The sequence below is a fragment of the Lissotriton vulgaris genome, chromosome 3_1 (assembly GCF_964263255.1).
Source record: "Lissotriton vulgaris chromosome 3_1, aLisVul1.2, whole genome shotgun sequence".
NCBI classification, from domain to species: Eukaryota; Metazoa; Chordata; class Amphibia; order Caudata; family Salamandridae; genus Lissotriton; species Lissotriton vulgaris.
In genome coordinates, this window is record NC_141689.1 from 1,445,735,977 (window position 1) to 1,445,808,065 (window position 72,089).

Sequence of the window (72,089 nt, forward strand, 5' to 3'; positions counted from 1 at the left end):
GAGAGACAGCAGCTAATAAAGAGGAAGGTTCCAGTGACTTGGAGGAAAGTAGAGACGATCGAGCATAGCGGTGCAGACGTGTACTCGTGACTGCTGAGGTGTGATTCCGAGACGAGCCAAGGCACAGACGAGAAGGGAACCTAGATGACTGTCGAACCCCGACTTCGTGTCCATAAGGTGACGTCAGCCCATATTTCATAGTGTGCACATTCTAACCCTTTACTTTTCTTTGCAGGATATATGTTATAGTATAGTGCTGTGTTTATAATCATTGTAATAAAATACCGCAGTTCTTAGTGGACCAACATGTGCCTTGTATTCTTGTTCAATCAGGGTAACCTGGTCTTCTAGTCAGACATCGTTTTCATGAACGGATGTAAATCCCGGTCAGGTAAGAGGTGACTGAATAATGAGGGAGAGAGGGACCATTTGATGCTGAGAGCAGAAGGTACATGATTCAATTTGGCAAGTTGTGCTAATTCATGTTATTGTAGTATCATCCCGAGTAGCCAATGAGAGATTCCTTTAAAAGGTATTCTTAGGAAAGTGATCGTCGTTGGTAAGCGGCGTTAATGAGAACACCAGGTGGGATACTGGTGCGTAGATCCGCCGGATTGCGGATCGGGTGGTAAGTAAGCGAGCACTGGGAGGGAAACCAGTGTCTAGGTCCGCCGGATTGTGGACCGGATAAAAAGAGAGCACTGGGGCTGCAGCTCAGTGTGTATGGCACGCCGGATTGCGTGTCGAGTGAGCACTGAGGGTGATCAGTGTGTAATGGTACATAATCAGAACTGCCCCAGGGTAGATTGGTCTGGGCCTAAGTGGCCGTGAGACTAGCTGGTAGGAATGGGATATTGTAGAAAACCTATGCATGTGTATTGCTATTTTCCCCATCCTTAGGTACGAGATGTACATACATATACATATACCTATTGTAAATACGTTCTAAAGAAGGGAGGTGATTACGTTCCGACTGGGTTGGAGGGGCTCTCAGGAGCTGATCCCATCTAGTTCGAGAATCCGGTCGTTACAGTGAGATAAATAGACTCATGGTGGTTCATATTTGAAGGAAAAGGCATCAAGAGATTTCCTATGTGAAGGACGCCAAGGCGAGAAATGAAGAGAGACATTGTCTGCCCCTCTGAGAAAGGTCAACCTTTCTTGCCACTTCCTGAATGAGACTTTTTTTGTATTCTCCCAGTTGTTGAGAATTAGTTTGCAGGTGAGTGTGAGGAATAGATCTAACAGAAATCGATCATTTTCATCCCTTAGTTTTGGATCTAAAAATCCCAGTAAGATATAGAAAATTCTCTAGGGGGGTCGATAATAAATGTGACCTTTATACAATATAATATGTTGTCCCAATAGGTTTTCAAGGTCGGACAATGTAGGAGCATGTGAGCAAAATCTCCTTCCTGTGCTTTGCAATTCCAGCAAGTTGGGCTTTGACTTAGGCGGAGTTTAAAGAGTTTGGTTGGTGTCCACTATGTTCTATTTATTAGCATGAATTTTGTTTGTGAGAGTATTGGAGATATTTTATTTGAGAAAGGGGTTCTGTGAATCTTTTTACAGAAGAAGGGAATATTTCTAGTTTTGGATTTGAATTCCCATTTGTATGGTTTCGGGAGCAGTAGTTTGTAAATTTTAAACACAATATGTCCTGAATTTATGAGTTGGATTGCCAGGGTAAGGATTGATGGGTTAATAGGTAGGATTGATTTTGCCATGAGTTGTGCTTTTAATTGAATATTTTTTTATAAAAGTCCTAGGTTTCTAGGTCAAAACAGGTTTTAAGATCGGAGATGGGATGGGTAGTTTTCCTACATGAAGGTCCTTGGCTAGGTTTATGCCCTTGTTTGACCACTTTTCCCAATATATTGTTTCCCGGTCTAGCTTTAGGCATGGATTGTGCCAAAGGGAAGCTAAATTGGATTTGTTGATTTTCATTGTCGAGAGTTGATTTAGGCGCAGGAGGGCTCTTCTCGTATTCTGAATAATATATTTAGAATGGGGGAGGTTAGAGATGTTCATAGTGAGTAGAGCAGGCAGAGGAATGTCATTGATGAGTGATTTCTCTATGTCTATCCAGGCTGGTAGATACTCTGGAGCATTTATCAACCAGTCGAATGCATGTTTGCAAAGGTAGGCAGTTTGATCATTCCTAAAGTTTCCAGATCCCCTTTCTCTTTGGATAGTTTTAGTATTTTAAGAGAAATTCTGGGTTTCTTCCCTTGCCATAGGAAATAATTGAAAGTGCTATATATCTTGGTTAAGAATTCATTAGAAAGGGTCATAGGTAGCATACTGGACAGATAGTTCACTAGTAGAGTAATCATCATTTTTAATGTTTCAGCCGTACCCCACCATGATAAGAATTTTGGTGACTAACCGTCCAGTAGCGCAGTGTTTCTTTAAAAGTGGCATTTTCGTTTGTCTGGAGGGTGGAGATTGCATCCCTAGCGAAGTCCAAGCCTAAGTATTTTATGCAGTTAGGCTACCAGGTGAGACCCGGGCTGCCTAAAATTTCTTTATAGCAGATATTGTTGAGCAACTTAACTTCATTCTTATCTTTCTGGGTGCTTTTCTGGGAAAGGTGCTGGTCAGTGGTGGAGGGCACGATTACTATTCCAACTCCGCCAGGTGTTGGCCTCAGGCAAGTTGCTAGTCAGTGGTGGGGGAGAAAATTACTGTTCCAACTCTGCCAGGAGCTGGCCTCAGGGAAAGTGCTGTTCAGTAGTGGGGGCAAAAATACTATTCCAACTCCGCCGGGTGCTTGCCTGAGAGAAGGTGCTGGTCAGTGGTGGAGGGCAAATTTACTATTCCAACTGCTCCGGGTGCTGGCCTCAGGAAATGTGCTGGTCAATGGCGGGGGACAAAATTACTTTTTCAACTCCGCCAGGTGCTGGCCTCAGGAAGTTGATGGTCAGTAGTGGGGGGCAAAAGTGCTATTACAACACTACTGGGTGCTTTGCTTCAGGGGTGGTGTGGTTAATGCTGGAGACCAAAAACACTATTCCTACTCCATTGGATGTTTTCCTAAAGAGAAGGTGCTTGTCAGTTGTTTGCCATGAAATATAAAGCATTTACACTAAAACATACAGACATTATACTTTTTTACACAGGTCTTGCAATTTTCCCATCAAAAAGTAGAAAATGAAAACATCATCAGGACTCAAATCCGTCTACACCAGCACTTGTAAAAAATTGAAAGATCTTGAGAGGTAAAATATTTGCAAAAACTAATTTTTCAATCCAAACTAATAAAAACATTCCTTAAGTACCCAAAAAAGAACATAAACAACCATCAGTTTAAAAAAGGAAGCAAAACATGTAAACAAGGGCTTTACTTTAGATAAAAATATATTTGAATATCTCTGTTTATGTCAACATTTGCTTACAGGCAAACCCAACCACGCCTAGAAGGGAGTAATCCAATTTAAGAATATCAACTGAAAAAAGACCTGAACCAACATAAGACCATAGAAACTAACAAAGGTAAAAACACAGACATTAACAATTTAAAAAACTGTCTTTCTTTTCACAGGCGTCAACTACAAATCACAGTACAAAATCATAGTTGGCAAGGTCAGAGTCCAACAGTAGAATAAAGAACATGTTCTTACAAAAGTCAATAGGCAGTCAAGAAATAATAACCACATTTTCTTTACAGGTTATAAGTCATAAACATTTCTATTTGTAAACACTCTAACACAACATTACTCTAGGAACATAGGCTCTGCTTTCATGGTTACCCCCACTTTTTGCCTGGTGTTAGGCTGTTTCTGACTAGTCTGACTGGAATCCTGCTAATCAGGACCCATGTCTCTGTGCTTTCTCCCCTAAATTGGTTATGGTGAGTAATTAGGTACATCCCAGATTTGATACTAGTGCCCCCCTATAAGTCCCTAGTATATAGTACTGAGGTACCCAGCACAAATGTATTATGTCACCCATGGGAGACTACTCAAATGGTGACTACAGGCCTGCAGCCTGTGTAACCTGGTGCTAGAACCACTTATGACAAATATAGGTTTCCATATATCTAAGGACACTGCACTTAAAACCTATAAGTTACCCCTAAGGGAGGTCTTTGAATCCTGATGGCAGGGTGCTCAATTCTAAGTGTGAGGGTGCCCCTGCATAAGCAGGACACTCCTACAACCTTTGGAGTCCATTCTCCCAGGTTGTAAGTGTATCAGTCATTACGATATATATAGAGGGGCCATGCGTCATTACACAAAGACCATCTCTATACTGGCTGTAACAAACCCTGTCATGTTGGTATCAACCATTTTGGAATCATACCCCTACACCATAAACCAATCAATCAATCAGGAGTTTGTTAAAGTGTGACTACTCACCCGTAAGGGTCTCAAGGCGCTAGGGGTGGGGGGTTGGGGTGGGGTGCAGGTTCCATTCCATCAAGGAGGGGGTATGTCGAAGAGCCAGGTTTTGAGGTTTCTTGCGAAGATGGGGAGCGATGTTGTCTGTCTGAGGTGGAGCGGAAGGGCGTTCCATGCTTTGGCCGCGAGGAAGGAGAAGGAGCGGCCTCCCGATCTGGTCTTTCTGGTGCGGGGGACCACGGCGTAGGAAAGCTGGGCTGATCGTAGGGTCCTTTGGGGTGCGTGGAATTTGAGTCGGCTGTTCAGGTATGCTGGTCCGGTGCCGTGGAAGGCCTTGTGTGCGTGGGTGAGCATCTTAAAGGTGATTCTCGCCTCGACGGGGAGCCAGTGGAGTGTGCGCCGGTGCTGGGAGATGTGGCAGTGTTTTGGCAGGTTGAGGACCAGTCTTGCAGCGGCGTTCTGGATGTTCTGTAGCTTGGGGATGAGGTTTTTGTTTATTCCGGTGTAGAGTGCGTTGCCGTAGTCGAGTCTGCTGGTGACCAGGGCGTGAGTGACTGTCTTTCGGTGTTCGAGGGGGATCCATTTGAAGGTCTTACGAAGGAGGCAGAGGGTGTGGAAGCAGAAAGATGAGACTGAGTTTATCGGCGGTCCATTTTGAGCTCGGAGTCCAGGATGATTCCCAGGTTGCGTGCGTGGTCTGTGGGGGTTGGCAGGTTTCCGAGGGTGGTGGGCCACCAGGTGTCGCTCCAGGCGTCGGGGTTTGGGCCCATGATGAGTACTTCTGTTTTGTTGGTGTTTAGTTGTAGGCAGCTGTTTTTCATCCATTTGGCAACGGCTTCCATGCCTTCTCAAAAGTTGCGTCTGGCGGTGTTGGGCTCGTTGGATAGGGAGAGGATGAGCTGGGTGTCGTCTGGGTATGACACGATGTTGAGTCTGTAGGTTTTGACGATGGGGGCAAGTGGAGCCATGTAGACGTTGAAGAGCGTCGGGCTGAGGGAGGAGCCCTGGGGGACTCCGCAGGTGGTAGGTGTGGGGTCCGAGAGGAAAGGGGGGAGTCTGACCCGCTGCGTCCTGCCGGAGAGGAAGGAGCAGATCCAGTCGAGGGCCTTGTCCTGGATTCCTGCATCATAGAGTCTGCGTATTAGGGTGTGGTGGGAGACTGTGTTGAACGCCGCTGATAGGTCGAGGAGGATGAGGGCTACTGTTTCTCCTTTGGCAAGTAAGGTGCGGATGTCGTCCGTTGCGGCGAGGAGGGCAGTTTCCGTACTGTGGTTTTTTCTGAAGCCGGATTGGGAGGAGTCGAGGATGTTGTGTTCTTCAATGAATGTGGCGAGTTGGCTGTTGATGGCTTTCTCGATGACTATCGCTGGGAACGGGAGCAGGGAGATGGGTCTGCAGTTTTTGAGGTCGGTGGGGTCCGCTGAGGGTTTCTTTAGGAGGGGGTTGACCTCGGCGTGTTTCCAGTCGTCGGGGAACGAGGCGGTCGCCAGGGAGCGGTTGATGGTTTGGCGGAGCATGGGTGCGATGGTGTTGGTGGCTCTGTTGAAGATGTGGTGGGGGCAGGGGTCTGTGGGGGCCCCTGAGTGGATTAACTTCATTGTCTTCAGTGTGTCTTCGGTGGTGAGGGCTGTCCAGTCATCAATCGCTGGTTTCCGGATGTCGGGGTGGTTGGTGAGGGTTCAGTGTGTTGGTTGTCTTTGTCGAAGTTGTCGTAGATGCTCTTGATTTTGTGGTGGAAAAAGATGCTGAGTATGTCGCAGAGGTCTTGTGAGGGAGGGATGTCGGTAGACTCGCTGGTGGGTTGGGCGAGCTCCTTGATGATGCTGAAGAGTTCCTTGCTGTTGTGTGCATGGGTGGAGATTCTGTCTTCAATCGCTTTTTTCCTCGTTTCTCTGATGAGTTGATGGTGGGCGTTGGTGGCGGCTCTGAAGTTGTTGTGGGCTTCTGTGGATTTGGTGTTTCTCCAGGCCATAAACAGTGTGGGAAGTATGATTCCATGCACTTTAAAGCTCCTCTGGGAGGCCATCAGTGCTCCTGGTATCAGTCATCCAGAACCAGCCAGCAAGCTATGGCTGCTGCCAACCAGTGACATGTTTCTGCCATCCATCTGCCTAGCCAAGCTCGAGCAAGGGAAGGAAGAACAATAGATATCCTGTCACTGGGAGCTGTGACCACCTCCCAGACAGGCTTTAGTGTATTTGGGTAGGGTGGAGACCCTTGCCAGTGCCACTGAGACTGCTTGAAGGGCCCACTTGGTGCCCTTCCTGCACACTCCAGTTTAGGGAGCCATTGGCTCCTGCTCTGGCGTGAAAATGGACACAGGACATGAGAGTATCCTCCCCACTGTCCAGCTCCTCTTCTGGGATGGACCTCTGAATTGTCCCAACTCTCTCCTTAGGGTACGTAAGGGCTTACCTGTATGTGAGTCCCTAGATTGGTCGTGGGACAAGATTCAGCTCAAGACATCACTTCATCCTTGACTGTCTGGGCACTCTGGACTTTGGTCTTGGCACCGAGACTGCAACTGGGAAGACTCCTTAACATAACATAACATAACAGGTGTATTTGTAAAGCGCACGTTCACCCCAGCAACAGGGTATCTTGGAGCTGAAATAACAGATGTATATTATTACCCAACCCAATGGTACTCATTTTATCAACCTCAAATGGATGAAAGGCTGAGTGGACCCGCCGGGATTTGAACCTGTGACCATGAGGTCGAACACAGGCCCCTAAAGTGGATGCATTAGTCCACTGAGCCAACAGACACTTCTGCTCTTGGTCTCATTGTTCTGCTCGTTCACTGCCACTTCTGTGTCTGTGCTCCATGCAGGATCTTTCCAAGGCCTGTTAGCATACAAGACACCTGAAGGAGTCTCCCTTGAATTGAATGAGTCACTTTCCTGCATCTGTCGGCACCACAACCAAGCAGATCAGTCTGCTGCTCCTGGGCTCCCGCGAACTCTGAAAGGTTCAGCAACACAGATAGTGGTCCTACAACTCCCTTGAGGCCTGCACTCTCTTCTCACCAAGTTTGAGGCCAGTATCCCTTTTCTGAACTGCAGGAGCCAAACCCCTGTGCACCGCATCATCTTGCCATTGCCAAGGCTTGTTAGCCTTCTTCCTCAGAGATCTTCAGGCTCCAAATATCCCCCACCTCAAGCATGTTCTGTGACCAAGATAGTCATCATCACCGCATCCCTTGCACCGTGGACCTGCATCTTTGGTGATCTGCTCGAGGGCCTCTTGCGACTCCAGTGCCTCCAAGGATCTTCTTTTGCTTCAGTGGGCTCCCCTGCTTGCTTGGGACCTACTCCAATTCCCCTGCTTGTGGTGAGTACCTTGGACCTTGCTGGTCCCAATACTGCACCTTTTTCACTTTCCACGTTGTTTACTGTTGCCAACGCTTACTGGTGTTCCCAGCGGACATCCCACCCCTCAACTCTCAACATTTGGAGTGGGACAGCTCGTGAACAGCTCCTGGTCTTCCACAGCATCTCCTGGCCACACAGCTGCAGCTCCAAGGTCACTGTCAACTCTCCTGCAACAGCAGACATCAGTGGGCATTCATCTTCCGTGACTCCTAGGCACATCTGAGTGGCATAGACTCTGTTCCCTCTGCTTGCAGGTACTTCTCAACTTGAATCCACCTTTGGGTTCCACCAGACACTTTCACGTTCTTCACCAGTGGCATAATTCTGAAGTTCTCCGTTGGGTTCGGCAGCAGTTTTCAACGCCATTTCGCACCTATATACCAGGCTTCCCTGATGTAGGTATCCTAGTTCCTAAGGTATCCTTGGGTGAGGTGGCTCTCCAACCTTCTTTCTTCCACGGGGTCTCTTCAGTGTTCACTGGGAAGTGTCCTTCTTCTTGAAAATTGCAACCGCAACTTACCCATTGACTTGAATTGAGCAAGCGGCCTCCGTGGGGTTCCTAGCTAATTACTTAGGGTGGTTCCTTGAGACCCCAGTACTTGTACCTCTTCTGGGTATAGTCTTGACTTGAGTCGTGGTTCGCATCCCACTATTTTAGTATATGGTTTGGTCTCCCCTGGCCAACACTGTATATATCGTGCTACTTACCTGTTTTATTTGCAGAGTTTTGTCTGTATTTTGTATATCTCCGGGTAGGAGATATCTGTAGGTGTTAGTGAGTGTCTTATAATAAATAACTATTTTTATAAATACATTGTGTGGTCCTTTTTCCATTAATCTATACCAATAAGATTACGTTATGGTAAAACAAACTGCTTTACACTCCTTCTGGACTAAGCCTGAAGGCTGCTGTCCATAGTTGCCACTTAGAGAGCTTTCTAAGGTTGTCTAAGACCACTAAAACCACCATAAAGGTTGTCTGGATTAGTGAAGGGTGCTATACTAAAATAAGTGAGCAGCACATACTAAGCCAGCCTCCTACAATTACCTCTGCTACTCTATTTTACAGACAAATACAATTTGTTAAAAGGAAGAGAGGCAACCTACATCAAATCTAACAGAGGCAATTGACTGCTAAAGTACGGTAGCTACCTTTATTGTAAGGAGAGATTACCTGAGACCAGGAATCATTGTAGGTGTGTTCAGTATTATGCATACCAATGCACAGGTGGGGCTGTTACTCTTCGTGACATTGTTGCAAAAAAACTGAGCATTAGCACTCTGTCTCTGCAATGGCGTTTGAGGTTAGAGAGAACATCCAGTAAATCAAACTGTTGGCATCCACCTCCAATGAACCCTGTGGCTCAGTTTTAAGGGAGGTATCACAAAACATTCTGATACATAAAGCAAGTTCTATGCCCAAAATTACTAACCTCCGCAGTCTTGTTCAAAGAGAAAAACAGGCAAGGAACCCACAACGTTCAACACCCCAGACCTACTAAGACATTAACATTCCTCCTGAACTTACTGTAACCTTTACTAATATAACTTTTTTTTTGCATTACAACACAAACCCTCAGAAAAAAAGATACTAATCTTTAGCAGACCCCATTACCTTGTAAATTTGGAGAATAGTAAGATTTGGATGATGGATGGGGCCTTTAAATTCATTCACCCAAATAAACACTATTCACCCAATATCAATAACACTACAGTTCTTTTACTGTACAGTTTACTCTCTGATAAGCAAACCTCAACACACACTGACTTTCTGACAGTGGTAACATCGAAAACATTCAATAAAAGTCCTAGAAAAGTGATAATTGATTTTGAATTACCCATAATTAACACCATTACTAAATTATACTCTGGACCCAAATTCAAGGATTTTTTTTCACTTTTCACAGGCAATATCGGAGCAAAATCCCCAAAACATCCTTAATTGAGGATTACATTTCAGACAGTAAACTGCAGAATGAATTAAAGAAATAAAGGGCTGAATGTACGACTGTCGAAAATTGCGAGATTTGGAACGAATTGCGATTCGCAAATAGCGAGTCGCAAATTGGTACCTATGAATGGGAGACAACACATGACTGCGAGTCGGTAATGACTCGCAATGCAATTTCGGAATCCCCTCTATTAGTGAGTCGCAAAAGGCACACAATTAGCGACCTCCGCTAAAATACAATTTTTGCATACGCAAATTGCAAGTGCAGCAGAAACAACCCAAAACTGAACTCACAATTTGCGAGTTTGAAAAAAACATGGTTGAGCTGAAGGACCCCAAAATAGGAAGTGGGGTCCAAGGATACTCCTTATTAAAATCCAAAGCACATGTCTAGGTGAAGCAGCACAGTTCTACACTGCTATGTCAAAATGACTGACAGCATGAGCAGCAAGGCCAGCAAGAAGGGTGCCAAAGAGAGCTCATAAATACCCTTGGAGTTGCACACAGGTCCATCGATGACATAAAGAAGCGCTGGTACGATCTGCACTCCAGGGCAAAGGAGAGGATGGCAGCACATCTGCAGGGGATCAACAGACCACAGGGGGGCCATCCACTTCATCTGAACCTTCAGCAGCTGAAGCCATGGTGGAAGGTACCCAGGAGAGGTTGGCTGTTGTAGATTTCGGGAGCATTGACACATCCCAGCCAGCAACACATCCTGAGAAGTTAGAAATGTGTTTGTGATGTGTGAATAACCACTAAGGCCTGTTCTGTGTATGAATACTAATCATCCACAACCAAACATCCAGTTCCACCAAACAAGCAACATCAATGTTGCGTCATGGGAGATGTAGTCTGTGATATATACAGTGTAGTTAAGGAATGACTTGAGCTGATAAACATTGCAACACCAATGAAACAGTGACTCACATATTTTATTTTCTTGTTTCATCTTTTGGCACATTGACACAACACAAGGTGGAGAGCACAGTGCTGGTGATACTGCGGGTAGCCTGCAGCTGAACCAGATGAAGGAAGGGCAGTATGTCGGAGAAACAAGCGGGCCCAGTTCTACAGAAGTCCCAGCAACTGAGGCATCAACATCTTCACAGGCATGTCACACCAGCCTCACAGCAGACAGCGACATCCCAACGCTCTCTGGGCACCAGAGTGCGGATGTCACGACCAACCCAGCAGTCCCTATGGCAGGTCCGAAGTCTGTCCGCTGCTGGAGCAGCCGGTCAACTCATGTCTGGAGCACTGGATCAGGCAATGTTGCAAATACAGTGCCTGCAACATAAGACACAGAGGCAAAGGAATGTGAGGATGAAACAGGACTACTGCATGATTACTGACAAACTTACTTAAAATCAGACCCGGCTGGAAGCCAAGCTGGATACCCTCACAAACACAGTTGCAGACCTAGCCAAAGAATGGGTAGAGGAAAGGGTACAGCTCAGGCGCATGGACCGCAGAAGGAGCCACAAACTGGACATTCTGAGCAGGGCCATTAGTAGGCTTGCTCATGCAACAAGCCAACACAGCCAGAGCACTCTGGGGCTCCAGGTGGAGATGGGCCACTACAGTGGAAATGTTGCTCATGGCCTGGAGAAGATCACTGCAACAGTGGAAACACTGCAGACAAATTTGATTATTGGTGGAGGTGCCATGGGTGGCACAGATAGTGAGGTGTCAAGCCGCAGATGCGCGGTAGCAGCAGCTAGCACCTTGGTTTGGGAAGTGCCAGCTCTAGCCAGGCTGGGCTTAGAGTAAAAAAATGATATGTGTAGGGTTACTACACAGTGGGGCATATTAGCAAGGCAGGCGATTTGAAATTATGGCTGCTTTTGCGGCCGTTTTTGGCCGAAAAGCGGCGACAATTTCATCGCCCTATCAGCAAAGACACGCTAACGCGTGTTCTGCTGATTTTTCGCCCTTGTCAACAACGCCCAGCTTTGCATCTCTAATGAGATGCAAAGTGGGAGTTCCAGGGCAAAATAATAGGAAAAATGACGCTAAGCGACATTTCTCCTATTATCAAGATGCTCGCTAATTTGCAGAGCGTTAGGAAAAGTAGCGCTAACCACAGTTAACGCTACTTTCCTAACGCCTGCTTGTGACCTGTATTTAGCCATGTAATCCAATGGGAGGTGGATTACATGGCTAAGATTGTCCTGCCCTATCAGCAAGGTTATCGACATTTTCAATGGAATATCGATGGAAAACCAACGATATTCCATTGAAAACAGCGATAATCCCCGCTATCGCTGGGATTGTTATCTCCATGGCATTCAGTGTTGTTAATACAACTCTAACATGGAGATTATCACCAGCGATAGAATTCCTCACGCTAGCAGCGGTCAGCGATAATTATCGCTGTCGCTTGCTAATATGCCCCTCTGTTTTTGACGCATATCATTTCTATGTTGTGGTGATGTAACCACAACAGAGTTACTTTGTAGATTATGCCTACATTTTCTGATGAGCAGGTTGTCCTTAGTCTGTTTGTGGATACTTGCACAATATATCACCAATCAATAGTCACAATTTGTTCTGTCTCATGTACAGGTGAGTGGCTAACTAATGTGTACGTACCTTTAAGAATAGTTGTTGGCAATCTGATCCCAGTGCCTTTTCCCCTCTGCTGAAGCACTACCATACCTTTGATGTAGGGAAGGTGGTCCAGGGTCCTCATCCTCCGGATCTGTGTCAGACACCTCTATGGGCAATCCAACCCTGCAGGCCATGTTGTGCAGCATGGCACATGTTGCGACAATTTTACAGATTGTCTCTGGTGCATACTGCAGAGCTCCCCCACTCTTGTGTAGGCACCTGAAGCGCAATTTCATGATCCCAAAAGTGCGCTCAATCACTGTCCTGATGCACCTGTGTGCTGTGTTGTACCGTCTTTCATGTATATTGTTGGGAAACAGGTACAGCGTGAGAATCCAGGGCATACACACTGTCACCTGTTGTGAGATATATGATGGTGAGATTATATGCTTACAGACATACAAGTGGTAGAACATTTATCTGGGGACTGGTAATATCTTTACCTAGGAGGGATCCATCATCAAAGTCACCTCTTTCTAACCTTTGGTATATGCCACTGTGTCTGAAAATGTATGCATCATGGGTGCTTCCAGGGAATTTTGCTACCAGGTCTATGATGATGTTTTTTGCATCAGACACAACTTGAATGTTGAGGGAGTGTGTGCTTTTCCTATTACAGATGATGTATTCTATACGGGATGGGGGCATATTGGCACATGGGTCCCATCAATGCACCTTATGACCTGTGGGTACCTTACTAATCTGTAAAAATCGAGTTTTGTTTAATCCAGTTCCTCATCATCCCTGGGCATGTATATGTGTTGATGGATGTGGTATAGCATGGCGTCTAGGAAATTATGGAAAAAACAGACTCAGAGATACACACCAGCCACTGCAATTACATCCACATAACTACCAGTGGCCAAGAGCTGGAGGGAGCACAACACCTGCACATGGGTGGGAATTGCATTACTGCACAGGGCTCTGCTCTCTAGTTGTGGCTTCAAGGTGTCTATGAGTTCTAGAATGACAGTGTTACTCTGCCTGTACTGGTCATAAATCTCCTCCTCTGTCTTATCCAACAATGTTAGCCTGTCTCTAAATATCTTCTCCTGTCTCCTCCTCCTCTGTTGGGCAGACAGTATCCACCTCCTTCTCGCTATCACGTACAGGGCAGCCATTGTGGAAAGGTTTCTGATGTATTCTGGGGCTGTATTTATAGGTTGGGACTGGTTACCACCTGTTTCTGGTTTGCGGTAATTTGCATGTGCATATGGGCCTATGTGCGCATAGTCGCAATTTGCGACTGCTCTGTACATGCTATTTTGCAAGTCACAATTTGCGATTTGTTATTTTGGGGACACAAAAAGCGGTTGCTTTTTTTTGGAGTCAGTATTCTCTCTCAGTGCTATTTTGTCATTTATGAGTGCCTTTCATACATTTTGTACAGCCATTTTTGCATGCGAAATACATTTACGACTGATTTTGCGCAGGCAAAATGGTTGTTCATCTGGCCCTAACTGCTTTATGCTTTGTTCACCTGATAGTGTGGATGAATTCTACACAATATTTACTGAATCTGAGTATTTTACAACTAATAATGACAAATTGGCACCCATACTAAATTACTTTGAGGACACATGGATTGGCCATGCAAGCAGATTGGGTTGCAGGAGGAAGTCAAGGTTCTCTGTTGAATGGTTAAACTGTTACACAACCTGCTCAGAGGGAAGTTCAAAGACTAATAATGGGATGGCAGAACTCCATCATCAAATCAATCGGAAAACCTCACTAAAACTTCTATCATTTCTTGGAAATTTTAAGGAAGGAGCAAAGTTTCCAAAAATTGGGAATAGCACAATCATTGACAGGAAGTCTAAACCCATATGTTTTAAAAAGAACAAGAGATTTGTCAGAGCAACTACTAGGCCAAGTTAAACAGTTTTCGTTGATGGTGGCTTCAGACTACCTAAACAATATTGCACGCATACTACATTTCTAACAAACAGTAACAGCTATTCTATCCTACTTGCCTGTTTTAATAAAAAAATGTATTGGTTTGCCCTTTTTTCAATTAAAGGAATGTCATTGTTCTTACCTGAAGTTGTCTTCTTTCTTCAACTGTTGGTGATTTTTAAACAACCACCCTTCACCAAGAGTCTAGAGCACTCCAATAATCCAATGCAACAAATCCATATTCCATGAAGGTATCCAAATCCCTCTGTAAACTATAAAAAACACAGATTGGAATAGCTATGTTTTACAACAAAACCACTGTTGGAAAAATTACTTTGTAGCCATAAAAAAAAACACAAACCCAAAAAAATAAATCCAGAAAAAGATGTGTGTTTTTTCCAAAAAAACACTACAACAAATCCATTTATCCAATCCATTGTTCAGACGATATTATTCCATCCATATCCTTCGAAGCAATGTCTCAAAATCCTGAGGTACATGTAGTCAAATTGTTTTGTTTAAACAAAACATCCAGTAAAAATTTCAAATTGTCGTCAAAATCCAATAGCTGATCCAGGGCATCCATTTTGTACTACTCTCCCGTGTTTTAAGTTCTGTGAAGACTTTATACTCAGTTTTAAAAAACAAGTTTTTTTCATTTTGTTTAAAAGAAATCCTATTCTTTCTTAAAATGAGTTTTTTTAAGCCAAAAATTAAAAAAAATAATCAACCCGACGTGGGCCTACACTGCTAGCTGCTTAGGAATGATACAGTAGTTTAAAACATTAAAAGCATACATCTTACTACTAACATGCATCTAACTACCTACCTCTTCTCTCCTTACAATAAAGTAGGCCATCCATAATCTCTGTTTAATAAATGTAATCTGTTTTACTTGTCCACATCTCTTCCTTGATTCGGATCTTGACCATGACTCTCCACTGACTGTAGAAACAGACGCACAAACGCATATGTGAACCCTGAAAGTAAAGAGGAAAAAAGGATAATTTATTTTATTGATCTCAATGGAAAAGCGTGGCAAAGTACTTAACATTGTTTTCAATATGGTAATAACATTATTTTGTAACAAATTTATTTTGAAAAAATACTCTAAACTCTGAAATATTTTGAGAAATGTCTTCAGAATTATATAGCTCCATAAAATATTTTTTTAATAGATGAAGTTACAAACATATGTTTTGTCTGTTCTTAAAAATTATTTCAATAGATGTCTTTATTCCCCTACATCTAAGTGTGTTATTTATTACAGTTTAAATATTAAATAGGGAGTACATTGACCCAATCTAAACATCTTTTTTACCTTTTATAAGTATTTATTAATTGTTGTAAAATTAATATTCAGGTATTAAAATTCATGCCTGAGTAATAATGCACCCCCCCCCCCCCAAAACCCCTTTTTCTCACACATCTCAAGCCAGAGGGTTGGTGTTACCCACTCAAGATTATTTTTTTCCTTTTCTTGTTAAATGTAATAATATTAATATGTAAAATAAATTAATGTTCAGGTATTAAAATGGATTCCAGGGTATTAATACACCCCCTCACCCAAAACCCCATATTTCTCTCACATCCCATGCCAGATGGTGGGTAGGACACACCCAAGACTATTTGTGTATTTTAATTAGTAATATTAATATTAAAAATTCAAAGAAATGAAAAATGAATACAGAGGTATTTACATTAATACCTGATTATTAATACACCCCACCAAAACCCCTATTTCCCTCACTGGCCATGCCAGAGGGTGGTTGTTACTCACCCAAGAGTTGTTTTTGTATTTTTTTCAAAGTAATAATATTATTTTTCTTTTTTTATACTCAGGTATTTAAATTAATACCTTAGTATGAATAAACTCCTCCACCTAAAACTCCTATGTACTTCACATCCCATGCCAGAGGGTGGGTGTTACACCCCCAGGATTGACTTTTTGATTTTTTAAATTATTAATATTGATATTATAAATTCAAATACATGAATACCCAGGCATTAAAATGAATACGTGAATATTAATTCACTACCCTATCCAATACCCCTATTTCCCTCACATCCATTCAATATTATATTCTGCAAATTAGTTTTTAAAAACACACAAAATGTATCCCCCAAAAATCAAATATCAATTTTGAATGGTAGTTTCCCACACTGGTCAAGTGTCAATAGGAGATTAAGAAGGTTTACAGAACTGCAAAAAAATTAGAGTATTCTATTGAGCATGGCAGAAGGTAGGTAGTGGGTATAGTCCCTCGGTCAAAGACTGAGGAAGTTCAGAAATTACTTTGTCAGTGTATTGCTTCTAATGTTTTTCAACTTTCCCTTAAAAGCAAGTAGTTGCAGAGTCAAGAAAGAATATTTTTTTCGTGTAGTGCTTCATCAGAGAGGGTATCTAGTGACTCTAAAATTCATAAAGAGCTTATGGCTAATTTAGCAAAAATTGCTTCATAAAATTTCTTAGGTGCTCAATTATCACCCGTGGTATGGAAGTCACTGGCAGAGCTGGTAGTACACTTGGGAGGGCCTTTTCTTCATTGAATGGAAGTGGACCTGAAACAGTCCCACCAATGTGAGGTTGACCTTTAGGAAATGGACCGGGCTTTAAAACCATCAAAGGTCCAGTTGCGAGATTTTCTGGCCCCTCATCAGATGCTGTAATTACCAGTGATTCTGTTCTTGATTGAGCAGAAGATTGCTAAAAGGCATCCATGCAACCAAACCATTCCTCTGATTTGCATGTGTGGCAAATCAATTTTCTCAGGCAGCTATTAGGCCACCATTGTTGCCTTGCTGCTCCTCTTCATTCCAGTGAAGAAGAAAATGTTACCAATTTTAAAGGGAGGTAAGCTCTTATCAGGATACATGTTAGTGGGAGATCTCGGGCCTTAGCCGCAAAAATTCAATTTGTGAAAGCTGTCACAAATTGTGCACTGACTTTTTGTGAATGGAATGATATTTTTCCAAACTGACCTATGTTCTGATAGACCTGTCAGCCTTAGGCAGGTCTTCCCTCAAACATTTTGCCTTCCTCCTCCATTTTGTGCTGATCTTGGGTTTGCTGGCCTAATGACTCTGCACACTTTACCAGTGCTAACCAGTGCTAAGGTGCACCTGTTCCCTCTTTACACAATTGGCATATTTAATTTACTTCTACGTCCCTAGTAAAGTGGTACTACTTGTATCCATGGCCTGGAAATTAAATGCTACTAGTGGGTCTGCAGCACTGATTGTACAACCCACTTAAGTAGCCCTTTCACACATATCTAAACCCTGTCATAGTAGCCTGTGTGTGTAGTTTTAACTGCCATGTTGAACAAGCAAAGTAAACCTTTTGCCAGGCCCACACCTTATACTGTAATACATATAAGTAACACCTAAGGTAGGTCCTGGACAGCACAGAGGGCACAGTGCAGTGTATTTAAAAAGTTGGATATGTACTTTTCACTTCTGCACGGCCTACTCCTCCCTTAGGAAAACATTGGATTTACCTTTATTATATTTAATGACCTGTAATTTTGGAGCATGGGAGCAGGTAACCAGTTTATATCTGATGTCTTTGGAATTGTAATGAAACATGTTCTCTTGTGGTAAAGTTGGATTTTTAATTACAATTTTGAAACTGCCACTTTTAGAAAGTTTAAGGATAAGAAGGACCCGGTCACTGTTTGATTCTGCCTGTATTTTATTTTACGCAGAATCACACCCTAAGGTAATTAATCCTTGGATGTTTTAACTTTCAAGTAGTTACAAATTTCAGCACATTTTTTCAGAAAATTTGAAACAAAGTCTGAGATTACGTTGTCGTGCCCAGAACATATATTTAAATATACTATAACCTTATTCACAATAAACACAATAGAAAATTATAAATAAGTACATTTTTCACAATTTCTACAAAACATTTATCACAAACAATTGTTTCTAACTTCAAGGTTGTACCCTACTCAATGGTTCCACCAGGTTTTGAAAAGAAGAACTTTTTGAATTTAGTATAAACCTGGTAACACAAAGGTTTAAGCTAAATGTACGTTTTTTATGCCATTGAACTCATGGAGGTGTTTGACAAAGCCTTTTGCGAAAAACGCATTCGTTTTTTGCGAATGTCTCAAAGCCGACGCGTTTCCAAGTCCGTCATTCATTTATCGGACTTTTCTTCATGGCTTAATAGCTGGGTACCTGTATTGAAGTAAGGGGAGGACATACTTTAATGTCGGACCTTCACATATATTGTCACCTACAAGATAGTTGTTTAGCGTGTGCTTATTACCTTCTTGTACTGTATGGTCGAGTCTGTTGTATTGGTCTACCATGTTGCACCATCCCTTACATTCCACAGCGCCCGCGGGAAGCAAGACTCGGATAAACGAAAGAGGCAGCGACCCCCTCGATAATAGGATGAAGTCCAGATAAAAGCGCAAAGTAAGTAATAACAAACCTCGCATAATGTTTAGGTGAAAACTTGTAGAGCGCTTGTCTGAAACTGCCCTGTTTAAACGTTGCAGTAACCGGCGGCCGTGGGAAAACAAGAACCAAACTATAGAGGCAGCGCCCCTGACAAACTGATGGCGTCCCGTTAAGTAAAGCAAAGCCAGCAGTAAGTAAAGCTGTTGAATCCTTAAAATGCTGTAGGCGCTAAACATTGCGAGCCCTCTAACTAAAACCGCGCTGTTGTAACATTACAGCACTCGACGAGCTTCTCAACATTTTAAACCCGCACCGGATCAGCGTAAAGGACATGCGGTGGCAAAAACACGAGTCATTGAAAAATGTAAGTTATCCTGATCACTTCGGGCAATCCAACAGAAGCAGTAACTAACAGCCTGATTCATCAAAGGTAATTGCGCTCGCAAAGGGCCAGATTCTGAGAATCTGGCCCTTTGCGAGTGGAATTTTTGCATTTGGGATTCATCATCCCAAATGCAAAAATCGCTATTACAGAAATCGCATATTTGCGAGGAATTGGATTTAAGGAATCTCTAATAGAGATTCCTTAAATGCAATTCATCAAACAATTAGAAATTGCGAAATCGCAATATTTGGTCGCAATTTCCCACCAAGTCTGCCTTGGTGGTAAATTGCGACAAAAGAGTAAAAGGCACTTAAGTGCATTTTTTTCTTTTGCATGTTACACACACACATGTCCTTTGGACATGCGTGTGCGCATCACCTGTTCAAATGTGCATTTAAGGGGTGCTACTGATGGAGCAAGGATTTGCCCGTAAACGCCTTGCTCGTATGCAAAACCCTTGTCTAAACTGCATAATAATATTAACCTCGTTATTCGTCATTTATAAAACGGTTTTCCCAACACGCGGGTGTCCCTAGGATGCTTGCTTGTTTGTCTTTTCGTACTAAAACGAAGCTTGCACTGAAAATGGCTGCTTTACCGAAGTTCAGTCTGCGCATGCGTCGGTCATACCCATGTGATGTGACGCACTCGCATTCTGGAGGGATTCTGTGCTCATGCGCATTGATGCTAAAAATGGCTGCTTGTCTCTCACCATGCTCTCTGCTTGCTGCAGCTGCTTTAGCCTATCTGTCTTTTCGCACTAATCCTTAATGCTATAGTCATTATAAAGTAAGGGTTGGTTAAGTTTTATCTTGGTATACAGTGCTATCGTTTTTATGTATGATTTTAATTTGTTTTCGCTTACTTTTCATGTACCGCGTCTTTGTGGGCTGGGACAATCATGAGCGGAGCCATACTTGAAGCTCTGCTGGGCACCGTCACATGACCGGAGAAAGTTCCAACCGCGCAGAAGCTAAATCTAGCCAGCTGGCTCCTGAAGCACAATGCGCCTGGGAACATCGCTGGGAATACGGAGTCTTACCTTGGAAAAAGCAATACTGTTGCTACCTATTGTGAACTGTCCTGTACTACTGTATTCCATGCATGGGAACGTGAACTCGGGGGGCGGGTGTATAAAATTGAATATTAAACATGTGAAAGCCGAATTCTAGGAGGTGGTAATGACCGCACCACCTCTCCTGACCAATCACAATGTGGGAAACTGTCACTTGCAACATTAGTGGGTGGTCTAAGGGTCCCCAAAATAATATAATTACCCTAGTTTAGCTTAGGAAAATTGTCCGACTTGTCCGAGTAGCAGACCTGTCACTGACCCTACGATCTCAATAGGTGCTCATTCTGAAAGGTGCTGCGGAGCACTTTGTCCATACTTTCCACAAACTCCTAAGGGGTGGAAAATCCTAAGTGCTGGCGAAGCACTTTGTTGGGGAATTTGAAAATCCAATCGGGGTTTCTGGCGGATTACTTGCAGAAGGGGGTAACGCAGGCGTTGCTGTCCGAAGCTGTGGGTGTTGGTCGTACCCTGGGAGGCCCAGTCCGTTGACCTGAACCTGAGGGGTATCCTGTCCTTACTGTCCGTGAGCTGTACCTGCTCGCATTCTGGCATTCCTTTTCTGAGGGTCCTTGTCCCCGTCTTCCCAACTGACCCGTGGCCAGGGTTGGTCTTCAATCTGAATTAGGTAATTATTGATTGTGGGTTTGCGTATCTCTCTCTCTCTCTCTCTCTCTCTCTCTCTCTCTCTCTCTCTCTTGCCTGATCTGTTAAAGCATTTTTTCCTGTGTTATTGCTCTATTGCCATTGCAATTATATGTGTCTGAATTTTAGTTGGTTCCTTCTCTCCCCCTCTCCTTTAGGAGTTCATTGATTTTATAAAACCATAGCATGTTCCCGTTTTCCCTTTTCCTTTAGTGGTTTGCAGTGAACTTAGCAAGAATAGCTCGAATACTTAGGTTAAGTACATGTTCTAGGTCTCATCCCCAATCCTACGTTCTAGTATAAAATTGCAGTGACTAGTTTGTTCTAAAACGTCTACCTTTAGTTTCCCATATATCCTAATGGTCTTAATTTTGATACAAAGTTACCTATTGGTGTTGATCTTAATGTTTGATATATTACTCTGTGTATCGCTTATTATTTTGGCATCTTCTCTTTGAAATTCTTATATAAAAATTTTATCTTCATCAGGTGTCTGTGGTCATTTTACAGAATTATGGAAAGTATATTACTGATTTTAAAGTATATTGGATGTTAGGCCTGTCTACCGTTTTCCCTAATAGCTCCAGGTCCGTCGTAAGAATTGTGCCTGTGGTAAGTCGGGTACATGGTAAGCAGAGGTAAATCCAAACTTTATTACTCTTAGCAGCGTGCAGGAGGAGAAATCCTCACCCAGTTCACCCAAACAAATTAGTGTGGTAATAAAAGGTTTTTTCACGCCAAGGGCCCAGTGCGTGTAAAAGAATTGGTAACTCGGGTGACCTGGGGGAAACTGCGCGCTCTAGCAGTAATTTCTGGTAGCCAGAGGATGGTTTGGACTAGTTAGATTAGGTAGACAGGATAGGTCATAAACAAACCGTGAAAATAAAAACGTGCTGCTGATTTCTACTGTATTTTTTCCAAAAATTATGAAATATGTTTTATATATAAATGTGCATGATTTTGCATTGCTGCTATAAATATTGCATGTTGAATTAACCCAGAATTGTTTGTAAATGTTCAGTGTAGTCCGAATCCCCGGGGAAGTATTTTAGCTAAACGGTGAGTAGAATCCGGTTAGCTGTTGAAGTCACTAAGTTTGAATCATTAGTGCAGGGTTAAAGGAATAACTGGAAGCACTAATTAGGACCTTTTTGTTTCTGGAGTGAATGATAGCTACGAGTCCATTATAAAACTTTCATTGCGATATCACCTAGTAAGGGTCGCATACGGAAGGAGTAGTAGGGTCTCCGAGGCTTGTCTGGTAAGTAAAATAGTTCACTGGTGAAATCCTGGCTCAGTACATATCCCCGACTAAGGTGGATGAGTCAGAAGAATAACGGGTTCTATGTTACTAGTGTGAAGGGACAGGCAAAGAAGTCTATCCAGAGTGAATGAAAAGTAGACAGAAGTGGTTTACTAGTAGCGAAAGAAAAGTCTTTTCTCTCTTTAGAACACTCAGACATAGTGGCAAACGTTGTGTGTTATTGACTAAAACTTGCACTCGCACTTTAGAGAAAGTAAAAAGTTTCCGTTACCTTGTGAAGGAGGGAGTCAGTCGGAGAGCTGCTCTGACGTCACTCCGTGCCGCGCTGGTATTGGTCAAAACAGCGGGTGGGTAGTGGAGCTGAATTTGTAAAGGAGGGTTGAGTGCTGAAGCGTGAGACTCTGTCTGGCGAAAAGGCCGCGAACCCATTGGTTAACAGTATTTGTATTCCCTGACCTGATTGGGTGGTGCGAAATAAAAGTCGCGCTAGCATTGGAAGCACAAAAGTAAACAAAATTAATCAAGCCGAGTTAGAAGCGAGTCTGGAGAGTTGCATGTGGTATCCAGATTTCATACCGAATCCAAAGTACCTAGGATTTCATAAGGATCAGCTTATACGAGGTAGACCGCACATGATGTATGGAATAAAGAGAAAATTGTCGTTTTCCGATAAAGTAAAGAATTTTTTCAAAACGGACAAGCCCATTAGAACGAGGGAAGGCGTACTCATTCCCCCGCCAAATACCCCTGCCTCTTTCATGTTGTTTGATAAAGGGTATCACACTTGTGTCTGGCTAGAAAATTGGGCAAAGTATACTGTAGATGACGGAGTCCTAGCATTCCCTGTTGAAGGTACATTTAATGGTCGGATCCTGTTTAACTTAAGGACCCGCATGAACGAATTACACCCTAGACCTAGGTTGACCCAGTACGAAGCTTTGGAAGAATGGGAGATTGAGGCTGCAGAGCGAGATAAACCACGAATGGATAAGGGAGTGAGTAAGTGGTATCCCAGACTTCCAACGCCAACCAAAGAGCAGAAAATGAAACAGTGGAGGCAGTCTATGTTAACTGAAGGGCTGTTCCCCATGATGGGGGTATTAGAGGAGAAAAGAGGAAAAAGAAAAGAAAAGACCCATCACCTAGCACCTATGGGGGATATGGAAGATGAACACCTGGAAGACTTGTTAATGAAGGATCCACCTCCCTATGTAGCAGAATCAGATTCGGTGCATTCTCAAAATTCTGATACCCATTGCCCCCGAAGTAGGAGGGAAAGTGATTCAGACGGGACAGCTACAAGCAGTAAATATAGTGGAAGGGATGAGTTTTGCAGACCTAAGTCCACAGTCCCGAATTATCAGCCATTCGGGGAAAGTCCCCCTCGATTGGTCGCCCCGACTGCCCCGAGTATCTATCCGTCCTTAGTACCTCAGGTATTGCATGGCAACTCTGCTGAAAGGGGGTTGCAGGAAAAAGAGAGAGAAGCCCTGACTAAACAGCGAGAGGAATTAGTCAGAACCATTGCCCAGATGCATCCCCATCCTGATTCTTTGACCATTCCGGTAACTATTGGTCCTGCTATCCCAATGTATAAAAATGACCTGATTAGTCCCCTTCCTCCTGTTATCACCCCAATACTGCCTACTCCCAGCTTCCAGACCCCGAGGAAGGAAGTATTCATAGATGAGGATCAGGAAAGTGAGTGTGAATCTGGAAGTTTGATGGATCTGCCCATAAGGGAGTCAAGGGCCAGTGTAGTAGGGACAAGAAGTCAGCCCAGACAAAAGGAAGTGGTGATTGAAAGTGCAACTGGAGTTAGGAGTGCCACTTTAGTTTCCCCTGAAGAATTGGACAGATGGACAAAGGAGCTAGAGAAGGAGGCCACTCCCCAACCTAAAGCATTGGAAATATATAAATTAAGAATAGAAATAGAAGAAATGATGGCTGGGAACGTGGGAGTTGAGCGCCTAAGCTCGTATAATGAAGAAGAGTTACTATTCATCAGTAAAAATCTTACCCGGAGTGCTAGGGTGCTCCATGAAAAGATAATGGATGCCGCCACAGAAATGGGAGTTGATGTTAGTCGCTCCAAAATTCTTCAGAAACCCTACAGAGTGGACTTCTCAGACAAGGATTTAGAAAGCCTGAATGTGATGGGAAAACAGATCCAAGTAAGGGAATTGTTGAAGATCTTGCAGAAATGGGGCGAAGTGGGAAAATGGAGAACAAGGTGGGCAAAGAAAAAGGAAGGCAGCAGGGCTGGGTCAGTAACTTCAGAATTCGTATTAAAGGAAGTAACCCCAACTGAAAAATTGTGCCCCATGAGAGAGGTCCCGGGAGGAAAATATGTCCATGTCCCTTGGTCCAGACAAGACATTGTGTCATTTACAAACGACTTCCCAAAATTACGTGAGAAACCAGTTGACTGGTACAGACAGGTAGAACGTTTCATAAAAGTTCAGAAATGCCTGCTGAAAGACCTGGATGGGTTTTTCGACATTGTGGTCCCTGTAGATCTGTGGACGGAATGTAAAATAGAAATTGATTGGCCTAATGATGAATATCCCAGGGATGAGAAAACGGGGGCCCCTTCACCGGATGTAATGAGGAAATATGACCAGGTCATCCAGTACCTTAAGAAAAAGGTGCCAGCAAAGGAGACAGATTGGACCCGTATAGATAGAACCACCCAAGAACGTGATGAAACGGTGCATTCATTTTATGAAAGGTTACTGCAGGTATTCAAAACTTACAGTGGTATCGATAATGTAGACATGAAAGACATGACGCATTTCAGTTATAGGTTTGTGCTAGGATTAAGGCCTGAAATCTCACAATGGATTCGAGATAACAAAATAAGTTGGCAGGGAAAACCCATAGATGATGTCCTGAAATATGCAAAATACTGCGAAGATGAAATCGAAAATAAAAAGAAAGCCCTCAAGGAGAAAGTGATGTGGGCACAGGTGAAATTAGCTGAACAGCAAGAAAAACAGTTAAGTAAATTAACTTCTGATAATAATGTTCCGAATACCAATTCTGGGGGGGGAGGAAAGCCCAGACCTAAAATGAGTCGTGAAGAGGCCATGAAAAAGTTTCCGTGCCATGGGTGCGGCCAGATGGGGCATTGGAGAGACGAGTGTCCACACCTACAGGCCGGTAATGCCCCTGTAAATGGTTTAAATCCACAGGTGCCGAAAGAGGGGACAAGAAAAACCCAGCAACAGGTAAAATTACCTCCAGTACCCCGCGCTCCTAGACAGAATTTTAAGAGTCAGGGTCAGCAGAATGAGAGGGCGGAAGAATGGGAGGTTGAGAGTGGAAGAAATGCAGTCATTCCACAGTACTTGCTAAATGATACCTTCCTTTGTGAAGATCAAGATTGACGGGGCCTGAGAGGGGAGGATGAGGAGTGCGTACTTGGCGCCTCCTTACCGGTAGACCAGACTGGACCATACATTGAAGGAAAGGTTGAAGGCAAAGACGTCACCTTTCTGTTGGACACTGGTGCTACCCGATCTACTGTAAGAACAGTGGATGTTCCTAACCTACCCCTCTCGGGAGAAGCAATCCAAGTAGTGGGCGTCTCAAATCAGATAATAAGTACCCCTGTAACTGAGCCAATGGAGATTTCCATAGGAAATTTCAAGGAAATGCACAGATTTGTGGTCTGTGATTCCAGTCCTGTAAATCTACTGGGACGTGATTTGTTGTGCAAGATGCGTTGTACCATTTACTGCACACCAAATGGCGTTGAAATTCAGACCCCCGATGAAGATGGCCTGTACAAACTGATGTTAGTCAGACAAGATGCTGATATCAAGCCTTTGACAATTGAGGATTTACCTGAGGAGCTCCAGTTAAGGGTAGTACCAGAAGTGTGGGATTTCACAGGAAAAGATGTAGGCCTGATGGCAAATGTGGACCCAGTGAAAATAGCAATAAAAACAAATGCTGTATACCCCAAAACCAGACAGTACAAAATGAGTGCAGAAGTAAAAGCAGGAGTAGCGACTGAAATTACGAGGCTGCTCGAAGCAGAAATAATAGAAGAAGTGTTGAGCAGCCCCTGTAATTCGCCTATCATTGGGATCAAAAAGCCTAGTGGGAAGTACCGGGTGGTGCAAGATTTGCGCAAGGTAAACCAAATTGTTGTGCCTTGCTGTCCTATTGTACCCAACCCTGCAGTGATACTCTACCAGATTCCCTGGAACGCAGAATGGTTCACTGTCATCGATCTGTGCCACGCATTCTTTTCCATCCCATTGCATCCCGAAAGCAAGTTCCTTTTCAGTTTTGAATTTGACAGCCATATCTATGTCTGGAATCGTGTCCCCCAGGGGTACACCGAAAGTCCATCGATTTTCAACCAGATACTAAAAAGGTGCCTTGAATCCCTAGTGCTGCCAAGAGAGTCTGTTTTGGTGCAGTACATAGATGACCTATTAGTGGCATCTAAAACCCAGTCTGACTGTGTCACCGACACAATTGCCTTGCTGAATCACCTAGGAGAAGGAGGACATAAAGTGTCGCCTGACAAATTACAATTCTGTAAAAACTCAGTAAAATATCTGGGGCACCAGATAGAAAAAGGAATCAGGAAGGTCACTACCGAAAGGATCAAAATAATTAAAGCAATGGAACTGCCCAGAACGCAGAAAGAGGTGAGAATGTTCTTGGGAGTTGTGGGTTACTGCAGACAATGGATTGTAGGATTTGCAGCTCTAGCCCGACCCCTGATAAATATGACAAAGAAAGGAGTGGAAGACCCCGTCCACTGGGACAGTGAAAGCATGAATGCTTGGGTAACTCTGAGAAACTGTCTATGTACCGCACCTGCATTGGGTATGCCTGAGTACACTAAACCCTTTGAACTGTTCTGTGACACCAGAGAAAATTGTGCTCTTTCAGTCCTGACCCAGGAGCACGGATCAGTCAGACGACCAGTAGCCTACTTTTCGGCCACCCTAGATCCAGTGGCCGCTGGACTGCCTGGCTGCTTAAAAGCCGTTGCTGCTACTTGCGTCAGTCTGGAACAGAGTGAGAACATTGTCATGGGACATCCCGTCACTGTCTATGTTCCTCATTCTGTTGTCATCCTACTGACTAGAACTAAGACCCAGTACCTCACACCTAGTCGGCTGACTAAGTATGAGAGAATTTTGATTGGTGCTGAAAATGTAACTATTTCCCGGTGCAATGTCCTAAATCCTGCGACACTGTTACCTATCCCTCTAGATGGAGAATGTGATGAGGGCGGGGAACATAATTGCATCGATCTGACTGAATACAGCACCAAGCCCCGTCCTGACATTCGTGAAATAGCACTACGTGACGGGGATAAAACAATGTTTGTGGATGGCTCGTGTTTGAGACATGAAAGTGGGAGTCTGAGTGCTGCCTATGCTGTGGTTACACTGACAGGAGTCGTCGAGGCATCTTACATGCGCGAGGTGAAATCTGCACAAGTGGCAGAGCTCATCGCGTTAACTCGAGCATGTAAGAGGGGAAAAAACAAAAGAATTACTGTTTACACAGACAGTCAGTACTGTTTCGGGGTTGTTCATGACTTCGGCCAATTGTGGTTACAAAGAGAATTCATGACTTCCTCTGGCACACCCATCCGAAATGGGAAAATAGTGCATGACTTACTGGAAGCTATCCAATTGCCCAAAGAATTGGCTGTGGTCAAGTGTGCGGCTCACAGATCAGGAAATGATGACGTGACTGCCGGTAATAGGTACGCTGACCAAATTGCACAGTTTTGTGCCCGTCACCAGATGTCCCTGCAAATTGCCCTGTGGGATGGAACCAGCTGCCAACTTATGTTGTTTGATAGTGTGTCAACGTGGGAAGAATTAAAGGAGATACAACAAGCCACAGACAGGCAAGAAAAGGGCAGGTGGGCCGCAAAGGAATGCGGATTGCGAGAAGATGGTGTGGTGGTAAATCCGGCTGGGGTGCCTGTACTGCCTGATAGCTTGATCGACCCCATGGTCAGAATGATACATGAGCCAACACATATGGGAAGAGACGCGATGTGTCGGGTGTTTGAACAAGTGTTCTGTAATTCAAAGTTCAGGGACCAGGCGGAAAGGCTTTGCCAGAGGTGCCTAGTGTGTCAGCAATTCAATGCAGGAAAGAAGACTGTAGTGAAACAGAGTACTATTGGAAAGGCAGTGGGTCCCTTCGTTAGAATGCAGGCAGACTTCATAACAATGCCCAGATGCAAAGGATATAGATATGTCTTAGTCGTAGTATGTCTATTCTCCAGGTGGGTGGAAGCGTATCCAGCTAAGAAAAATGACGCTATCACCACAGCCAAATTGTTGCTCAGGGAGTTGATACCTAGGTATGGGATCCCAGAGACGATCGAAACAGACCAAGGTGGGCATTTTGCCAACGATGTCCTATTGGAACTCTGTAGAGCCTTCAAAATGAAACAAAGATTGCACTGTGCCTACCACCCAGAGGCTTCTGGGGTAGTGGAACAAATAAATGGCACTCTGAAGTCCAGACTGGGAAAAATGTGTGATTCCACAAAAATGAACTGGATAGAAGCTTTACCCCTGGTGCTGATGAGTTTGAGAAGTATCCCGAATCGAAAGACTGGCCTAAGTCCCCATGAAGTGTTGATGGGAAGAGTGATGCGCCAGGCATGGGTACCCGGAAACAAACTGCTAAGCATTTCTGATGATATGGTGCTAGAATACTGCAAGCAGCTGGGTGACCAAGTGCGTTCTCTCTCTCAGCAGATTGGAGAGACAGAAGACGAGTGGCCAAAGACTCCAGCACACAATCTGCAGCCAGGAGACTGGGTGGTGTTAAAGAAACACACCCGGAGCAGTTGCCTGAAGCCAAGGTGGGGAAAGCGACGACAAGTGATCCTCGTCACTACCACTGCTGTGAAGTGCGCTGGTGTACCGAAGTGGATCCACGCCAGCCACACAAAGCGGGTATCTGGAGAAAACGCGACTGGAGCTGAAGGCAGCACAGCTGAAGAGACTTCCGAGGAGGAAGGTCCGGAACTAGCTGACATCGAACTGCCGAGCACAAGTCGAGACGTTGAATGGTATCCCGCCGACGAACCAGTTCATGACCCAATACGAACCAGGAAATATTCCTACTTAGACAGTGAGTGGGATAGCCCAGGTGAGTCAGAAATAGAAGAAGCTGGTCAGGTCAACGAAAGCCACAACACACCTGATCAGGACATAGGCCAAGTAGGGTCAGACCAAGATCTCGAGACTCCTCCTGAAACTCCGGAGCCGAGAAAGGGACAGTTAGAAGTTAGAGCTGACGTTCATGCAGAAGAAAACGAAGAGATCGAAGAGCATGAACAGGAACAGATAGAACTAGATCAAAGTGCTCAGACAACAGAAACAACAGTAACCAGAAATAAAAAGAAAGTGCGATTTGAATCTGAGCAGGGACAGAATAGGGACCAGGCAGAAGAAATAGACGAAAGACCTGGAACCAGTCAGACAGGCAGGGAAACAGAAGTGCCACATCAAAAAGTGAAAAGAGTACACGAGGAAGGCGAAGTCTCCTCAACCACTGGGAGGCACGGAGGAAGAAGTGAACCCAGATACGTCAAGAGACTAAGGCTCAGATTAAAGACAGTCGGAGAAAACGATAAAGACCGGAAAAAGGCTCAAAGTGAAAGAAATGCAGCCCAAGGCAAATCGCTGAGAAAGAGCGACAGAATAAAGAAACAGAACCGACTGTATCGGAGCCCTGAGTGGACGTACTTTGTGTTGGAGGAAATTGACGAGCCACACCACAGTGGCAATAGTGACAACGAGTCCATTGCTGATCGGAGTTCGGACGAAGACCCTCCTTGAGAGAGCCCCGAAGTGAGCCGTTGGTGCAAAGAAACGAAGAGGGGTAGCAAAAGCCACCTGTAAGCTAAATATGTCTGATCCGAATGTCTCTGGGAGATCCCGGTGTGGGTGTCTCAAAACCTGTTGTAAGATATGCTTGTGTAGTGTAGCCATGCTAATAGTAATGTGGATAGGACTAACTGTTTTTCTACCTTTTATGATAAGTAAAGATCCAAACTTGTCCCCTACTGAACCCGAAGCAGTAGATGTAGGGGTTGTACAGACTGCAGAAACACCACGAAGACTAGAAAGACGCGACAAAAGAGTAGGACTGACACACACACGACCTAATTTAGAAGCACCAGATGAGGATGGACTACATTTTCACAAAATGAGAAACAGGACGCATCTAAATGTTTTTGCTAACTTGTTAGTGCATTATGTAGAAGCTATGGAAATAGAGGACTGTTATGTCTGCATGAAGCTACCAACATCAGTGGCTGAAGGCGTGACATACCACCATCTACCTTTGACCTATGGAATCTCCTGTAGTATATTAGCTAGCTTGTTCTATAGAAGCACCTTGCAGTACTATTATTCAAATGATGACGTAGTATTTTCTGAACTTCCTGTTAGAGGACATTTGAACCGTGTACATACTACAAGTGACGTGACCCGCTATATGGGAGAATATTTCCTGACAGTAGGTAACATAGACTTAGATCAAGCAAGAGAAGACAATCTGACCTGTTCACTGCAAGAGCAGGAAAAGATGTTTATAAAGATGGCAGACAGAAGGAGGGAAAAGTTTCAAAAGAAGGCAAATGACGAGAAGGATAGAATTCCTAGGTGGGCTGAGCACATGGATAACACCTCAGAAGGCGAAGCCAGTCCTGCCTTGTTGCTGGATTTTGAAAGAAAGGGGAAACTTTGTATCCATAGGGAAAAGACAGAGTACTATAACAATGTATTCATCGGTTCCAGCGAGTGTGACCATAATTATAAGGTAATTGGAGGCTGGGGATTCAAAAATGGGTCAGAACCTGTGTTTCCCGGAATATATTATATATGTGGGAACAAGGCTTATTTCAAATTGCCAGATCACTGGTATGGAAGCTGCTACTTTGGCATTGTTTTCCCGAAAGTATACCATATGAATAACGCAGCTGGAAGCGATGATGAAACTAATGGCTTAGTGCGTAGTAGACGCGAAAGTGTAGGCGAAATTGTAGGTGATATCTTTAGTGCACTGATACCTGGAATGGGGGTAGTTCTGAACACCCATAGAATCTGCAAACTGTCTACAGTAGTGGACCGGTTATCAACGGACACTGCTGCTGGTTTCCTGCTGGTCAATACTGAAATGGTTGCGATCAGATCAATGGTTTTACAAAACCGTCTTGCCCTTGACACCCTATTAGCAAAAGAGGGCGGAGTCTGTAGAATGCTGAAAGCGCAACATTGTTGCACCTACATTCCTGATAAAAGTATCGAATTAAAACAATATGTGAAGAACATAACTAATTTGGAAAGGGAACTCAAACCATTGGAGGTTGACAGTGCCTGGACGAGACTGACTGGAGGTCTCTCCTCTATAGGTAGTTGGTTTACTAACTTAGGTAGAAATATTTTGTGGAAAATACTGATGCCAATAGTTATAATAGGTGTGGTTGTATTGATCATTTTTATCTGCTGCAAATGTCAAAAGTACAAAAAGAAATATACAGTAAATCCGAGGGGGGTGAAAAGAAATATTGATGATTTAGAATTAGAAGAGTTGAAGAGTGCAATTTACAAAAAAGCGAAAAATGACCACTCTCATAGAGAAGCTGCAAGAAAACTAAACGACCATTTTGTTGAAATTGGGATGAGTGATGTGGATGAATGAGAAAAGTTGGCATCTGTTTCCTTCATGTAGTGATGATAGTAAATATCATCAAAGAGGGGATTGATGGAGCAAGGATTTGCCCGTAAACGCCTTGCTCGTATGCAAAACCCTTGTCTAAACTGCATAATAATATTAACCTCGTTATTCGTCATTTATAAAACGGTTTTCCCAACACGCGGGTGTCCCTAGGATGCTTGCTTGTTTGTCTTTTCGTACTAAAACGAAGCTTGCACTGAAAATGGCTGCTTTACCGAAGTTCAGTCTGCGCATGCGTCGGTCATACCCATGTGATGTGACGCACTCGCATTCTGGAGGGATTCTGTGCTCATGCGCATTGATGCTAAAAATGGCTGCTTGTCTCTCACCATGCTCTCTGCTTGCTGCAGCTGCTTTAGCCTATCTGTCTTTTCGCACTAATCCTTAATGCTATAGTCATTATAAAGTAAGGGTTGGTTAAGTTTTATCTTGGTATACAGTGCTATCGTTTTTATGTATGATTTTAATTTGTTTTCGCTTACTTTTCATGTACCGCGTCTTTGTGGGCTGGGACAATCATGAGCGGAGCCATACTTGAAGCTCTGCTGGGCACCGTCACATGACCGGAGAAAGTTCCAACCGCGCAGAAGCTAAATCTAGCCAGCTGGCTCCTGAAGCACAATGCGCCTGGGAACATCGCTGGGAATACGGAGTCTTACCTTGGAAAAAGCAATACTGTTGCTACCTATTGTGAACTGTCCTGTACTACTGTATTCCATGCATGGGAACGTGAACTCGGGGGGCGGGTGTATAAAATTGAATATTAAACATGTGAAAGCCGAATTCTAGGAGGTGGTAATGACCGCACCACCTCTCCTGACCAATCACAATGTGGGAAACTGTCACTTGCAACATTAGTGGGTGGTCTAAGGGTCCCCAAAATAATATAATTACCCTAGTTTAGCTTAGGAAAATTGTCCGACTTGTCCGAGTAGCAGACCTGTCACTGACCCTACGATCTCAATAGGTGCTCATTCTGAAAGGTGCTGCGGAGCACTTTGTCCATACTTTCCACAAACTCCTAAGGGGTGGAAAATCCTAAGTGCTGGCGAAGCACTTTGTTGGGGAATTTGAAAATCCAATCGGGGTTTCTGGCGGATTACTTGCAGAAGGGGGTAACGCAGGCGTTGCTGTCCGAAGCTGTGGGTGTTGGTCGTACCCTGGGAGGCCCAGTCCGTTGACCTGAACCTGAGGGGTATCCTGTCCTTACTGTCCGTGAGCTGTACCTGCTCGCATTCTGGCATTCCTTTTCTGAGGGTCCTTGTCCCCGTCTTCCCAACTGACCCGTGGCCAGGGTTGGTCTTCAATCTGAATTAGGTAATTATTGATTGTGGGTTTGCGTATCTCTCTCTCTCTCTCTCTCTCTCTCTCTCTCTCTCTCTCTCTCTTGCCTGATCTGTTAAAGCATTTTTTCCTGTGTTATTGCTCTATTGCCATTGCAATTATATGTGTCTGAATTTTAGTTGGTTCCTTCTCTCCCCCTCTCCTTTAGGAGTTCATTGATTTTATAAAACCATAGCATGTTCCCGTTTTCCCTTTTCCTTTAGTGGTTTGCAGTGAACTTAGCAAGAATAGCTCGAATACTTAGGTTAAGTACATGTTCTAGGTCTCATCCCCAATCCTACGTTCTAGTATAAAATTGCAGTGACTAGTTTGTTCTAAAACGTCTACCTTTAGTTTCCCATATATCCTAATGGTCTTAATTTTGATACAAAGTTACCTATTGGTGTTGATCTTAATGTTTGATATATTACTCTGTGTATCGCTTATTATTTTGGCATCTTCTCTTTGAAATTCTTATATAAAAATTTTATCTTCATCAGGTGTCTGTGGTCATTTTACAGAATTATGGAAAGTATATTACTGATTTTAAAGTATATTGGATGTTAGGCCTGTCTACCGTTTTCCCTAATAGCTCCAGGTCCGTCGTAAGAATTGTGCCTGTGGTAAGTCGGGTACATGGTAAGCAGAGGTAAATCCAAACTTTATTACTCTTAGCAGCGTGCAGGAGGAGAAATCCTCACCCAGTTCACCCAAACAAATTAGTGTGGTAATAAAAGGTTTTTTCACGCCAAGGGCCCAGTGCGTGTAAAAGAATTGGTAACTCGGGTGACCTGGGGGAAACTGCGCGCTCTAGCACTACAGGGTGTCCTTTGGACACCCCTGGCACCCTTCAAATCGCTATCCTATTTGCGATTAGCAAATTGCTAATCGCAAATAAGGAATACTCCCCATTCACTCCTATGGGCCTTGGCCCATAGGAATGAATGGGGAGTTTTTCCTTATTTGCGATTAGCAATTTGCTAATCGCAAATAAGGAATGTGTAGGAATCACATTTTTGTTTTGCGATTCCTACATGAATACCGTTTTGCGAGTCTGGAATAGCGATTCCTTTTGAATCGCTATTTCAGACTCGCAAAATGGCCCAATGATGAATCAGGCTGATAGTGTCCCCCACACTAAAGAGATACATCCCTTGTTTTTCATTTTGCAGAGTAAAATTTAAACGCCAGTCAAGAGTCTTAGACAAATACAACAGACTCGACCATGCAGTACAAGAAGGTAATAAGCACACGCTAAACAACTATCTTGTAGGGGACAATATATGTGAAGGTCCGACATTAAAGTATGTCCTCCCCTTACTTCAATACAGGTACCCAGCTATTAAGCCCTGAAGAAAAGTCCGATAAATGAATGACGGACTTGGAAACGCGTCGGCTTTGAGACATTCGCAAAAAACGAATGCGTTTTTCGCAAAAGGCTTTGTCAAACACCTCCATGAGTTCAATTGCATAAAAAAACGTACATTTAGCTTAAAGCCTTTGTGTTACCAGGTTTATACTAAATTCAAAAAGTTCTTCTTTTCAAAACCTGGTGGAACCATTGAGTAGGGTACAACCTTGAAGTTAGAAACAATTGTTTGTGATAAATGTTTTGTAGAAATTGTGAAAAATGTACTTATTTATAATGTTCTATTGTGTTTATTGTGAATAAGGTTATAGTATATGTAAATATATATTCTGTGCACGGCAACGTAACCTCAGACTTTGTTTCAAATTTTCTGAAAAAATGTGCTGAAATTTGTAACTACTTGAAAGTTAAAACATCCAAGGATTAATTACCTTAGGGTGTGATTCTGCGTAAAATAAAATACAGGCAGAACAAAACAGTGACCGGGTCCTTCTTATCCTTAAGCATTTCATGGTGTCCTACCCGGCCACATTACAGGCCACAACCCCTATCTTTGATACACTTTTAGAAAGTTGGCGTGCTCCTGCTTTAGCTATTTGGTACCTTCATCCTGTTTCTGGGTCACATACCTGGGTACAGTTGACAGTTGGGCTATCTATATTCCTCTTAGACAGACAGTTATAATGGAGAGCTTAGGTGTGCCTGGATGGGCCATCACTGACATGATTGGAGGGTGGAGCTGTGCACAGCCCTACTAACACTTGAATAACCTGTGCCCTTCCACAACACAAAGAGCTGCATACCCCCTGTAGTTTGTCTGACGCCAGAGCCAGGACAACTGTACATTTCAAAAGGAAACCTCCAGAATCTTCTCCCACTTCAAAGGCAAAACTGGGTAGAAATATTGGATCTCAGACACCAACCTTTTAATACACTTTTGGACTTGTGAATGCTCTACTAGGAAGAAGGACTGCTGTGCTGGTGAAAGCAATGCCACTTTGCTGGACTGCAGCTTTGGAGAACTGCTGTCTTGATGTGCTCACCTGCCTCCTGCTGCCCTTTTGCCTGGATGAGAAGAATTGGACCTGAATCTGTTGAAACCAGGACTCCCAGAGTGACTCCAAGGGCTAGTTTGCTGGCCTCCAATTCTGAGCCACAGGGACATAATAGGCTTGCAACCATCTGCACCAGCATCCAGATCCAACTGGAGCAAACCTCCTGACCCCTAAGTGGTCCCTCTCATGTTCTGGGCCCTTGGTGTGGCGTCAGAATAACTGAATTCAAGTTTTTGGGCTACTTGTGACTGTAAACGGACCCCTTAGTGTTGAATCCTTGTTACTCGCACAACCCGGCAACACGAATTTCCGTCAGCCAGACCATTCACGCTACAGCATTGACCGCTCGCTGGGAGTGCCACCAAGAAGCTCTGGTCTGTCCGCTTGCAAAAGCAACAGGATCTCTGTGCTACCGTGCCACCTGCCAGCCCACGCAGCCCAGCCTGAACTTTGTTCTACAATAAGGACCTTTTGCAACCATTTACTACTTCTTGTGGCCCTCTTCCACTGCGAACAGGAATCTTGATATTGGACTGAGAAGGTACCATTTAGCCGGACTAACCTGGTCCCTGTATCTGACCCACACTCCATCGTGGTTGGGCTGAACATATGACTTTTTCCCGATCTCGCATGATCAGATTGCTGGGGTTGGCACTTTGCGCTGTTTGGAGCTGTTTTGCACTTACATCTTTAAAAATTCATTACTCCGGTTCTACTGATTGGAGTTTATTCATTGTGATCTTAGTATATTTATCAAATCAATACTCCTCTATTTTTCCAAATTGGTGTGGAATTTTTCTTGTGTGGTGTTTTCACTGGGTTTTTGCACAAATACTCTGCATATTGCCTCTAGGTTAAGGCTGGCTGCTTTGTGCCAAGTTACCAAAGCATTGAGCAAAGGTTAATTTAGGGATTACTTGTGACTTCACCCTGAGAAGAATTGTGGTTTCTGCTTGAGAAGGATTTCACCTACCAAACAAGAAACTCAATTTCTTACATGTATTAATAGGTTGGTTCACAAAATCTGAATCACAGTGGGTTACAATCCAACCTACACCATTAATATTCATGAGGTAGGTCGCAAATTGGGACTCTCTACATTTGGATACTATTCCTTTCAAATAGCGATTTGTGAAGCCTTTCTAAATCTATTTTGTGATTCAGTAGCCTGTCATTGAATTGCAAAATAGATGTAGTACATCAAAAAAGCCATGTTGAGGTTGCGAACTCTGTATTAATTGCAGGCTTTGAGACTGCAAAATGGCTTTGTTCATGATGCCCTAGGTGAGTTAAGCAATGCACTATGGACTTTCCAAACTGTAAATGCTGTTACTCAGCGACTTAACTCCCAAAAGGTTGTTAATTTGTAATGTTCATGAATATGTAATTTAGGAAATTTTAAATTGTCTGGGATTCATTACTAGCATGCTTATTCTCTCACAGTCTCTCACATCATTGCAGATATGTATCTTTTTTTTGTACAGACTGCAGTCCTGAGCCAAGACCTTTCCAATGGCAGACGTGTCCTGTGAAATTCATGCACACTAAAATTATCTACCACCACCTGACATGCCTCATCTTGGCCTACAGGAGATGCAACGAGGAGTTCAGCCCACCTATAAATGACCTGATTCCATCCTTGCATGCCTAATTCCAATCATTTTTAAATCTTTGCACTGATGAGGGCTAGGTGGCTCTTCGTTCATGCAGGGAATACTCTCTGCCATGCACTACGTCTCTCTAGAATGTTGGGAAAATATTTGCTCACAAACAAGACATGGTACATCCTCCTTTGAAAACCTGACACTCCTTATGACCACTTTACATTACATTTCAGAATTTCTGCTCAATTCGTTACTGCAAGACCCAACATTGTACTCCATGGTAGAATAGGTGGAAATTCTGTAGGTGACCCTGGGAACAAATCCACTAGGTTTGACTTGTCGCCATCTGGCCCCACATGCCCCCCTTCAATGTATCAGACAACTTTAATATAAGGGTGGACTTTGGAATGGAAACAAAAATGCACAAATAATCAAGGGCCCACAAAGATTTCAGTGAAGTAAAGTATCACGCTAGACATTCTTCTCCACATACATCTTCTGGCATAACAAACAGGCTTGTGTTGGGCCAGATATGGATGTAAAGGAGCAACAATGATTGCAAATAAAGGCACTTAAGTGCCTTTTGTAATCAAGAGAAATTGAATGAGTGTGTTTTTAGGTGTGGCGTTAGCCAAGACCTTTTTTATCACTACAACTCTTGATATAATTTCCTTACTTATAGGAGCTTTCAGTAATCCTTCTTCTTCCATTGGTCTGTTGCTAAATTATTTACATTTTCTTTCAACACACTATAGGACACTGCATGGAGTAATGGGTCTGCCCACTAAATCTATTGACTAACCTCAGTATGAGTGACAACATACTGACCTTCCACAAAGAGAACATATACACACAGAGCCTAGTTGCATTCTGGCAGTCCACGGATCGCCAGACTCGTGGGGCCATGGAGGTGGTGGTCTCCCGACCGCCCTATTACAATTAGAGTTGTCCGACTGTCATTGCCCCCCACAGCCGCCAGGGCACCGCCATTCCCTGGCAGTGTTGTGGTGGTCAGGAAACTTGCAATATGCTTGGTGGGCCGCCATGGTCCAGTCAAGCATATTACGTGTTTCCTCTCCGTCACGGTTTTCATGGTGGTTTCACTGCCATGAAACCGTGGGGGTGAGGAGACAAACGGGCCCTACATGGCCCCCTGGTACCTCATGCCATGTGGAGGCACAACAGGTGCCCCCCTGTGTGCATGTACCCCAGTATCTGCATGCATGGACTTAACAGTCCAAGCTGTGCAGGCACTGTATCTGGTGTTCCGATTACGGTACCCGTTTTCAGGGCCCCGCCATGGGAACATAGCCAATCAGAAAGGGGAAATACTCGCAATCTGGCAGACAGCCTAACCATGTGTTTGGCGGTGCGGTAGCAGGAAAGACCCATTGCTGCACCACCAAACTCTTAATCAGGGCCCAAGGTAGTCCCATTCAGAACCAGGGACTGCTATGACAAAGTGTGCTTTGTGAAGCCCCAAAAATATTTTTTGCTTTTGGCCAAAGTTTATTTTTAGCAAGAACTTTAAAAAATATATTTATATACCACACCTCCTTACTTACAGGGGCATTTAATCATTCCTCTTCATCCATTCGTCTGCTGTAAAGCCATTTACAATTTTGCTTAAAAGAGCGCTAATTCAATGTTCAGTCCTTTTTAAATAGCTTTTCGATATATAGAATGTATCAATGTTTTGTGACCGATATATATAATGTCTCTGAATTGTCTATGGCTGAATCTGTGGGCAATTGTACTTAATTGGACCTTCTAAGGTTCATAAATCAGTGCTGACATGGGCATTCTTCTATTTTAGGAGTAACTCAAATGCGTAGTACAAATACCACTCCTGCTTTATTGCACAGCTATCCACCACCCTTCTGTACCATGGCTGTACCATGACGAGCTGAGCTGACTCAGCACAGAGTCAAGTGCCTGTTTTTATGTGCCTGCATTGTATTGTACTGTATTGCTGCATTTCTATAGCGCTTGCTACCCGAATGTTGAGTGCTGAGGCGCTTACCTACATGTGCTTCAAGATATGTCATGTAGGGTGTGTGATTGTCATTTATGTGGGAAGTGTTTCCATGTCATGAGTGAGGTCCACTGAGGTGCGGTTATCATGTTATAGGACACAGCTCTTAGCACTGTGATTAGTGATAAGGTCTGAGAGACAGACAAGCAGTTTTATGGTTTTCAGTGTGCTTGCAACTTTGAACAGCTCTGTTAGTCCCTTTAAAGTTTTTCTTATGATTATATTCTGCTTTCCTGGTTACTGCTCTGGGTTGTCCAAGCTTAGATTTTTTGTATACCTGTGGTCCTGAGCTGGCATGGTTGGAGTGAGACAGAAGTTGAGATGCCTGCAGGGGTAGGCATTTTTGCTATCATCCCATATCTGAGTCTCATTGTGAGATGTAAAGAAGCACTCAACGTATAAATGTATGGGACCTGCAGTGGTGATCTAGATTAAAGTCCTCCAAATTGCCCAGTAGTGTGTGCCAGATCTCAAATGTTATTCCATGCCTGTTCATTTGCTGATGTTTGATTTTTGGCTTTACAGTACTGGTAATAGACAACCCTCATAGCAGATATGTCTTGTGAATGTAAGAGATATAAGTTAGATTATATCTGTGTGTTGGAAGCTGAAGATTGCGCTTGAGGGTGCTACTATCTTTCTGGGTTGTGTTGCAGGATGTGAGGTGGAACAATTATCTTGTAAATAGGCATGTTTACAACTGCCTTCTGAAGTTTATAAGCTGCTGGATACTTCTAATGCTGGCTGGTAGTGAGTTCCCAAACTTGGTGGCATGTAATGTAAAAGCACTGCCTCCTACAGATTTCCTTTGGTAAGTTGATGATAAGTGGTGCAAGCCAGGAATGCAATGTTCTCTTTTCTTTCAATTGCTTGAATATGACTTGTAGGTATAGCTGTCCTTTTCCTTGGGAGGCTCTGTGGACAATGCAAAGTGCCTTCATTGTTGCTCTTCTAGGTACAGGTAGTCAGTGGAGCAATTGCAGAACTGGAGTCATGTGTTCTCATGGGTGAAGAAGGAGAAGATGCCTTATGTATCAGTTATATTTTGTGAATGATGAATGCAGGTGCTCCAAGGTATAGGATGCTGTTGTTGTCAAGCTTAGAGACGTTTTTGGTTCCTCTTTATCCACTGCATGGTGGAAGAAGGCACAAAAAGAGAGAGACCCTTGGTGAAGCTTGCTGTTAATGACAGTAATTCAAACACACTCCATACATACTGGTGTCAATTAGATCAAAATACCACTGGTACATATACAAAAAAATATATAAAAAGTATTTACAGGAGAAACTAAAGTTCTGGTACAAATTTATTGATACAAATAATTAAAAACACTGTTAAAAACCTATGCATACATAAACTAATTAATCAATAAAACAAATTGTTGTTCATCAGAGACAAAAAAGTGCATCATATGTGAAAACATCAAGAATTATTAATCTGATTAGAATCTGAAAACAGTGTTCCATTAGTGTCAAATGATGGCACTATAATAGTTCCTCGGATTTAAATCAAATAATGGGCGTCGACATGTTTCGGTGTTATCACTTGATGGAGACCACCTTTTTCAAGACGAAAGTAATGTTGTCTCTTATACAAATCAAGAACTAAAAAGAATAAAAACATATATCAATATTTCATCCTACAGAACAATTAAGAAGGCCCCCTGCAATACCTGCTCCTGATCACTAATATCCTGAGCCGAATCTAAGTGCACTCACTGCCTGCGGGGCCTGCTCCTCCTTCTCATTTACTCTCCTTAATTAGTCATCAGTTCCTACAGGACTTCCCCCTTCTCAATATCCCTTCTCCTTCTGGCTCTATCTGAGTGCTCTGACTGCCTCCTTCATCCTCCAACTCTTGTTCCTGTGGTTCTTGCATTGCTACCAATCATCTTCTGGCTGCACCATCCTCATCCACACAATGAGAAGGCCCTCCTTGCTTCATTAAATCTTCATTAGTGCTGGTGGCTTGCTCAAAGGTTACCTCTCATCTATGGGGTACGTGCCCTGTCTTGTCACCACTGCTGATCACAGGGCAGTACTTAACAATAGCATAGGAGGTGCAGTGGCCCAGATGTCTGACAGGCCCTTTGCATCTCAGTTATGGATTATTTTACTCTCTAAGTGAGGGTGCCTCCATTAGGGCCCATCTATCATATCACATTTGCCCCGCACTCCCAGGGCATTAAACCCCAGTCTCTTGTAACCCTGTCCCATTTTCCTCCTCAGCCCCATTGCCTTTATTCTCTTCACCCTCAGCAATCCAATACCCTTTCTCGGCTCCTCTGTGTTCAGTAAATCCCCTCTGTTATCCTTAGGCCCTTCATAACCTTTCTGTTTGTGCCCCATTGAACAGGCAGGCTCCACCCTGCCTTTTTACCCCTTGCAAGGACAGCCTTCTTCCCTGGGACTTAAACTATCCTGTGCACTTCTTCTTCTGTTCTTCTCTGCATGTCAGACATGTTTCGGGTCATTGCTCTTTGACCCACTGACCTAACACAGCCCATTGTTTGATGCTCTGCACAGCAGCCTCCCTGAGGCAAGGGTTGATGCCAACCTCATCCTCTCTAATTCTGCTAGGACAGATGTCCTTTTGTATTGTATCGCAGCATTTATATAGCGCTTACTATCTCTATGTAAGGCATTGAAGTGCTTACCTACATGTGTTGCAAGCTATGCCTTGCAGTGTTGTTGGAAGGATGGTGTCTTTATTTTTTGATCCTATGTGGGTAGTGTTTCCATGCCGTGAGTGAGGACAACAGAAGTACGTTCTTAATTTTATGTAGCAGCACTTGGAAGTCTGGTTGATGATCAGTTCTGAAAGACAGATGTACATATTTATGGTTATCAGTGTGTGTGCAGCTTTGAACAGCTGTGCTGGTCCCTTATGGGATGTTTTATGATTATAGTCTGTGTAGCAGGTTGCATCACTGGTTATTCCAATCTGAGATTATGTGTATAGTTGTGGTCGTGAGCTGGCATGGGTATACTGAGACATAAGTGGAGAAATCTGCTGTAATGGTAATTTTTACTATTATCCTATATCTGAGTGTCATTGTGAGATATAAGGAAGTGGCCAGTGTGTAAAGTGAATACATTTAACCCGATATTTTTCTGAGTTAAGGATTACTTTTCAGGCTGTTTAGCTTGAAAACAGTAAGCAGAGTTTGACTCTTTCTGTTTCTGAGGTTTGCTGTCCAAAATATGGTTGTATGACAGAACAACGCAGGGAAATACATTAGATACCTTAACCACGCTTTTTTATCCCGCATTTGTTTTACAAATCTGATACTTTTGCAATGTGTGTCCTTCCCATTAATTGTTTATATCTATAAAAACACTATATTTGTGGGGGTAGACCCCCCACACCCCCCAATAACCTTCAATGCATGGCAAAGGCATGCATTGTAAAAATATACATGTGGTAAAAACTTTTGTGCTAAAAAATGTGTGGTAAAGTCACAAAGTGGTAAAAATCTCATTGTAAAGGCTGTTTCTCCTAAAATATGCCCCAGGGTCTTCATCACTGCACAATAATTCTGATATGCCCAGCAACTTTTTTTACTGCACATATCAGAATTATTAGTTGTGGGTATGTTATTTCACATGGTAAATGTCCAGTGCTCAGTGATTTTCCTGCCAACTTTTGCCAGTAGAAACATGACTTGAAAATATTGAGACTTGGATTTTGCTGCAGAGCGTACTTGGTGTGTGAAACTTGTAATGGGCGATAATTATTGTGGTCAGTAAAATATGCACATCTTGGTGTTTTTATCATGTACGGTCATCATTGCACAGGACACCATTCCCCACTATACACTGCAGGAGCATAAAAACAAGCTCTCAGCTCTGTGCTGAGCCAGCACAGCCCATGATGATATGGCCTCTGGGTGTTATTGCTTGTGTAAACCTGTGCACAAAGTATCATATTGTGTGCAAAACAGGTAAATTACCGATAATAGACATGTGGCATATTTATTAACAAATCACAAAGCAAGTCACCATGCTGCGATGCGTGATAGGGAAAGGGTAAGAATGGTCCATATTTCATATTATACAGTGAAGTCCTGTTGTTTCCCTGCACTGGCACAGAACGTGCTGCCTAGTGTCAATGCAGGCACCATTACACCATAGTGCATGGGTGCCTGCGTTGATAGCAGGATTGGTTTTGTGCAAGAAAGATAACCTCCTGACACAAAAAACAATCCTGAGAGGCAAGATATTTTCCTCATTACACCTCCCTTGGGAGGCATAGCATTTGTGAGGTATTCCCAGGTATAGCTGTGTTGGTAAATCTGGGAATGTGCCAAAATCCATGGGTGGATGCCTGGGAACACCCAGGCACCACCCATGGAAGGCCTCCCTTGGGGCAGAGTAATGCAATGCCGTGATTTGCGCTTTATTGCTTTACTCTGGATGTATCAACTCCCTGGGTAACGAGTTGTATTCCGCCGCTATCATCCTCTCACAGCCAGGTGTGACAATTGCAAATGGCATTACACACTCCCCACAGACGATACCCAAAAACCAAGCGCACTGGATCACCTTTAACTTATATGAAGTGCAGCATATCAAAAATTCTATCATCCATTAACCCGAACAACCACTTCAATGACCCGCTTTCATCCAACTGCTTATCTGCAGCCAACTATTTCATCATACCCATTTGGACTGCAATAATCAATGATTCCCTAATGCAAGGGTCTATACCAGACTCATTAAAAACTGGTCAAGTCATCCCTATTCTAAAAAAAACCCTCACTAAACCCTGCTGAACCAGACAATTTCAGACCAATATCTACCATTCCTCTACTTGCAAAACTACTTGAGGAATGCGTGCAACAACTTAGCCTACACATCTCCACTTTCAACTTGCTAGATGAGTGCTAATCTGGTTCAGACCAGATCACAGTACTGAAACTAATATTTTCCACATAGTAGATGATGCCCTCCAAGGCCTATACCAAGACAAACCATGTCTCTTAATTCTGTTGGATCTTTCATCAGCGGTTCGACACAGTCAACCATGAAAAGCTACTAGAACGTCTGGAATTCAGGGTGGGTCTAGGGGGAACCATTCTCGAGTGGTTTGAAACCTTCTTACAGAAGCGCTCCCAGAGATTCTTAGTTATTCACAATCTACCCTCCCCTTCCCCTATTATGATTGGTGTCCCCCAAGGGTCAACTCTCTTTACACTCTATCACAAGCCATTAGCTGAAATTCTTCATATCGCCAACATCTCTTATCACATGTATGCAGTAGGGACTCAGATGTACATCAAAATCTCTTCTATAGAGGAGGTCAAAATAATGAATGATGCTTTGAAACAGACTGTTCAATGGCTTGCTAGCAACCAGCTCAAACTTAATGCACAAAAAAACAAAATTCTGACTAATTTCCCCTCCAAAAATCTTCCCTGACATACTTGAATGGACCAACTCGATCACCGCGCTGAACTGCACCCGACCATAGAGGACTCAGCTAAATCACTTGGAATCAAACTGGACAAAAACCTAAGCATGCCAGCCCACATAAACACACTGGCCAAAAATGCCAGGTTTCACCTAAGCTACCTGAGAAATCTCAAACCTTTCCTAGACACTTCGGACCTAGAAATGGCAGTTCAGGCTTTAGTTATCTTTCGGATCGAATACGGATGCTCAACCTTATCTGGCCTACCAAAGATCTCAACAGCTCCCCTGAAAGCCTGTCTTAATGCAGCTGCAAGACTCCTAATTGGTTCAAATAAATTTGATCACATTTCACTGCACCTAAAGGTGCTAAATTGGCTGCCGTACAAAGTCAGAATCTAACTCAAACTGGCCTGTGGCACTCATAAAGCTGTACACTCTAAGTCTCCTGCGTACCTTGCTCAGAAAATCAAGGTTTCCGTAGGAGGCAGGCACTCGCGGTGTGCCAGGGATTTTGTGTTGAAACCACCCCACTTCTGGAAGAAGAAAACATACAACAGAGCTTTCTCTGGGGCTGCCTCCAAAATCTGGAACTCTCTGTCGCCTTACATCAGAAGAATACCTGCCCCTTCAAGTTTCAAAAAGGAAGTGAAGACTTCCTAATGGGCAAATTTCTACCCTAATCTCTCTCAGTGCTTCTGCAGTTTCAGCAGTCCAGCGATTTGCTTTATCTCGTACTTGCATTCTTCCGGGATTGTCGACTCTGCTCTCATATATTCAAACCACGTGACTCCTTTTTCAGTGACGTTGCCTACCACTCTGCATTCTTTTTCACCTCACTGTCACTTTAAGGGCAGAGGCTGTTGCCTTTAGTCTCCCTCTGCTCCTGCATTCGTCCTCCTGCTATCTCCCCAAATGTTCTCCTGTTCGCCTCCCCAATTCCCTATGTATAGCCTGTTTCTCCCTGCACTGTTTTCTCTTGTTTGCATACTCCATTTTGTATCTAACTTGTTTTTGCTAATTCTTTTAATTACTTACCACTGATGTAAAGCACTCTGATACCCTAACGCTAAATAAATAATTAAATAAAATAAATCCGCACAAGGCCACGAAAGGTGTCCTTGTGTGGCTTGATTAATCTAACTTAAGAATTTCATGACTCTTGCACCCCATTGTGTAGTGCAAAGGCAATGCAACTGTTTCATAAATATGCCCCATGATTCCCTGTTTGTTAGTGTATTGGTGTACCAACAACACAGAGTGGAATTTGCACCTGGTAACAAAGCACAGGTCTAAATTACACAATTTGTATATCCCATTAACCAGTGTCTACCTTTTTCGTTGTGTGGATACCACTATAACATCATCCCTTTATTACTTCTACTTTCATGACCTGATATAGGGCTCTCAGTTTTATGATGATCTTTACTAGCACAGGGAGAACACAATGCATAGATCAATCATTCTAATATATTTTGTTTTAACAACAGTCCATCTGGCGAGAGTCCATGATCTGTGAGAGATGCCTGTCATATTATGACGACAAGCAATGGGTTTTTTAAAGGCTGTTGTAGAAGATATTTCAAACATGCATTCCACTTTAAAAAAATCTATCAGATTGTGTACGGTATATTGGGATGCAGTGGTAATTTAATGGATCCAAAAGTCGCCACAAAGTTTCCAAATTCACTAATAATGGATTGAGTTTAAAAGAAAGACTGTCAAACTTCTGCTGGGGTTGCCAAGAATTGAAATGTATTGCCTTTGTTTGTATTGAGAAATATTTAGCAATAGAATTGTTCCAGTAAGAGAAGCTAGACTGGTAATCAATAAGAATAAAAGCCTTGTTCATTGCTATTAAAAATTAGTGAATCAATCCTTACTTTGCTTTACGTCAATAATGGTTAAGTGAACATAATCTTAGAACGCTCTGACACCTCAAGCTACATTTCTAACTAGTGTTGCTCCATATATTTGCTTTAGAAATGGCACTGTTCATGTACCAGGCTTACTACCTTGGTGCCCCTCTGCAAGATGTGCTTTGTGGGTCAATATTACCAGAAGAATTACCCGAATGGCTACTGAATTGATGGCATGAACCCCAGTGGCAGCTGGTCCTGAGAATCAGCAGTGGAGTGGAGAGGCTGGGAAGGGGCAATTAAAACAAAATGATAACTTACCTGCAGACCGGCCGGCTGCCTCTCCTCCTTGCTATCTGTCCTCTTTCTGGCTTCTTTGCAAGCAGGAAGCACCCAGGTTCACCTAAGCCAATCACAACTCTGCGATGCAGTGTTGTGATTGATCTGAGAGCTGTGGGTTGGTGTTTAGACAGGGAATGGGAGCCCGGGCATGCTCTCTGCATGGAGAATATGCAAAGTGCGCACAAATGTTTGGGCGGCCTAAGACAGTTGGCCAAACATTAATGCGCACTTAATCAATCAATCAGTCAATTACAGAGTGACACAACTCATTGCCCCTGCACTGCCCAGCCCCACCCCGCAAAACTGCCTCAGCCCTCATGCTAAAGTCTTAAAATCTTTCACACAGATCACTTTAGAGGTATAAAGGGCCCTATTCATGGAGAACAACAAATCTCATGATAAGAAGCAGGGGTGGGTTGACACCAGATGCACCAAAGCTCATTCTGATCTGAAAAACACGTTACACAAACCTATTAGAAACCTAGCGGAAATTAAAATGGCCAGAGGGACATATAACGTGCCCTCAAAGAATGCAAGGGTGCGATAAGAGATAAATTATGTTTGGCATTGCATGAAGCTACTGCATCTAGAGATAATATGCGATTCTGGAAGGCAGTAAATGCCCTTTTTTAGCTTCCTGAGATGTACCATCTATAGAGATAACCATTGCTGAGTGCCAGTGGGTGGACCATTACTCTTCAATGTATAATGATAATGCACATGAGATATCAAGGGCTGTGCCCAAACAACCATTGGAGTCAATACCCTCTAGTAACCACCCAATGGATGTACATTTTACTTTGGAAGAAGTCAACTATGTCATTAAGGCAAGTATGGGTGATAAAGTACTCGGACCTGACGGAGTGCCTGTAGATCTTTATAAGTCAAACTTGCTTTTTGGGGCCCTCTACTGACTCAAGTACTAGCAGCGTGTTGCTCTTCTGGATTTATTCCATCATGGACAGAATCAATCTTGGTCCCAATCTTTAAGAAGGGAGACTGGCATAATCCTACATTTTATTGACCAATATCGCTGCTAGATTCTTTAGCTAAGGTGGTGGGTCGTCTTGTACTGAACAGACTACAGGCCTGTGCTGAAGATGCTGGTATTATATCAGAGCTACAATACGGTTTCCGAAAGGGCTTAGGTACGATCGAGCAGGGTCTAAACATAAACATTATGCTGGGCAAATTTACGTGGGCCAAGCAGGACAAGCTATACCTGGCCTTTGTAGACCTTAGTGCTGCTTTTGATTATGTTATACACTTCGTTTGCCAAGAATAAAGAGAGCCCGATGGGGCGGCAGATCTTTTTCCTTCCAGGTATCAAAACTGTGGAACACCATTCCCATCGCGCTGCGCTCCGACACAAACAGAACTAGTTTCAGGAAGGCACTAAAAACCTGGTTCTTCTCTATGCCCTAATTGCTATCTGTTTTTTCTTCTTTTCTATTGCGCCAAGACACCTCAGCATAAGCGCGCTTTAAAAATAATTCAGTCAGTCTATAAATTATGAACAATCCTAGAAGACCTGGTCGTGGAAATTCCTCTTATTAACTTCATGAGGCAGCTGTATTGTGATGCTGAAGCTAGGGTGCGCCATGGTATTAAGTGAGAGTGCATGGCCACAGTTGCAATACGGAAAGGGGTAAGACAATGATGTGTTCTGGCCCCTTTTCTATTTACATTGTATATTAACCCCTTCGAGGCTGATGACGAGCTGGGCTCGTCATGGTGTAGCCTCCTCAAACACTGATGACGAGCCCAGCTCGTCATGAACAATGGGAAATGGGAAGATCCAGCACAGGAGAAAAATAACCACAGCAGCAATGTGGTTAATGGCCTAGGCCAAGCCCTAGTGAACCAGTGCCAGGATCTGCCACAGATTGACAAGCGCCACAAATACAACTTGGGCTTCAAAGAGCTGTATCCAGCTTTTCAACATAACTTGGTCATTCAAGTGACAACTTCCAAAACTTTTATTATGAAATGAGGAAAATGAAGAGATATCTTTATGTACAATAACTAGGCTGATTTTACTAAAAGATTTTCTTACTTAGGCATTCTTTTCGATTATAGGGGGACTTGGTCTCAGGCTGTTCAAGCAAGAAAATTATCATTTTTGAATGCCACTGCCACCCTAGCCAATTTTGCTAGAAAGCTGGGTAGACAACCAGTTGTCAAATTACTATAGATTTATAAAGCAAAATGCATCCCAACCACTATGTACAGCACCGGCATCTGGGGCCATGCTGATACCCAGCCCTTGTAGCCAGTTGAGAATGCATTTTTTAGATATCAGCTGGCAGTCCTGAAAAGTTCAGCCACTTATGTATGTCACTCTGAGTTAGGGATGCCACACATGTCAGATCTTATAAAAATTCATCCTATTTTACTGTGGCACAAGATTTGGTCTACAACAAATACCAGATTTAAACAGGACATTTTAAATGTAGCTTAATGTAGCTTAAAACTACAGCGGGGCGATTAGAATCCCATGGTTCAAATATGTTAAAAACTTCATGAAAAACCTTGGGCATCCTCAATATTTCAATGACCCAAGCAGTATAACCACCATTCCGAGAAAAACGTTGAAAAGCAATTGTTTGACGCTCCTGGAGACAATTAGATTTTCAACCTAAATTTTAAACCCAACGGTCCAGGAGAATCAGAAGTTGTTTATTACTTATAGCAGACAACTGTATCTTAAAACTGTTACTGGGGCTTATGATACAATGTTTTTGACCTGTTTCCGATTGGGGAACTTTCACAAGTTAATCCGTTTCCCAGTCATGAACGATTGGTCTAGAATCATGAGTATGTGCCAATGTGATGACGAGTCTTTGCAATTAACAATGCATGTTCTGCAAATTTTATTGTGTACCAAGAAAGAGGTGGATTTTACCCATTTTAAGGCATACAGGTCGTAGGTAATATCGTCCTGCGTTTTTAATACTACCATTTTTAGTGTATGAAGTGTTTACAAGACCAATAGCCCTGTATTTAAAAAGCATAATCAGAAGTAGGAAAACTATGGGTATACGAATTTGCCACTTTTAATTTAGCTTAACCATTAGTATTTTCGACATCTTTTTATAATGTTTTATAAATAACACTATGTGATATACTGTGCTTTCATGATTTATTTTCTCTTAAATCGAATAAAGCTTATTTGAATTGAATTGCGTCAGCATGGAAAAATAAAATGATAATGACCTCATGTTATTATCATTTTATTTTTCCTTTATTGCAGTGCTGAAAGTCAGTGGGGCGATGCTCCTCTGCCTTAGCGGAGGAGCCACCCCTGATGAACCCAAACACAGCAGTCCTGGCTAGTAGCCAAAGTGCATTCAGAGGCATTTACATTGGTGTGTTGATTTGCATTAATATATATGGGAGCCTGGGCGCTAGAGGGCGCACATACGGAATGGCCGCCTAGCTACGTGGCTCCCGTTCCCTGAAGCATTAATCCTCCACTAATCCTTACCAACTGGAATGTTGACTCTCTCAAAAATAGCTGAATCGGTGCCGTGAAGGTTCATCTGCACTCGGTCCAACTCCCGGACCGCTGGCGGGCACCTGAAGTGAGAAAACGACTCCGCATGATTTGCCGGTACTGCCTCTGGAGCCGCTGTGACGGAAGACTCGAACGTGGGCAGACATGCAAGACCGGTGCTTGACACGAGGCGGAGGGCCCCGAGTGCGGACCTGGCTGCGGGAATCGCTGAGCCCCTTGCGGCGGCCCTGACCATCGGCCCCTGCCCCAGCGCACAGGAAACCTCACCGAAGCATTGCCAGGGTTTGAAACCCTGCACCCGGCAGGGGAAGCTGAGACTGCACGGTGCCACTCTGTGGGAAACGCAACGTATGATGGCCATCGCTGGGACGTCGCTCCTGGGATCCTAGCCTTCTGTCGGTGGCTTGCAGGTACTGGGCACGGCGGGAGACAGAAACATACCCCCGTCGCCTGCGGCGGGACAGCCATTCGATTGGAATGCGGCCGCGAGCCGTGTGGGGCGGACCCACTGTGAGGAGTCTCCTGCCATTATAGTGGCCTGAGAGCGGAGCGCTGAGGTGACGGGGGCCATACTGGTGAGATCGCAGAGGTTGTGGGCGTCCTTTCCCCCCAGGAGGCACGCCGAGCTTGCTCCACCCGGGGCCGGGGAGGGCTGAGTGGACGGCCGCCACTGACCACGGAGCTGTCTGCCTGGCACTACTGAGTCAGCCACTGGTGGCACTGAGGCTTATAAAGCTGGAGAGACTGGGGGCCCCTGAGGTACTGGACGCACAGAGGGGTCGGCTGTAGGGGTGCTATCGGTGCACAGGGCTTACTGCGTCTCCACCCCCCATGTCGCGCCTGCCTATCCAGTGCTGCGTGTGAACCTGAGGCCTGGGATGTCGCTCTGTGAGCTGCTCGGACCACACAGAACCTGAAATACAATGGCATCACGTTTTCCCTTTATCCTGATTTCACTCCCCTCGTGCAGGAGGAACGACGCAAATTCCTGGCAGTTAAAAAGAAATTAAGAGAGGCCCAGTTGGACTATGCCCTGCTATACCCGGCGAAGTTGAGGGTGACACACCAGGGTAAGCAGCAATTTTTCACTAACCCGCAAAAAGCGGAAGACTACTTGAAAGCGCTCCACAAAGCACGGAGGGGAGGGCGGGATGGTAATGCGGACCTCGAAGATGATCCACCTCTGATTGAAGATGGCGAATGATACACATTACTCCTCGTGGGCCAGACTTGTCCGATGCTGTCCTATTGGGCTTGCCCTAACGACACTAACTCAGATGGCCTGAATGTTTTTTTTGTTGTTTTTTTTGCAGTATAAGACGAGTTGACTCTTATAGTGGTACGATATTGCAGGGACCACTCTCCCTGCCCTAGCCTCCACCAAGGGTGGTACAGTGCGAGAGGCTGCCGGAGGGAGAAGTGGCTGTGCGCTCTCGATGTTGTTTCCCCTACGGGTATACCCCGCTCATGGGTACAAGTTATGGAAGTTCTGGGGATGATTGGGATGCAGTAGTGGGAGGGGGGTTGAGGTTTTTCGAGGGGGGGTTTGGTTTGGCGAGGACGAAGAATGGCTGATTGGTCGATGTACTGTTTGGTATCATCTATGAATTAATGACTCTTTGGCATTGACTGTGGCATGTCGCATGTCTATGACTTATTCTACGTTATGGCGGGTTCGGGGTCTGATGCACAATTAAGGGGCTTATCATAGAATATACGGGGCCTCAACAATGCTAAAAAGTGTCGAAATGTTATTGCATACTTAGATCGCCACCATGTTCAGGTTGCCATGTTGCAGGAAACGCACATATCACCGCAAGCACCGCAAGCACGCCCTTCTTTTGGTTGTAAATGGGCTACTGCCCATGCCTTCTCCTCCTACTCTACTTATGCAAGGGGGGTTGTTATCCTAATTAAATGCACAGAACCCTTTCAGGTATGTGGGGAGCTGGCGGACACAGAAGGCCGCTTCGTCTTACTGTGGGGGCGACTGGGCCGCGACACCATCACCTTAGTGAATTGTTACGCACCTAACTTGGATATGCCCTTCTTTTTCACCACACTTTGGGGTACAATTTTAGACATAGGCTCCAGGCATGTCATCTGGGAGGGGACTTTAACAGAGCATTGGTGCCCCAATTAGATAGGGCGGACGGGGCGACACATTACAAACCCAGATCCAGGGAAGCTCTAGGAGGTGTGATTTCGGAGGGCGACCTGGTGGACGCCTGGCGTTGCCTACACCCACACCGCATGGAAGGCACACACTTCACCTCACTGACAGACACGTGGGCACGACTGGACTACTTTTTCATGACTAGAGAGATATTTGCATAAGTGACTGATGCGTTGCATCTCCCGAGGACACACTCTGATCACAGCCCGGCCCTCAGGACCCTGCAGGCGCCTGGATGGGACAATCCTAGACCACACTGGCGGTTACAACCAGCGGCCCTGCTGGACTCCGCATCCCGCACTGAAATTGGCGAAGAGATCGCCGCCTTTTTCCCCAGAAATAAGGGCTCAGTTGACTCCGTTGAGCATATTTGGGAGGCGTTCAAGGTGATGATCAGGGGATACTGCATGTCGAAGTGCTTCGGGGTCTTGCGCGACATCCAACGTACAGTCCGCATGCTCGAAGGTGAATTGAGGGCTTTGGAGATACAGATGGTGGAGGGTGATAGTACTGACGCTCATGCAGCGTTTAGGGACAACTGACGCAATATGAGGAGGAAGCAAATAGGGAAGCCAAGTTTAAAGGCAAGCACTTGCAGGCAAGAAAATATTACCAGGGGGACAGACCAGGCAAGATGCTAGCACTGCTGAGGCGTACACCGCACACCAATAACACGATCCTTGAGGTGGTAACTGACCAGGGACACACTGTCAGAGACTCCGATGACTTACTTGCCGCTTTCGTTTCCCATTATCGTATGCTCACAGCCACAACCGTTGATGTATCGTATGATGACTTTCTGGGTGATATAGCTCTCTGCTGGCTGAGTGATGGTGTTAGGGCCTTCCTCGCTGCCCCCTTCAAGTTAGATGAAATACGGGACGCTATTATGTCACTCCAAAATGGGAAGGCATCCGGCCTGGACGGGCTACCAGCCGAGTTTTACAAGGCCTACATGGACATTATGGCCCCGGTCCTCCGCGAGGTTTTCGAAGAATCCCTGACTGATGGCATCCTCCCCGGTTCCATGTGCAAAGTCGTCATCACTTTATTATTGAAGTCTGGTATCAACCCCAAGGTTTGCGACTCTTATCGTCCCCTCTCGCTCCTGAATTGCGATGTAAAAATATTGGCAAAGGTACTAGCTACCAGACTTTCCCTTTTGATGACTCGGATAGTATTACCTGATCAGTCTGGATTTGTCCCAGGCCGGTCCACCTCCCATAACCTGAGTGCTTTGTTTTCCTTACTCTGCACGGTGCACCCTGACCTCCCTGTTGCAGTTACCTTCCTAGACGCCACTAAGGCCTTCGACTCAGTCGAGTGGCCATACTTGTTCACTGTCCTAGCCCGTATGGGTTTCCCAAAATGATTCATTTCCTGGGTCCAGTTGCTATATTCACAACCCACTGCGAAGGCCCTGATCAATGGTCGCCTTTCCGTCTCACTTGCCATTTCCAGGGGCACCCGACAGGGGTGCCCGTTATCCCCTTTCCTGTTCGCAATTGCAGTTGAACCCCTTGCCTGTAGACTTCGTCAGCTTCATCGAGACGGCGCGATTCGCTGTTTTCAGCGCCAGATTGATGTATCGCTATATGCTGACGATATGACACTGTTCGTCAAAGACCCGGCGCGTAACCTGAATCCCCTACTCAGGGAGTTTGTTGTCCTTGGCAGAATGTCTGGTGTGCAAATCAATTGGGCGAAGTCCCTATTTTTCCCGCTCACGGACGCGGTCTCTGACTTCCCCCTGGACTACCCTTTAGAGAGGTGCCGTACGGATCTCCTATACCTGGGTATCCAAGTCTCGCGTGACAAAGACGAAACAATACTATCCAACTACAGAGTTGCTGTCACTAAACTCACCGCACTGGTGGATCGATGGATCTCTCTCCCTATTTCCATGGCAGGCAGGGTGTCGCTTATCAAAATGGTGGTGCTCCCCCGCTTCCTTTACCTCTTTCTTAATATCCCCTACTATCCAGGCGCCTATTTCTTTAAAACATTGAAGTCAGAACTCTGTCGCTTAATTTGTGGGGCAAGAGTCCGCGGCTGAAATGTTCCATGCTGATTCAGCCATACGACAAGGTTTTTTTTGACCACCCCGACTTTGAGGTCTACTATCTGTGTGCTCAGGCACACTATGCCTATCACTGGATGGTCCCCACTCCCTTTATGCCTCAGTTGGCAGTGGAGGACTGGATTGCAAACCCTCTGCCTCTCAACGGCCTCCTCCAATGTCCAGCATCGACCATTACGACACTGTATACTTCTGTCACATGCACTATCGATGCCTGGTACTGTATGGCTAAAAGGCTGGACTGCGGCCTACTGTACTCCCCTCGAATGCCGCTGGCATATCAGCCTAAGCTTGAACTCCTGCAGGAACGTGGCTTCTGAGTGCTCTGCGGGAATCTACGAATAACCTGCTGGGGCGATCTCTTCTCCGCAGGCCGTTTTAAAACCGCTGACGTCTTCTTTGCAACAGACAACCGCACCCCGCTTGATGTATTTTATTACCTACGATTGCGCCAAGGGATGCGGGATATCCTCCCTGACTTTCCCAGTGAGCCTGAGATCACGACCCCGCTTCACTTCATGCTTTGCTCACAGAATGGCTCGCATCTTGTGTCAGGCATGTATCGCCAAGTCAGGACGAACAATGGTTATACTGCTGTACCCTCATGGCCCGTATATTGGCCAGTTGCAGGCTCAATATAATTCACTACAAATTCTTGCAGCGCTTATACTACACCCCTATGAAAAAATACAGGTTTCAATTGTCTGATAATGATCGGTGTGAGCGATGCCGCGCAGAACACGCGGGTTTCTTACATCTTGTATGGGAATGTCCCTCTGTGCGGGCCTACTGGCAACAGGTGCATAGCGCCCTAGAATCCATGACTGGGGAATCCATAACTCCAGACCCATTACTGATGCTTCTGGGACACAAAATGCATATCCCCAAGACATGCAGGAAATTCTTAGATATTGCATGGCTCCTAGCGAAGCGGCGAGTAGCATGTAGATGGGGTCGTGGCAGGGCCCCGAAGTTTAAGGAGTGGCTCACCGATATGACACATAGCCAGGAGCAACACACAGTCTTCACTGACTTACTCCCGCTCTGTAGTAGGCCGAAAGACATCTGGGGACCCTCGATCGGGTATCTTCTGGCTCAGGCAGCTCGAGATGGCAGCTCGGAGGGAGGCGACCTCCGGGATGATGGCGAAGTCGAGATGTAACGTGTCCACACACTCAGATAAACTTGTCTTTGGGAGGCTTTAGATTCTGATCAATTGCACTGTATGTGAATGTTTCCCTCTCTATCAACTGTAACCAATCATTATCCACTGTTACTCTGCTTATCTACTACTGATGGTGCCCCTTGCACCTCCTAGAGCTATGCTGTGCCATGGTTTCCTCTTGATGTATACTAATGCTAATGCAATGCCCCTGGTTACTGCACAGATTTGCCCCCTATGCTGCTTTATCATCATTCTATGCATACTGTTGTATTGTGATATGCTGTCAATGCTGCCTATTTCGCATGCTACCTCACTGACTGTATGACCTAGCCACTGTATTGTCTTTTTTCTCTTCCTACGTTTGAAAAAAACACCAATAAACAGAGTTAAAAAAAAAAAAAATATATATATATATATATATATATATATATATATATATATATATATATATATATATATATATATATATATATATATATATATATATATATATATATATATATATATATATATATATATATATATATATATATATATATATATATATATATGGGAGCCTACAATTGCTGTATAAAAGCCTGTCTCTAATGTCCTTGTTACAGGAAACTTGCGACGTTTCTAGTCTCCTATGATAAAGAAATGACATAGTTGCTAAACCATAATGCATAATGCCTGCTGCAAAAGGCAACAGCCAAGGGGAAAGGCAGGACACAAAGCTTAATTAAAGCTGCAGTTTAAAAAGTGAACATAAAACATGGCCTTCTTTTTCTTCTCTGTTTTTCTAGATGAACGGAGATTAGCAGAAATGAAATATTTATGGCAACATATTATTTTTTTCATGCTTTAGGTAATTATAGGCAATATTGAAGCTTTGTGCATGTGTCTACATGTGAGCTACAGTGTTTTGTTTCTTACTTTGACTTGTTGTAATCTGATTCTAATATCCTTCTGCAACAAATATCTTACAACTCTGTGGTGTGCTTAATTTTGCAGTGTAGATTCTACTTTTATTCCTCAGTATTTAAGTGGTTTGTAGAAGGGTGGTGGTGGGACAATGTATATAAGGAATAAAGTGCTCCCTGTTCCGGAGCCAGTTCATGTTTGTGCTGTGACCAGCAGCAACAGCCGAAGACGAAGAAGAAGCCTCGCCGCGGCCCCCACTCCTGCTAGTGGCATTGCTCCTGCTTCAGCCTCAGCCCAAGCCCCAGATCAGCCCCCGCTTTCATTAGCGGTCAGCGGGGTAGGCTGTGGCTGCGGCTGTGGATTGCAGACCGGACTGTAGGTTGCGGTGATTTGCGGTGGTAGCGGTGTGCAGCAGTACCCCCTCGTGACTCCTGTGACTCCCCTGTGGCCCTGTGACCTTGCTGCCTGGGGCGCGCGGTGGCAGTCGGACCATCCTCTCTCTTCGTCTTTCGCTCCTTGCCCTCAGTTGCAGCTGCTACAATGCTGTGAGCAAGGTTGAGGTGAAGGTAAGGTGAGACGAGGTGAGGGGAGCTGTAGAGCAGCTGCCGTGGTGACCCGGCAGAAGATTTGGGAGGCGAGAGACTGCGAGAGACCGAGAGAGACTGCAGACATGCAGATTCACAGAGGAGCGGCAGATGCGAGACGTTCACAGGGGCAATGGTGAAACAGTAAGTGTGAGCCAGCAAGTTTGGGTGAGGGTGAGTCCTGCTCTGTAGAGCCCCTCCCGGCTCCACTCTATTCTCCCTGCGCCCAAATTTCAAACAGACTTTAAAACTCTCAAGCCTCACACCTAAAGCCTCAAACCTCAAACATACCTCTAACAAACCTCTAACTTCAAACTTCAAAACTTCAAACCTTAACCGCCAGAACCGCTGCTGTTCTCCCTCCTCTACTCATCTACCTATTATCCTCCTATTCACCTACTCACCTATCCACCTCAGTTGTCTCCCTGCCTGAAAAAATCACAACTGGACACAAACGCCCACAGGAAAGATGGGAGTCAAAGGGGTCCGGGGGGACCGAGGCCGTGCTGATGGTCCGTGGCAGGTGCAGCTGCCCTCCAGTGTGTGTCCACGGCGTACTGCAGAGGCGGTCTGTCTAGTTCAAGTGCAGCCTGAAATTTAGGCCTGAGTGCCCCAGCCCACCCCAGCCCCTCCACTAACCTTCATCAGCCACCTGCAAAGACCACTCGCAAAGACCACCTGCAAAGAACAACGGTCATCAGTACCAGTAGTAGTATTGCGGCAAACACACAGGAAGAAAGGACAAGGAAAATGGCAAGGAAAAACTAAACACTGGGCAGCAGGAGTCTCCCATGCCAGGTTGTCTTTTAAGGAGTTTATAGTTACCCCGATTGCTTATGGTTCCGGCAACCAGGCCATCCAAGAGTCATCAGGCATTGGCAGGCCTATAAGAAACAAAACAAAAAAAACCCTCAAAAATCAAATCAACAACCAACAACCAACCGGAGGAAAGAAAAAACAGTAAAGGAAGCAAAACAAGTAAACAAGTAAACAATCAATACCAACAAAACTACAGCAAAAATCTAAAAAACCAAGGGAACACATCAATCTAATCAACTAACCTACCAATAAACCTCACTTACTTCACTTACTTCACTATCTCATCAATCAACAAACCAACCAACTTGGCCATTTGTTTAAACAATCACCAGGAACTACTAGGAAGCCCCTACCTATTAAAGAAAAAAAACACATCAGGATGAGATCAGGGCAAGTAAGGAAAGCTCCATCAACTTTTTTTAGGACATCACACTCTATTTTAATTCACTACTATATTCTTCTGTTGCACTGCATGTTCACTATCCTCATAACCATCAATGATCGGCTGTCATAAGTGCCTGTGGACTTGATCCTGCTCTAATATCGAGTTTGTGGTTAAATGATTTTGATGATCAAAGGACCAACCACGTGATACAGGTGAACCAAATGATAAGGCTGATCACTAAGTTCATTTGATGGTAATCCACACTTGAGCTACTGGGATTTAGTAAACTGGCACTGTATGTACATAGTTCTATGCACGCATACCCATCAGTACAATGCATTTTGCTAAACAGGCTATCCAGGGTGACTAGGCACCTACTCATAACCTTCATTGGAGTTTAGGGTAGCCAGCTAACGAGGTGGCGTGCAGACCCCCTTTGTTCCTTTGTGTTTATCAAACTGCTGCTCATACCAGAATATACCTCCAGAGGCTCTCATGATATCCTCAATCGAGGGAACATACTAAAACTCTTTCAATCATTTTCAGACCTAAGTCACCTACAATCGAGAGACATAATCGCCATTGAATTTATCCCAACTACTGGATCTATAACGAGTGAAACAACTCAAGTAACTCTGGCATCCTTGGCAACCCGGGCCCTGGTTATGACGAAAACTGACCAATTTAAATCCTGGGGTATAAGAACCACAACACCAAGCGCTCCTAGCTACCCCTCCATACTGGAAAACAATCAGGCCTTTCTGTCTAGCTTTTCTTTGGCCCCCTTTTCAGTACTGAGGTCCGCAAAAAGCAGCTCACCAACAGTAATCCCAGAGTCTACAACTGATCAGCGAAAGTTTGACGGAGTCGATTGGTTATGGTTGCCAGGGGCCTGATCCAGAAACCGGACCGATTGACCCAACACTAACCACAGCCTAACAATATGCCCCTGAAACATTAACGGATTTGGGCAGGAAAACCAATCTGCTGCCACTCTGTACTTTTTGAAAGAACATGATATCCTCCTGGACTTCTTGATTAACACCATCTGTAACCTATTTGTCAAGTACAGCAGTACACCCAGCATCATTTCAGGAGATTTTAACACCAACCTCTACTGTAATCTTGCTAATGATATAGGACTGGACTCACCAAGAGCTCCCCCACACTTCACATCCCAGTGAACTCCTGCTGGAAACAAACCCTCAAAATTGGGCGAATACGTAATAATGCAGTTCAGCAGCCTAGGATTTACCTTATTGAATGGTGCCTCCCCACTGACATCCCACTTGCATGGACCCAGTCAGATGGTAGAACCTACTTGTTTCTGGACTTCACTCTAGGGAGTAGAGAAATACTGCCTCTGATCAGGAGCTATCAAATGGCACCACAAGGAGAGAGTGATCACCAGGCACAAATAATAACATTATCCACCTCCACCCCATCAAGAATTTGCCCATACTCACTCAGGCAGCTACACAGAGGATCTCAAGCGGATAAAGTGGCCAGACACATCTGCTCCTTCTCTTACTGAAAAAAGCAAAGCCTTATTACATCAATCCCTAGAGTCAAATACCCACGTTGTCAGTGGCTGGACTTCCCTTATAAACCATCTACTCAATAAACTGCCACTTACGAGGAGCCAGAGAAAACAAATCCCTCAATTTTGCATCTCAAAAGGCACAAGGAAATTAAAAACTGACAGAAACCGAGCACTTCGATTGTCAAGGAAGAATCCCAGAAATAAAATCAATTTTAACAACTACAAGCAAGCACAAGCAGCTTTTAGAATTTCAGCACGAAGGGAAAAACAAGCAGCCTCTGACCAATTCTGGCTAAAGCTCATCTATGAAAGTAAAAATCCGAATTCTAAGCAATTTTGGTCTCTCGTAAATAGGAGCACACAAAGTACAAGTGGTTACGGCAGTGCAAATATCAGTAAAGCCGTATGGAGTAAGTTTTTATCACTCCACTTTTAGGACATGAAAATAAAAGACGCTTACACCAAATCCTCCAGTCTGGTTAACTATATGATCTTACCCCCTGGACTGGAGAGCCCGAGAAGAGCACACCCTGCAAAAATACCACCTGAAGAACCAAAACATAAGGAATCAGCGAAACAGAACGATATAATGTTAGAGACCACGGTGACACCAGACGACTTAAAAAACAAGATCTCGCGCTTTAAAACGAAAGCCAGAGCTGAAGGAGCCCCAGGATCGAAAGCTCTCCCACAGGCAATGTTCAAATCAAATGTCAACCTATGGTCAGAATACCTGACCCTCTTGTTTCTCTACTGTAGACTAAATAAATAACACCGTTCCAGAGTCCTGACGAGGTGCAATCATTCAGCCAATCAACAAAAGTGGGAAGCGAAACAAGCCCAAAAATTATTGAATGCCCCACTTCTCGACGTGGAGTCTAAGTATTAGGCAAGAATTCTATTGAAAGAGCTACAGGCCTGGGCCAAAATGACCTCGCGCCTCCCCTTTAATGAGACAGGCTTCATGGCCAACTCCGGTACTACAACCAATTTGCTAACATTAACAGTTTTGATGGAGAAAGCGACAACTGTTGCTTTGTAGGCTTTAAAGCAACCTTAGACCATGTGCCTAGGGGTCTGTTATGGAAGAAATTAAAATCGTGGGGTATACACCTTCCTCTTCTACACGCAATAGTACAACTACATACGGAAACATGGATAAGAATCAAGCTGGGTGAAGGCTCTTATGTCTCCAGGAAGAAATTAACAGAAACTGGCGTCAAACAAGGTTTTGTGTTGGCCCCACTTCTTTTTAATTTGTTCATATCTGACTTATCTCCAGTACTTGACAGTGTAAATTGCCATCCTCCTCAATTAGACGGAACCCGCATCAGCAACCTGCTGTACGCCGATGACCTGGTGCTGTTAAGCCACACAAAAGTGGGTCTCCAGAGGTTACTGACATACACAACAAGAAACTGCCTAGAACTGAACTTGTCAAAAACCCAAACAATATCCTTTGGGAAACAAAAGAGGTCACCAGCTGTTCTGCGCTACCGACGGGGCGCCTTGCGTGGGGGTAGGTTTTCACACCCAGGCTGCTGGCGCTACAGGTACCTTACCTTAACGAGCAGCCCCACGGGAACAGACTGTGGGGCCCACTAGTGATACTCCTAGGGTCTCCCCGCTAGAGCAGGACCACTTGGTCTGGTCCCTGATTGACCCAATGAGGTTGTATCTTTCTCCTTTATTTTATTGTGTTTTTTCCACTGTGTAGTACCTAGCACCGAGGTCCTGAAGAATTGCCAGTTAGACAAGAAACATGTCGACCTATTTAGAGGGTTGAGTTAGCCCATTGTGCCCCTCACAGTCCCTATCTCCCCTCCCACCCTTTTAACTAAGGGAGTCAGCCACGTGAATAAAGACCCTTGTGGACTGACCCACCTTCTTTTAATCTCACTATTCCCTCACGACTACATCTTCACCAGACCCCTTACACGCACTCAACCATTGGCTGGAACAAAAGATCTCCAACAAAGAGCGCCTACGGTGCCCGTCGGACATTGCAGCGCCAGTCTAACGAAGAGCAGGAGACCAATGATGAAGCATGACACCTAGGTTTCTGGGTGTGTGAGGTCTTCTAGTTCCAACAAGGGAACACCTCGTTCCCTGCTTCTGCTCTACTCCCATACACACACATACCTCTTTATTGTTCGTTTCCCCGGGGGAACTTTGTATTCTTTTGCTTATTAGTTTACTGGACAAGTACACTGGACCCCGTAAAACATTGTCCACAGGTGGTTCCCACTTTTGTATTGAAACAAAAGAGGTCAACAGAAAGGTGGTATTTCAATGACACAAAGCTCGAACAAACTTCCATTTATAAATATTTAGGCATCTTTTTTTACACCAGATGCACATTTATCAAGCATAAAGAAGCATTAAAAACCAAAGCCCTGTCATTAGAAGCTGCTGCTGCAAAACTGTCAAAACAGCTACTTGGCCCGAGTCTAACTCCCATGCTGAAAGTGATGAAGGCTAAGGTGATCAATTCCTTGACGTATGGGCACGAGATCACTAAGGGCACAACTAGTACATTAATAAACAAACTAACTACCAAAATCTTTAAACAAGCTTTTCGGTTGCCAAGATCTACCTCGCCAGCCCAAGTGAGACTTGAACTGGGACTACAGTATCACCATGGAGCAGAGGCAGGCTCATTTATAAAATTGTGTCAGAGACTGAGCTGTGATCGGGAGGGCTCCTTGGAGGCCCGACTATGGCAGGAAATACAAAAAAATCAGACCAGCCAAAAGCACCGGCAACTCCTGGATCGCAGTTCACAGTTATTAGGAGTAAAATACCTTTGGGAAACAAATCCCGCCCACCCGGGTTTAAAGATCGCTTGGGCCGTAATCTCCAATTTTAAACTGGGTGTTCAGCCGCCCTATCTATCAAGCAAATACGCACTTTACTGGAAACAAAAGTTTTTTGACCTAAGGATGGGTGACTGCCCCTTTCTGAAGAACCTTCCCGAATGGCGCCTTCCAGGTCGCAGTACTGAATGCAGCTTGTGTGGCTATCATTCTGAAGCAATGGAACACATTGTTTGTGTATGCCCAGCATTGCTCATGGCCAGACGATTATTATTGCGGGGCCAATGGATCAGATTGGGAGTTCGATCTTGCCGCCAAGCAATAATGGTCGCTCTAAATCCTCCAACACCAAGTTGAACATTGGGCTTACAAAATGAGTCCACAAAGCGTCAAAACTACTGGAAGCCACAACTGCAACCAAACCCTCCTCATCTTAGCATGGCGGCCGGGTCAAAAGGCTCAACAACTGAATTAGAGACTACAACATCAGAAAATCAGAGCAAGGTCTTTCAGCAGAACATTATTAGCCTATAATGAACTCCCTTATCTGTAGTAATTTGAAACCCATTGTTTTTAACATTTATTATTGTCATTTTTTATTGTCCGAACCTGTTGTGTTTTAAATTGATAATGTTTTTTTAACCAATCAATAAAGCATAATATTATGTTACTCCCTGTGAGAACACAAATTTGTCCAATAGTGGCTGTCAAGTAACCACCTTAAACTAAATCATGACAAAACCGAACTACTCCTCATCTCGAACAAAGAGGAGAACCCCCAAATTGCTGAATGGCTACAAGCTATTGATGCTCTCAACGGCAACCTCACCCTGGCCGGCTCAGTCAAATCTCTAGACCCGAAACTCGACTTGTCCATACACATCAAGAACTCAGCTAAAAGCGCCTTCCTTAACCTAAAACTACGGAACAAAATAAAACCTTTCATCCAGCCCAATGATCTCAAACAGGCCACCCAAGCATTGGTATTATCAAGACTAGACTATGGAAATGCAGTCCTCTCAGGAATAGCAAAATCACATCTTGCTCCACTCAAAACAACGCTCAACGCGGCAGCCAGAATGGTCACCGGAATCAAGAAATTCGACCACATCTCTCCTGCACTCAGAGAACTCAAGTGGCTCCGAGTGGAAATGAGGGCTAGTTTCAGAACAGCCTGTCTCAATCACAAAGCATTGCACACGGGCAAACCCTAATATTTGGTGGCTCAACTTAAAAAAGCCGGTCAGGCCAGGAACCTCAGAAGCTCGAACTCTCTTCTACTCATCCCACTGAAGATTCGAGAAAAAAAAACTGCGGCTCGATCCTTCGCCGGGAGTGCGCCCAAAATCTGGCACGCCATTCCCCCCACATCAGAACTATCCCCTCCTTTGTAAAACTCAAGAGTCAACTCAAAGCCTTGTTCCTCAACCGCTCCCTAGAGAACAGTTAGGAGCAGTCGGAGCACGGAAACAGGCCCTATCTCAGCAAGACATTGAAGCAGAACTCTCCGCCGCCGACCTCCCTATAACGGATCTATGTGATTATCTGCATTGTATCTTATGTAAAGAGCTCCGATACCCCCGGGTCAGGCCAGCGCTATACAAAACTTTTTAAATAAAAAAAAATACTAATAATTAGTAAAATTGGGTGTTTAAGTTAGCATTAGTAGGCCGCAAAACAAATATATTTGGACCTAGCCTGATGATTATCTGGCTTATAAAAGTTGCACTGTGCTCACGTTTTTATTCATACAGTGGTTTTTCCCTTTTTCTTAAATACATTAAATGTGCCCTGTTCTGTGATGATGTTTATTTTTCATTATAACAATTTACTAATTTCAGAGGAAGCCTGCTTTCTGCTGTAGGAACACACATATAATGTTTCAATGTTCAAAGGTGATGTCTTTTGCTATCATACTGTATTTCATTCATATTTATAAGCACCTATTGTTTAAGACAGCAATGCCACTTCCACTTGTATGTAGTTTAAATGACCTAGATTACTATCAATTTTGGGAGTGTTTCCAGAGTGAGCTTGATTTACGTAATCAAAATTCTGAAAGATGATTGGCTTTTATTAATGCAACATCAAGTGTAGGGGTAGGCATAATTCGCATAATTTGCTGTAGCGTAATTACGCAGAATTATAACAAAAGTACACAAGAGTATGCAGAATTATGCAAGGGGTTTAACCCTGCAATTAAAACTATTTTCTGAGCGCAAAATGCACCCTAGTGTCAAAAATGGACCCTGGAATTTATTTTGCATGAAGGAAATAGTGCTAAATGCAACAGACCAGGAAAACCAGAGGGCAACAGCCTCTCATGTTCTGTTCCTATGCTATTGGAAAGGCATTTTGCTTGAAATTGCACTACATTATAAAAACATATGTAACTGTGTAATTTATAGAAATTTTGCATCACAAGGGTGAAGCGAAATTACTGAAATGACTTTGATTACTCTGTGGTAATAACATTTCGCCAAGGCCTAAGTAAGACTGGAACAAATGGTGCTGGTTCTCTACCACTGAAATGGTATTCGAACTGTTGTTTTGGGATGTGTGGTAATGGTCTTTTCCTTGCTCTCCTTGAAGGTACACTCGATGTCAGTTCTCCTTATTAAATCAATACTTCAAGATTTTTCATGATTGTTTCTTACCTTTCAAACTGAGCAGTCCCTTTCACAATTTACTCCTTGTATCATTACATGTCTAATACTAGACCGTATTTGGTACTGGCTACTAACTAGAATTGAGCTCAGCTTCCATTGCATATGCTAATTCAGATTTATTTGAATTTGTTATTTTTGGTTGGAGATGACTAACTAACTATTTTTGCCTTTTGTAATGATTCTAAAACTTAAATAAACCATCATGGTTTTTACTTGAATCTTGTCTTCTGTGGATTTTCCAGCATGGATCTGCCATGTGTTTTTTTTATGTAATTCAATGCATATGGACCTTTGGGACTCACATGGCTGGATCCATACTATGTGCACTTTAATGGTAAAAACACTGGCACTTGGTGTACAATATAAGGAAGTTGCAAGTCACCTTGAAATGTCATAACATTATAAAATAGCTCGGTCTTTAGCCTTGTTTCTCTATATGGTAACAGAACTCCTTGGCGACTTGCAATATCCTTATAATGTATGGCAGGAGGTCCTTAAATCCATACATACTGTAAAACATTTGCTGGACATCTATATTTTTGACTGGAAATTGCTGATTGTCAAGGAACTTTGCTTTGTTCTCTTCCACTTGGCTTGTTTCTGAGCTGCATTTTGTAATGAAGTTAATCTTGCATTATTGCCTTTGGAGATAGTCACTAATGCTTGCTGTTGATCTGCAATTTACTTAATGGCTTGTGCTGCAAGCAACAAAGTGTACAGAGTGTAGGGGACCATAACTATCCTTGTTTACCAGGTCTAAGGTTAATAATGCATTAATCACACAAATATGCCAATGTTAAGCCACCATCTCCTTCAGCCAGTTGCTTCTTGTAAGAGATCTTTAGTGGAAGGTCTTAAGCAGTGGTCACTGCCTGGTTTACAAGCAACCTGATTGGCTAACCCCTCTTTATTTTCCAATGCTTGTGTTTCAAGTAGGAACACGTTGCTTACAGTTTTATAGTGATATAACGTGAAATAAATGATATTTGTTAATGACACCAAGGGGCAGATGTATCATTCGTTTTTTTGTCGCAAATGCTGCGATTTACAAAAAAGCAGCGTTTGCGACAAAAAAATCGGCAAATGCGATGTATGAAAAAATTGCATTGCAAAATTAAGGAATCACAAAATTTGAGATTCCTTAATTTTGCGCAAGCACTTAAGGAATTGCAAAAAGCGATTCCTTAAATGCTATGTAAGAAACAATAATGTTTTGCGATTTCACACTAAGAAATCGCAAATTACCACCAACTTGTAGTTGGTGGGAATTTGCGAATTCTTTTACACATGCACTTTTTGGCATTTGTAAAGGTGCCATGTGGCGCTCATACATGCCCTTAGGGCATGTATGTGTGCCATATGCACACACATGTAATTTTCAGGGGTGCATCAGGGTGTCCTTAAGACACCCTTGCACCCTTGAAATTATTCTCAATTTGCGATTAGCAAATTGCGAATCGCAAATTGAGAATAACTTCCCATTCCTTCCTATGGGCCTCCTGGCCCATCGAAATGAATGGGAAATTATTCCTTAATTACGATTAGCAATTTGCTAATCGCAATTAAGGAATTTTAAGAAATCGCTAAAAAATAGTGATTTTCAACATACTTCCCAAATTGCAATTCTCAAATAGCGATTTCTAGAAAATCGCTATTTGAGAATCGCAAATGATGGTGATGATACATCTGCCCCCAAATCACTAAAAAGTTATGTGTGGAAAGCGGAGCCTAGCTGTGCCCAAGTTGGCTGTTTCATGAGAGGCTCTGTGTGCCAATGCCCTAATTATTCCCCGTTCTGCATACCCTGAGCTCATCTTGGTGCAGAACTTCCCTTCCCTACCTACCTGTGCTGAAACTTGGAGTGAGGTTGATGGGCAGATGTGCTACTTGGCTGATACATCTAATGGCACATTGGAAACACCACTGTAGAGATCCAGAGTTTAGAAGCCATCTTTGGTGAAGAAAGGAAGTTCTCAACTTGACCGGTGAAACATGATGGCCAATGTCATATTGAATCACTCAACATTCCTCTTTGCCCTGCAGCCAGAGGGCAGCCAAGGTGCTGATGCGCAGTCCAAGTGAAGGCTTGCAGCACAACAGTGCCACACTGTTGCATGTAGTTGGACTGAGGCAGAATCAAGAGTATTGATCCAGCAGCTCTTCTAATTATCAGGGAAGTGCTGATCTGGGTACATCATTGTCCTCCCAGGAGAGATTCTACCATTCAGTCAGTCAGTCAGTCAAACAAGCTTTATTCGACATAGTCATAAAAGCATTACATATAAAAAATTTAAAAATGGAATTAAAATTTATACAAGGTTTAAAACAAATAATTCATTATAATAAAATGACCAAATTAAGATACATCAAGTATTCATATATAAAGTGCATTTTCAAAAACCAACCCCTTAACATTTTTTGCTTCTGATAATCCAGGCCCATCCTAGATATTTCGCCACAGCTATATATATTACAGGGCTTGGGTTTGTACAGAAAATTCTAGTAGCCAGAGTTCCACTCTGTGTGCCTAATAGTTTAGCCATAGGTCGCAGCCATACTCTGTGCGGGGCAGAGTATGCCGGGCACACAATTTGTAACTGGCTAACTGTTTCTTTGAGATCTGGGCAAAATGGACAAGAGCTACTTCCACCATTTGACCATCTGGATGTGAAGGATCTGATAGGTATACTACCAATTCTCAGTTGAAAATAGAGTTTCCTATCCAATGGCTTTGTTATGTCGTCCCAGAATGTCTCGAAACGAGTTTCATCCGTGAACTCCATAAATACCCCTGATAGGGAAAGTGGTGGAATAGACCTAAAAAGTTTCGAAAATGTAATTTCCCAGTACAAGCTCTTGATGACCTTTTTTGATGGAAATACAGCGTTGATTGGGTCTTCCCATGTTTCCACCAGACCCAGCTCTCTGAGAACAGCTCTAATTCCAGAGAGCCATTTTATCTGGTGGAAGACATCACATTTAATAATGTCCAGGAGTCCCATGGCAAATATTTTCAACTCCGGCGTTACCCATATTCGTCGCCAGTACAATACAGGGCAGAGATTTGCAAGTTCTGCTTGTTCCTACCTGTGACGTGACAGTGAGAAGAGTTTTTTTAGAACAATAAAAGAAGAATCCCTATCCCTCCTCCATCTATGCTGTAAAAACCCTTGAAATTAGCAGCACCCAAATATGGTAATTGAATCTTCCTGGAATGATAATGTGAAGGGTCCACTGTAGTACAAGGACAATTTCGAGTATGTAAGCTATGTAGACTGTCTGCTGATGTAGCTGAATCCCAGCCCACAGACTACAGCTTTGGGTGAGTGGACCTGGTACACACAGTTTTGCACCCTTTTCCACCTCTATCTTGTGGAATCTCAAACCCCCTTTCCTGATCTTTAGTCCCATCATTTACTGTAATACTGTAAGGTGCCTTTCCCTTCTGTCCCCTTCTATCTTCCACCCTGTGTTCCCTCATTTCTTGTACAGCTTTGAGTTGCTAATTTCTTTACCTGTAAAGTACTTCTTGCGATTGTCTACCCTCACCAATAGCTAATATGCTTTAATTACAAACAACTAACTCCTGAAGCAAATCTCACCAGATTTTTTTGTACCTGAGGATGATGAAACCATGCAGGTGCTTCTTTTGTATTTCAAATGCATTACATTATATGTAAAATACAGATTTTACTGCACTCACCGATTCCTCTACTCAGATAAAACACTATGGGTCATTCACAAGAAAAGTCCATGACAATTATTTCCAGGAATGTAAGTGTTTATCCCACTGTATTAAAAAGATCCTGCACTACCTTGGTAATAAACACCCAATATTGTACTTGTGTATGGAACACAACTCTTTGAGAAGAAATCTGCAAGCTCAAATTGGGCTGGGTGGGGTGGATGATGAGTAGCAGCAGCCTCTGCTCCTCTGAGACTCTGTACAGCACATCCTCCCATACTCTTACTAAAAAGTCTCTAAACGTGGACAGACTCAAATGGCAAGTACCTCTTTTCGAAACTTCAGACGTCAGAAGTTAGACAGTAAGACAGGTTCAATCGACAAATAATAATAATAATTAAAGTGCACTGATTCCTGATTTTATGTGAGAAAACTGCTAAAATGATGTTTGATGTCTAACTCACCTCAGGACAAGGGATTTGCTTTTGTCTACCATGTACATGAAACCTCCTCACACCTTGAATATTTCCTCATGCATGGCTCTCTTCTATGCATAACCTTATCTTTTGACACTTTACAAAGGGGTGTCTCAGATTACTTACCTGTGAACTGTTTTTTGTATTGGGCTGCATCCTAACACCCACCACCTCAGTCTACTAGGAAATGCAAGCAGGCAGATAAAGACTTTTGTAGATGCTCAGGACCCATGTATGTACCCACAAGGACAAGAATAGATCCTTGGTGTCAGCAAGACCATCTGGCCTGCTGTTAAGGCCATTTGGCGAGTGCTCTTGATGCTGGACTCCACCATAGCAAGAAGTAAAACAAAGGGCGAACAATTGAGGTTAGAACATTGACCTCCAGTCATAATGCAAATTCTTCATCCTTGCTTCATCAAAAACTAAAGCCCACAATTCTTTTTCGCGTAACAACCTTTAAGCAGCAAAAGCTGAGTGAGCTGGGAGACTCCTGGACACCCAGTTCTGAGAAAGGGAAGCACAGATGGTCATCCTTGCCATACCAAACGATGGACTGTAATTACTGTTGTATCCTCTAGTAATAACTGGAGAGGTTGCTTTTACTACAGTTGGTAGGATCCCCTTAGATGAAATATCATCAGCCATCTCTGACCTTCCTACACTGTCACCAGTACATGAATCATAGCTGGGTTTCATCCTAAACTGATCATCCCAAAACCATCTGGGAGCCCAGGCTAAGTTTGTGTGGTAATCTATGACACTTCCATTGGATATGCTAGACAGGACATTTGATAGTGCTGAGTGTCAATATCTATTTTGTAAGTTAGACAGGCTAGGACTGGGCAAGAAATTCATCTCGAAAGTGTGATGTTGAATATTGCTCCCATGTCCTAGATTAATTTTAGAGACTCCCTTCAAAGGTCAATCAATTTGCTTTGGATTTTCGGGTAGCATATCTGCTGAAAGTAGTGGTGTGAGGGTGCTGCTGCACCACCAAAATAACCAGGCTGTAGTTCAGGAGGTGAATAAGCAATAAAGATGCCTTTAATGTTTGCTTATATCTTGTCGCATTTGCAATGGGTTCAGAGTTTAATGTCAGATTATGTCATCTGATAAATTGTTGTTCTTTCTTTTACAAGGGATATTGGTGTTTACTTTTCTATCTCTTATTACAGAGTGAAAGGATTTTTTAAAGTGAACTATGAAACAATCTTTCTGGGGTACAGGAAGTGTGAAGGGAAAGGCTGGAGGATGGTATTTTTTCCTAACTCACAACAGAATTTAAATACCAGTAAGTGAGCAATGCAAATATTTCAAAAGGAGTGATCAGCAAAGAAAGCACAAATGAGGCACATACATTTTTAATTCTGAAGTTCAATGGAAACAAAGATTGCAATAGGATCCAAACAAATCAAGACATTTTTCTTAGTGATGCACAAATGATACATATTCACTGAAATGCATTCTCCACACATTATCCCTTGTGCAGTTTATAGTTTTATGAGTAAAACCGTATGTTTGAGCAAATTTAGTGGCCACTTCAATGGAAAATGTTCTGTCTGTAAATGACAGTGTGCAACCACACTATACTTTAGTAATATATTTGCAAGTGTACTCCAAAATGTATCACTGGCCGCATATCACACCATTACCACTCTTCTGCTGAATGGGTGTGGCTCATTTACTATATTTGGTCTTGTTTGTGTGTTGCGTAGATTTCTAGCAACCCCTGTGACTCCTGGGATGTAAAATTGATTACAACACCTCCACTCTGAAAAGTGTCACAGCACCACAGCCTGGCAGCTGAGAACAAGGCATCAGGTGACATTTGGTAAGTCTCCACCTTATGTAGCTTTCTTAAATGCAGACAGCATCTTACTGGCAATCACACCCTCTTCTACCTTTCTGCCTATGCTGATGTCCTTGAGTCAAAGTTTCTGTATTCTTTGACTATGAGATTAACTGGGCTAAATGGAGGCACTATCCATGTCCTATTCCACGATCACACCCATTATTGGGAATTATATCTAAGATGAGTACCAAAGGACCTAATATGTCTTAGTACATCTGTCAGCAGAGTGATCGAGAGCATAGTGAAAGACAATTTTAACCCTTTGCAGATGTAAATGCATAATGGCTTTGCTAGGGGAGGTCACACCACAAACGTTCCTGGTGGCATTAAATACTGTTACCAAAATTAATAGTTATCCATGGATTCAGTTGTTATTTGGTGGCTCTCTTTGCTGATATACAGATCCATTGTGTCCAAGATCAAAACTGACATTGAACATTACTCTAGGGAGGGAAGAGACCAAGGCTAAAATTGTTCAACCTGCTTGCACACACAACTGCCGGTGGTCTGTTACTGCCTCACATAAATTTCGACTTTCTATCTCATCATATATCTCTGTTGACCTGCTTCTTGACACAGGCTACTTTACCTCCATTATGAAGGGCATTGCATAGGCAAATGCTTTCCTGTGGAGGATTATTCACTGCAAACCAACATAAATTACTGATGCCATCTATGGATAGCTCCTAGAGCACCATTCTCTTGTAA